Consider the following 72089-nt stretch of genomic DNA (forward strand, 5'->3'; position numbering starts at 1 on the left):
AAATAATCTTTCTATTTTATGTTCCTTTTTTTAATGCTGAGCTTATTAAACTTTGTGCTATTGGCATTTATTATTAAATGAGCTTATTAAACTTTGTGCATTGACTTTATATTATGGAAAGCATTTTTGTTTTTTGGCAATAATACAATATAAATCTGAGCCATTCAGATATTTTCTTGGTCAAATGATGAATCAGGTACTTTCCACTGATTACCACTGATTACCAATTCCATATATGATGTTGCTTAACCCTATTTTTCTTTTTTAAAAAGTTATTTTATTTATTTTAAAGTCAGAGTTACACACAGAGAGAAAGAAGGGCAGAGAAAGAGAGAGAGGTCTTCCATCTGCTGGTTCACTCCTCAACTGGCCTCAATGGCCAGAGCTATGTTGATCTGAAGCCAGGAGCCAGGAACCTTTTCCTGGTCTCCCACATGAGTGCAGGGGCCCAATGACTTGGGCTGTCCTGTACAGGCTTTCCCAGGCCATAGCAGAGAGCTGGGTGGGAAGTGAGGTGGTGGCTTTACCCAATATGCCACAGCATTGGCCCCTAATCCTACTTTTAAAATATTTTTTATTAACCAAAGCTATTTGTATTTATGGGGTACAGTGTGACAGTTCAATTGTGTGTTGATCAAATCAGGGTGAACATTTCCCCCTTCTTGACATCACTTGTCATTGGAGCCTTGAAGCTTCTCTCTCCTATTTGTTCACACAATATGTAACATTCTCATTCAGAAGAAGCAATCACTTTTGTGGAGACAATGGGAATATTGATGATGGCAGTTACAGATTGAAGATAATTTCATCAACACCACGGATTCCATTTGTGCAAACTATTTTTATGTCATTCTACAGAAATCACTCAGAACTCTAATCAATGCTAATTGTGAATCCTGGATGGTCACACAGTGTATATTAATTTGCTAAGGCTACCATAAAAAAGCACCACAGACTGGGTGACTTGAACAGTAGAAGTTTATTGTTTCATGAGTCTAGAGACTGAAAGTCCCAAGACCAAAGTATTTACAGAGATGATTTCTTTTGAGGATTTTCTCCTTGGCCTGCAGATGGCCATCCTTAGGCCTTCACATGGTCTGTCATTTGTTTCTGTCTCTGTCTTTTTTTGTTAAGACTTATTTGCTTTAAAGGTAGCATGAGGGAGAGAGAGAGAGAGAGAGAGAGAGAGAGAGAATCTTCCATATGCTGATTTACTCCTTAAATGGCTGCAACAGCTGGGACTGGGCCAACTGGAAGCCAGGAGCCAGGAATTCCCCTCTGAGTCTCCCAAGTGAGTGGCAGAAACTTCAGTACTTGAACCATTAACTGTGGCCATCCAGGCACATTAGCAGGAAGCCAGATTGTAAGTGGAGTAGCTGGGATTCAAACTGGCACCAATTCAAACTGACACCAACTGGGATATAGGCATTGCAAGCAGTGGCTTAACCCACTGTGCTTCAACACTGGCCCCTTCTCTGTCTTAGTCTCCTCTTCTTACAAGGATACCAGTCGTATTAGATCAGGATCCACCTAATGATCTCATTTTAACTTTATCTCTTTAAAGGCCTATCACCAAATGCAATCACATTCTGAGGTGCTGGGGCTTATGAATTTAAAATGTGAATTTTGGGGAATACATATTTAAATTCAAAGCACTCTGATGCTTTTTTTTTTGACGTTACTATTTATTTATTTATTTTTTTTTTAACTTTTATTTAATGAATATAAATTTCCAGTGTACAGCTTATGGATTACAATGGCTTCCCCGCCCCCCCATAACTTCCCTCTCACCCGCAACCCTCCCCTCTCCCTCTCCCTCTCCCCTTCCATTTGCATCAAGATTCATTGTCAATTCTCTTTATATACAGAAGATCAATTTAGTATAAAGATTTCAACAGTTTGCACCCACATAGAAACACAAAGTGAAACATACTGTTTGAGTACTAGTTATAGCATTAAATCACAATGGACAGCACATTAAGGACAGAGATCCCACATGAGGAGCAAGTGCACAGTGGCTCCTGTTCTTGACCCAACAAATTGACACTCTAGTTTATGGCGCCAGTAACCTTCCTAGGCTGTCATCATGAGTTGCCAAGGCTATGGAAGCCTTCCAAGTTTGCCGACTCTGATCCTATTTAGACAAGGTCATAAAAGACAGAGTGAGGATAGTAACCAATGATCCTAAGAGTGGCATTTACCAGGTTTGAACAATTCTACAGCATTAAGTGGGGAAGAGGACCATCAGTACACACAGCTTGGGAGTAGAGCCATTGGTGGTAGAGTAGAGGTTATGATTACAAAGGAATGAGGCCCAAGTGCACTAGACAGGGCCTAGAACAAAGGACAGAGTCATTATTAGAGGAGCTAAGAAAGGTGCTGTCTAAGCTACAATTAAGTTTTCTGATTGAGAGGCAAATAGAACCTGATAGAAGGGGCTTGATAATAATCTGGTGGGCTTTAGGCCTTGTAAATTCAGAGGCCCAGACCTATCTATCTCTTCACATGGGGTATATCCTAAGGGAGGTGTGAACCTCCTAGGGGAAGGCACTCTGTTGACTTTCATTACTTGGCTGGCCTGGGAGGAGAGCTGGCCAGGTAAAGGCAGGGGGCATCTCTAACAAGAAATTTACAGTTCTGCCTGCAATGTTGCTGACCCTACTTGACCATCCCCTCAGCTGCAGTGGTCACTTAGATATTTAAGAGGTGTTTTCAAATACATGATTCTTAAAATTTATAGAAGGCATTGGACCTTATGGTAAATGTTTTCTTAAGTTGTTATCTAATGGTTGAAACGGTTTGCTAAGTATTCATGTGATATTGCTATTGTCAGCAAGCGATCTAGGACTTGCTCCCTCATTTCTCTATTCTAAGCCCAACTTGTTCTTTCATTTCTCTATTCTCTTCAAGGTAGGAAACTAATTCTATTATGAAGGAATCTGTAGGACGCACAATTTAATCTTTAGACCTTATAAAAGAGATGGCTAACATTTTTCTGTAATATCATAGCCAAAATAAGAACTTAAATAATAATCTCATAGCTAGATTCACTTCGCCATCAGCGAAGTATACAGTAAGTAGAAAAAACCTCCCTTTCAGACCAAAGGGAAAGAAAGTTTGAAAGTGAGAATATAATTTTCCTCATGGGCATTGTCTACCTTAGAAAAACTACTACAGAACATGCCTGTGACTATAGACTTGTAGTTCAGGCCACCGAAGATTAGAGATGGGACTTGGGCACTCCCTTGACTTGCATCCTCTGGTCTGCTTTAACACAAACCAGGAGGAAAAGAAAGCTCGGCATCAGAAGCAATGGGTGGCAGGCCTATTAATGGCTGATCTGTACAGTGATCTGCCCTCAAGTAGACCCAACAGGCCAGTCCACTGCAGTGGCTTTCAATGTGGTAAGCCTGGGCTTCAGCAGAAGTCAGCTTGTGAAGAGCCCTGGCAGCTCTGCCAAGAGTTGGATCACTGGAAATGGACCTGCCCTGGAGTCGAAGGACTTCAGGTCAGAGCCACAGATCTTATTGGCTCTAAGCTGAAAAGCCCTTCACTCAGCCCAAATGAAATATAATATAGAAACAAAACTGCATAATTTAAAGGGCACAGCTTGATAAATTACTCAACATGAACCTACCTGTATAACCACCACACAAGTGAAGAAATGTAATATACTCAGACCCCAAGAATTCTTCCTCAAAGTCTAAACTTTCCTACACCTAAAAAGTATTTTCTATGCTGATTTCTAATGCAATTTTGAAGTTTAAATAATGAAATATAAACAGTATGTATTTGTTTGTCTCTGTCATCTTTGGCTCAACATGGTTTGTGTGGTTTGCTTACACCATTGCATAAAGCTGTTTATTGATTTTCACTGCTGTATAATCAATATACAACAATTCTTTTATTGTTGGACTTTTTAGGTTATTGGTTCATGTATCCAGATACGTGTGTCTTAAAGCATAACCACCTCCTCAGAGCTCACTACCCTGTGGCAATGTGACTCAGGCACTCCAAAGTCCCTCATGACCTGTGTTTGGTAGCAAACAAGCTATGGCTTCCTTGCTTAGCTGGCACAATAATGCAACACATGCTTCCCTTAGAGCCCACATCGCATCAGCTTTCCTTGATACCAGTAGTGTATCAGGGCCATTTTCATCTAAGCAGGACAAGATTCATTATTTTATTGGTATATTAGCAGTCCTGAACATTTATTTCTTGACATGGTACAAATATGTGTACATTTTTATTGTATATATACTTGGGGATGAAGCTAACAGTATAAACACATACTTAGAGTAATTAACAGAACAATTTTCCAAAGTGATTGAAAATACATAGTCTTACTAGCAGTGCATAAGATTTCCAGTTGCTCCACATCTACAACTTCTTTGTATTACTGAGAAAAATCCAACTGGACCACAATGTTCTGACCAAATTGGGCCAGAATTTCAATATTTATGTAAAGGAACTTCAAGAAATTCATGGGGGGTTAGTTCATGAAATAATGGATTTAAAGAAGTTTTGGAGCAAAAAATTTTAAATCCATGCAAAGACCTTTCATAATATGCAATTCCATGACCTTTTTGAAGTCCTTAATATGCAGGGGTTTCAAATTTTTTTCCAACAATTCATCTTTCAGTTCTATGTTCCATAAAGTTTTTGAAGTATCCCATATATTACTGTATTCAATCAATTAATATTTCATTAAAGAATGAAAGAAATTGGATTTGATTTCAAAATTATTTTAGCCTTTTACACTGAGTTTTTTATTCACAATAGTGAGTTTTCTTTATTTATAAAAGAGTTTAAGATTAATATTGTTTTCATTTAAATTATTGTTAAAATTCACTAATTAAGCTATTTGTACATACAGTTTTCTTTGTGGAAGATTTTAAATACAAATTCAAATGCACTGATAGAACTATAGGTAGTTTTTTCATTCTTGTTTCCATATTGGTAATTTGCATTTTTCAAGAATTTCTTTCTATCTATCTAAGTTCTTGAATTTGTTAGCCTGAAGTTGTTCATAATATTCTCTCATTATTTAAAATTTTTGCAGTACCTATATCCTATGCCCACTTTAATTCTTAATATTAATATTTTGAATTTTGGCACCTGCTTACTTGATCAGTATCACTAATTCCAGAAAAGCAAATTTTTGTTTTATTTATTTGCTCATTTATTTTCTATTTCTTTGGTTCCTGCTATTATCATTGTCAGTTTTTTCTTCTATATTCTTTGCTATTTCTTTCTTAGCTCAAGATATAAACTTAGGTTATTAGTTTTAAATATGCTTCTCTTTTCTAATATCAATATTAAAAGTTATACATTTTTCTTTAACCATTGTTTTAGTGGCATCTCCAAAAACTGAAATGACATATTTTCATTGTTATCCAATTCAAAGTATTTTCTCTAATTTCCTTCATAACTTCTGTTTTGATCCATCAGGTATTTTAAGAATGTTGCTTGATTTCCATATACTTGTATTTTTATCTAATTTGATTTATTTGTAATCAGGGATTTTTTTTGTGATTTCCTTCTTTTGCAATTTATTAAGGCATGCTTTATGACCAAGCACATGGCGAACCATCCTGTGAATTTCAAAGGAGTTCTGCTGTTCTTCAGGTGCAGTGCTTCCAAATGTCAATTAGATCAAGTTAGTAGATGGTGTAGTTTGGTTTTCCTTTATCTACACTGAACACTTTCTTTACTTGCTCTGTTCTCTATTGAGAAACGAATGCTGAAATTCCCAGCCATAATCAGGGATCCATTTCTCCCTTTAGTCTTAACAGTTTTTGCTTCATCTGTTTTGAAGCTCTGTTATTTTGTGCCTGTAGTTGTAGTGTTTTTATATCTTCTAGAAGAAAAAAACCCTCTTTTTCACTATGAAATAATCCTTCAAATCACTAAAAGCCCTTGTTGTCTAGAAATCTATGCTATCTACTCATCATGGATCCCTAATTTCTTATGAATACTGTTATCATATATTTTCCTTCTTTTTACTTTTAATCTATTTCTACCTCTCTAAGTGACATCTCATACAGTATAAGGTTGGCTCCTGCTTTTTTATTTAGCTTGATAATTTTGATAATTTCCCTTTTTTAAATGTAGTGCTTACTGATCCATGCATTTGGAATTCTATTAAACATGTAATTTTATGAGTTGACATGTACAATCACAAAATTAGTTTTCAATTTTTCCTTCTTAGATTGCTTTCCAGCAGTTCTTTGGTCAATAGAATATTTTTTGTTTTTCATTTTATCTTTTTTTGATGGTTTTTCACTATTACTCTTGGTTCTTTCTTAAGGTGCATCCTATGGATTATAATATGCATCCTTAGTTTAAGGCTTTCTGTCCTGAATTACCCTTACTTACAGAATTCCTTGTATCAAGTAAGAAACTTGCAGCAGTAGGTTTCCATTTACCACCCACACACATTATGTTACTATTGTGTATTTGACTTCCACATATGCATATGTGACGCCCATTTGTTTTTCACTTTTTCCTCCAAACAGTATCCCTTTAACATTTTTGTATTATACATCCACCGAAGACAAATTCTCTGTCTTTTTATTTGCCTCAGATATCTTTATTTTGCCTTTATTTTTAAAGTTTTTTGACAGATATAAAATTTCAGGTTGGTAGTTTTATTTTTCTTTTGGCACTTTAACGATGTCATTCTATTGTTTCCTGGCTAGCATTTTTTCTGTTGAGAAGTTCGTCTGTATTCTTACCATCATAGCCATATATATGTCTTTTCTTCACTGACTGATTTTAAGATTTCCACTCTACCTTGGCTTTTCAAGAGTTTGAAAATGGTGTGTTAGATGTGGCTTTTCTTTATGTTTACCCTGCTTCAGTTATGTTGAGTTTCTTTGATGTGTATACTGATTCTTTTCATTGGATTTGGGGAGAAGTGTTAGCTGTGTTTCTGAAAATACTTTTGTTTCAATGTCTCCCTACAATTACACATATGTTGCAAAGTTTATGCTATCCTTCAAACAACCGAGCTGTTCATTTGCTTCAATCTTTTATTTTCCATCACTTCAGCTTGAATAATTTCTATTGCCCTATCTTTTAAATGGGACTGTAGTAGCCCTTTTGCTATTAAACCAAGTCAGTCTTTCATTTAATAAAATGCCCTTTTAGTTCTAGAATTTCCACATAGAAATATATCATAGTTAATATTTCCGTTCTCAGCTGGTGCCACGGCTCACTAGGCTAATCCTCCGCCTGCGGCGCCGGTACCCTGGGTTCTAGTCCCGTTGGGGTGCCGGATTCTGTCTCGGTTGCTCCTCTTCCAGTCCAGCTCTCTGCTGTGGCCCGGGAAGGCAGTGGAGGATGGCCCAAGTGCTTGGGCCCTGCACCTGCATCGGAGACCAGGAAGAAGCACCTGGCTCCTGACTTAGGATCAGGGCAGCGTGCCAGCCATAGTGGCCATTTGAGGGTGTAAACCAACGGAAGGAAGACCTTTCTCTCTGTCTAACTCTGACTGTCAAAAAAAAAATATTTCTGTTCCCAACACTCCATCAGAGCTTTAGTTGACATATTTACATTTTACTTTAAATTCTAGAACTTCAGTTATAAAAAAGGAATGAACTTCTATCATTTACATCCAAAAAATATTTGCAACTGGAGGACATGATGTTGAGTGAAATAAGCCAGACCCAGAAAGACAAATACCACATGTTCTTCCTTATAGGTAGGAGCTAATTAAAAAAAGAAAAGAAAAGAAAAGAAAAGAAAAGAAAAGAAAAGAAAAGAAAAGAAATGCCTCTGTCTATCAGTGTTTTATCAAAGTTTGTTTTAAATCTTCACCAAATTGTCAAGAACTAGAGACCAGAGTTGTGGCATGGCATGCACCCACAATCTATGTGGGTAAGTAGGTAGCCAATTCATGGGACCATCACAACTGTTTCCCAGTTTGTGCATTAGCAGGAATCAGAATTTGGAGCTGGAACTCACACCCAGGCGCTCTGGTGTGGGACACAGCATCTTAGACAGCATCTTAACTGCTTGGCTACACGCCTGCCCCTGATTTTTAAATACTGTGTGAGATATGGTCCCAAATTCATGCTTTTGTATTTGGATATATAATTCTCCTAGAATAATTTGTGTAAGAGATTATTCTTTTCCCATTGAAAGGCCTTTGCACCCTTATTGGAAACCAATTGCCTGGGGCTGGCATTGTGTTACAGCTTGCTAAGCCACTGCTTGCAACCCAAGCACCACATGGAGGAGTGCCAATTGGAGTCTAGGCTGTCCTGCTTGCATTCCAGCTTCCTGCCAATGCATCTGGGAAAGGAGCAGAAGATGGGCCCCTTCCACCCACATGGGAGACCTGGATGGAGTCTCCAAGGTCCTGGTTTCAACCTAGCCCAGATAGGGCTGTTGTGGCCATTTGGGGAGTGAACGAGTAGATAGAAGATTCTGTGTCTGGCTGTCTCTTTCTCTTTACCTCTCTATCACTCTGCCTTTTAAATAAATAACACAATCTTAAATTTAAAAAAAAAAGAACAAATTAATCATAAGTGTGTGGATTTATTCCTGGGTTCTCAATTTTGTTACACTAATCTTATGCCATACTATTTTGATTACTGTTAGGTTGGTAATAAGTTTTGAAATTAGGAAGTGTAAATCCTTACAATTTATTATTTTTCAACACTATTTTGACTATAAAAGACCTTTAGTAATTTCACAATAATTTGAAGATCAATTTTTCCATTCTGCAGAAAAGGCTCTTGGAATTTTACAGGGATTACATTGAATCTATTAATCATTTTGGAGAGTATTGACACCTCAAGAATAATAAGTCTTCCAATTTATGAATACAAAATGTTTCCAATTGTTTGGAATTGCTTTCTTTTAGCAGGACTTTGCAGTTCTCATTGTTGACTCCTCTCCTTGCTTTAATTTATTCTTAGAAATTTAATTATTTTGGTTGTTACCATAAATTAAGCAATTTCCTAATTTTGCTATCAGATTGTTTGTTGCTAGTGTATAGAAACAACTGATTTCCACATGTTGGTCTTGTACCCTACAGCTTTGTCACATTTGTGCATTAACTCTATTAGATTTTATTATGAATAAGCTGGAATTTTCTACACATACAGTTATTTCATTTGTGAATATAGTTTTACTTCCTTTCTGGTTGGATATCTTTTATTTATTTTTCCTGCCTAATTACTCTGGTTATAATTTTCAGTATAATGTTGTATAGCATGGTTAAAGTGGGCATGCTTGTCTAGTTACTGATTAGTAACTATTAGTAACAATTAGTCTTTCTTAACTGATTATGATGTTGCCTGTGTATTTTTCACAGACACCTTGTTGTTCATTTAATCAGTGACTTTTAAGTTGGCTGTTTACAACTCTGCCTTAGGCTTAACTTCCTGAATACGCTGAGTCTAGAGCTCAATTGAAGATTAAAGTTTAGGATTTTCTCAGGTGTCTTATGAGCACGCAGACAATCCTAGGTATTTTCATGGCTTCTTAGATTCTCCAGTAAGCATGGGTGCCTTACTTTGGGAAAAAAAAAAAAAAAAAAACTCTCACCACAGATTAATACCAGACTTTAGACTGTGTAGTATATATCTCACCAATAATATGCTGCTTCAAGTGGCCACAGAATTTTCATTTGCTTTAAAATATTTTCAGTAAATTAATTTTGTCTTCTCTTCCCTGAAAGAAATCCAAGTTAAGAAAAAGAAGGGGCCAGTGCTGTGGCATAACAGGTAAAGCCACCATCTGCAGTGCCAGCATCCCATATGGACACCAGCTCCCTTCCCAGCTGTTCCACTTCCAATCCAGCTCTCTGCTATGGCCTGGGAAAGCAGTAGAAGATGGCCCAAGTGCTTGCCCCTGCACCTGTGTGAGAGACCCGGAAGAAACTCCTGGTTCCTGATTTTGGATTGGCTCAGCTGCAGCCATTGTGGCCATTTGAGGAGTAAATCAGCAGATGGAAGACCTCTCTTACTCTCTCGCTCTCTGCCTCTCTGGAACTCTGCCTTTCAAATAAATAAATAAATCTTTAATAAATAAATAATTAAACAAATAAAGAGGAACTAACTCCACTACTTAAAAAGTAAAAACAAAAGCAAGTCCTTTTTGTCAGTCTTTCAGATAGTCCCCAGAAAACTTAGACCAAAAAAGCACAATAATTTATACAACTCTCTTCCTTTTAAAAGAAGATACAGGGAGAGTAGCATTCAGTAATTCCACATAGTTAATCCTAATACTTGATCCTTGTTCACTAATATGATGGCTAAAGCCATTCATCACACAGCTAACATACAACTTTGTTTAGTTTTATTGATTTTTATATTAAAAAAAACCACTCTTCTTGTATCTGTATAGTTCCAAGGATGTTATCTAAACAACAATCTGTAAATGCCCTCATTCTGTGCTCATTTCTTGCTTCTTTCATCACAGCTTAAGAATTCAGTGCATCTCAATTTATTAAAACATACACATCACTTCATTTTCATTCTATCATTCCACCCTGTTTCTATAGATGTTTATGGACAGAGAAATTCTTATTTTCAAAATCAATGAATAAGAATGTTTCCTAAAGTAAAAAAAGAAGTTTGCATCTATGTGGCCCTTCCAACAAGCATTATTTTTTTCCTACAATTTAGAGAAATATATCCACAGAGCAAGGTAGATCTAGATTTCTCATCTTGGTCCCCAAGTTACCATTTTGACTCTATAATTTGGCACCTTTCCAAGGACCACGTTGAGACATTTTACCTGGTTTATGATGTGCTATGGATTTATTTTTTAATGAACTTAGCCATAGGGACCTCCTGGAGAATGAAGATTTCATTTAGGGGATAAATTGCTCCCTGCTTTAAGGACTTAAGAAAACCTTCCCTTCTGCCAGCTTTTTCCTCACTTCACTTCACCTAATTTATTCAGTGAAAGCTTATGTGCAAATATTATGGCCAAATCACTATAGGGGAGGGGCAGTACACAGTCTGGGGATTAATCTAATTGTTGAAATATTAAAGTGGCCGTAACCACCTAATATGAGAGAATTGGTTTTAGTCACTACTGTGACTAGAGATCAAGTGACTGATGATTCAACCTCATGAAAGAGAAAAAGTTGCATCGGCTTATTTCTGCTGGATCAGTTTAGCAAGCAGAATGGGATACTCTTTAACAGGGTGGTTTGGTCCACCTAACATGAATGTAAATGCCAGTGTGAAGATCCTGTCAGAGGAAGCCGGAAAGTCTATGTTGCTAGTGAATTCTGGAGGCAAAGCCTGTTGTCATTAATGTTTTATTTGTTGTTCATATCCCTTTGTACTTGTCCATGCAGGTATAACCCAAGAGAAAGGTTAGACAAAATTGAAAACAACCTTTTGCACACAACTTCCCCATCCATTGGTTTCATTTCTGCATTGAAGCTTCACACAGAAAAGTCTTATCCCTAGATAAAATGTGAGTCTCTAAAGTGTTTGAAGTCAGTTAGCATGTCCTGGACCCCTCTATTTTTCTTCTCAAAATAACAAGTCTTATATATTGTAAAAGAACAGATCTAGAGGTATGGAGGACAGAAGCATTCTCAAATTCTAGCTGTCAGGCACATCAAACACAATATGGAGATGTGAAGCACAAGCAACTTCAGATTCTGAACCTATATGAAAATGAGCTTCATTCAGCGTGAGCCACTGCAGAAGGGTAACCACTTTTCAGTTACACCAGCAGTCTAAATTTCTTCCTCATGCCCTCCCTCTTCTTTGCCTTAGTGACCCTGTAATGGATGTGGTTTATAATAGGCATAATGCCTTAGGTAATAGTCATTTTGATTAAGCTATAAACCTACCCACTTGTGAGAAGGAAATAGTTAGGCTTTCAAATCCTGTGGAGAGAAGAGACCACAGGGCAAGCCAATTTAGTTTAAATAATTTAGAGACACCCAGGGAGAAGATTACCCCCTAAATATTTAAGACCTTGAAGGAACAAGTCATTTCCAGTTGTTCAATGTTTTCTCTCTGGGAGATCTGCCGTCAGGGCCATTGCTGACTCATCTGTGGTTCCTTTTTTAAGTCCTTGATTCTCAGAACATAGACTATGAGCAGGATCACAGAATTATAAAACAAAATAGCCAGGATTCTCCTTGTCTCTTGTCTCTACAGAAATGAATCTCTTGTCTAGAGACAACTCTGCATGTTGTGAAATGTGATATTTTATTATGTAATGGGTGTTATGTATATGAATATTACCCTTTGAATGAGAGCCTGAAAATCATCATGTGCAATGTAATTATTAGTTGAATAATTAAAGTACATTCAAAGCCAATATATTCATAATGCTAAGTGTAGTGAGATACAAATTATAAGATACTATGCTACATTTAAAAGCAAGGAATCAGATCAACTAATCAGATTGACAGACAAATTGACTCTTGAACTCACTAGAAACACAGAATCTCCAACTTGTTCTGTTAGGGTACTCAGGCTGGCATTTATAGTGACAGACTGGTGGGTAACTTGAAAGAAAAACTGGAAAATATGATTCATTGGGAATTGGGCCAGACGTTTGGCCTGGTTTAGCTGGGTTTGTTTCCCAGCTCTGGTTTCCAATTTCAATTTCCTGCCAATTTAGACTCAGGGAGGCAGTGCTGATGGTTCAATAGTTGATTCCTGCCACTCACACAGGAGACTTGGATTGAGTTCCCAGCTTTTGGCTCTGTTCTCTCTGTTCTGGGCCCACCTCTAGCTCTTAGGTGCTTATGAGTACTTGGGGGATGAACCAGTGAGTGGGAGTGCTCTCTACCTCTAATTGTCTAATTATCTCAACAGATAGATCGATAGGTAGATAGATAGATATAGATATGAATAATTTATCTATCTCTTTCTCTGTGTATGTGTGTATCTTTTTCTTTACCTGACTCTCTGTCTCTTGAATAAATTTTAAAATGAAATAGGTGATGGAAGGTGGAAAAAATGAATTGAAATTCATATTGAGACTTGAGTGTGGATAAGAATGGAAATGAATCAATAAAGAACAGCGTGCATGTTGGCAAGTGTTAGCGTGAAGAATTATTATTTTCCACTTCTCGTTTCCAAGATCTTGACACATAAGTTATACACAAAAAGCAAAACCTCTTAAGAAAAAGTCAATATACTTGAGCAACAATCCTGCTCCCCAAAATACAAAGGCTTTGGTCAAATGTGCTCACTATTGTTGCCAAAGGCTTCTGGCAACCATCACCCATGGATATTTCCTATGAGAAAAGAAACGCATAGCACCTCTGGATATAAGAAATTAATCAGGTGCAGGATAGCATTATAGCACAGCTGGTTAAACTGTCTCTTGAGATGTTCATATCTCATGTGGGAGTGCCTGATTCAAGTCCTAACTACTCATGATTCCAATCCAGCTTCCTGTTAATTCATGTGGGGAGGCAGATGATGGTCCAGGTCCATGGGTTCCTGCCTCCCATGTGGGAAACACTGATGGAGTTCCAAGCTTTGGTCTGACCCTAACAGTTGAAACTGCTTGGGGAGTGAACCAGTAAATGGAAAATATCTCTTTCTCTGTCTCTCTCTCTCTCTCTATCATGCTGACTTTTAAATAATTAAATATTTTAAAAGAAGAAATAAAATAGAAAGCACAAAGCTGGTGTCCTAATTGTAGGCAGAGTACCTACATCCATGATTAGAACACCATTCTTTCCCTGTAAAGAGAGGACAGCAGGCATGTGTGGGAGTCAGAAGCACTAAATAATATAAATTGAATACTCAACAATGGTAAGGTGGTGGAGATTTTTATTTTATCTGTTTTGCTGTCTACTTTCACCACCATGAAGGCTAACTGTGCATGAAAATCACCCAACAGTGACAATTAAGACAGATTCCTAGGGTTCATCTCCAGAGAGTCTAATTCAATAATTCTGGAGTTAAAACCACAAATCTGCATTATAACAACCTCCCCAAGTGACTTTGATGGAAACTCATCTACCTGATGCATAAACTTTGAAACAGCTCTTATCTCAGGGGTACTTTTAAGAGGTCAATGGATGGATTTGAAACTCAGAACTCACATACTTGAAATAACCTTAAAAATCTGAAATCTTAGGGCTAATGTTGTGGTGTAATATATAAAACTACTTCCTGTAACACCAACATCTCATATGGGTGCTGGTTCATGTGCCAGCTTCTCCATCTCCAATCCAGCTCCCTGATAATGACCTAGGAAAAATAGTAGAAGATGGCCCAAGTGTTTCGAATCCTGACATCCATATGGGAGGCCTAGAAGAAGCTTCTGGCTCCTGGCTTCAGCCTGGCCCAACCCTGGCCATTGCAGCCATCTGAGAAATGGGGAATGAACCAACAGATGGAAGATATCTCTCTCTCTCTCTCCATCCCCCCAACATGTGTGTGTGTGTGTGCATAACTCTGACTTTCAAATAAGCAAATAAGTCTTTTAAGTCTGAAATCTGAAAAATATGAGTCTTAGAAAACTGTCAACTAGAATTCACAAAACATAGAAGAGTAGCATCAATGTACCAGAAAGAAACAATAGAGTGGGATAGGTACCCTTAAACAGTGCAATGCAGTCCCCATGTACATAAACCTTGGAAACCTAATGGAAAACATTTTGAGGAACTGTAAACTCCATTACATTTTTAGTGACTCCTAGATCTAAAGCTTAATGCTGTTACAAGTTTTATTTTCTGTTCATATCCATTTGATTGTACTGGGAAGAAAATTAATGATGCATCTGGTTGTTTGTTTCATTTATTCTTCCTATATTTACTTGCAGGAAGAACTCAGAATATAAAAAGTGACCTCCCAAAAGGAAATGGAAACAGGAATTGTTAGGCAATGAAAAATGAAATCCAGAGGAGCACAGAGATGGGAATAGGTAATATATCCTGCTAACCTCTCTCTCTAAGTTGATACCCAGGAACACAAATGTTGATGATGTTTGAGAAACAAGACCCCAGTACACTGGCTATCACTCCTCTCTTTGTCAGTAGAGACTGGAGAGCATTCAAGTTCTCTTGGGTAATCTCTGTGACTGATATGAACCCATCTAAAGTGGAGAAGAAATGAATAAGGGGAGAGACTAGACAAACTGAAGGTCATAATATTGTCCATAGAATCTCCATCAGCTCCCTGGATACGGGGTTAAAAACCTTTGCTTGCACCCTCTGAGAACTTGGAAGACAGCTGAGGTGGGAGCAGTAGGTCTATTGCATGGTAGCCATGTGTATGGCAAACAAAAGCCAAGAGCCAAGTGGACCATGTGGCAAAGACAGAGCTAAGAACACAAAAAGACCTGAAGTGGGCAAATCAGGTTGTGGGAAACGCTCAGCACCCCAGAAATACTAAGAGTGGTGAAATCATCTTTTACTCACTAAATTTCAGCAGCAGCTAACATAGCACTGCATGCTGTACAGGACAAAGGCCACTTGGCAAAAAAGCAATCAGACTCTAGGGCAGAGCAAATTTTACATGTAGACTAGACACCTATCTACTTACTATGAGAAATACAGGTAGAGCTTCCCCTACAGCAAGGGACCACTGCAGAGTGTGGGGAAAGGAGTAAACGCTAGTCTCAGTGGTATGCTTGAGTTGGCTCATCTACTCTTTTTTTTTTTTTTTTTTTTTTTGACAGGCAGAGTGGATAGTGAGAGAGAGAGAGACAGAGAGAAAGGTCTTCCTTTTGCCGTTGGTTCACCCTCCAATGGCCGCTGCAGCCGGCGCATCTCGCTGATCCGAAGCCAGGAGCCAGGTGCTTCTCCTGGTCTCCCATGCAGGTGCAGGGCCCAAGCACTTGGGCCATCCTCCACTGCCTTCCCGGGCCATAGCAGAGAGCTGGCCTGGAAGAGGGGCAACCGGGATAGAATCCGGTGCCCCAGTCAGGACTAGAACCCAGTGTGCCGGCACCGCAAGGCGGAGGATTAGCCTGTTAAGCCACTGCGCCGGCCTCATCTACTCTTCTAAGGGCCAATCGGCACACACGCCTAAACTCCATTTACAGTGTCATCAAAATGGAAGATTAAAAATCTGTTGTCATGAGAAATTAGCAGATGCTAAAAATCAGGATCCTTTTCCCCTGAAGAGACCTAGCTGTTAAACAGCCCTCACCCCTCCTCCTCCCTATCTCAAGGTAGAAGTTTAAGAAGGGGGAGGAGTTCCTTCTTCATAACTAATGTATAAGCAAATACATAGAGAAACAGCTGATCAGAGACACCTGCTAAAGAGCAACGAACAAACTTTTTATAAGTGAGACTAATCCTAGACAATAAGAATGGGCTGGATTTCAGAAAACTTTAAATGCCAAATCAAGAAGATTGGCCTTTACTTCTCAACATTAACTTGTTGTTTTATTTGAGGAAAGAAAGGTATTATGAAATGAGTATGGGATGTCTTTCGGGAATATATTAGATTGAATGAAGAAGTGGGTGAAAAAGAATATTTTTGGAACTCCAATAAGATTCTGTTAGGTAGTCTGAGAATGAATTGATTAATGAGTAGTCAAAGGTATGAAGACTAAGCAAATAGAAAGTAAAAGTAAAGGAAACAAGATACAGAGTTGTAACAATCCACTCTTAATAATTGACTTTATCTAAATACCTGCCATGTGTCCCTACTTCCCTACTGAGATCAGGTCAGATCTGAGACAAGAGCTGCTTCAAAGTTGACACATCAGGTAGATGAGTTTCCATTAAAGTCACATGGAGAGGTTGTTACAATGCAGATTTGTGGTTTTAACTCCAGAGCTATTAAATCAGACTCTGTAGAGAAGGACCCTGAAAATCTGTTTTAATTGTCACTCCTGGGTGATTTTCATGCACAGTAAATTTGAGATAAGCTTTCCCAATTTAGTTATTATGTGGTCAACATATAGTCATTAAATTTATTTTGATGCCCAACTGAGATTTGCTGGAGGAACAGGGTTCTGTGAGGTATAATCACATAATACATATGGTTAATGTAAGTTTAAAATATGGGGTTTCACCTTATTAACTTTATTGGCCACAGATTGAAAGCTTAAAACTGTCTATTTCTGGGAGTTCCTCCATTTTTACTCTTTCCAGTTCATAGACCAATCCCTTCAGGTCCCAAGTGTATGGATCAGTATTTTTCTAAATTGTCTGAATTATGGCTGTTCCATGTCTATGCCAATTGCTTTTATTTGATCCCTGCACCCACAATAATGTTGGAAGGAAGCCTGAGGAGGAAGATACTTGGCAGAGCTGGCCTCAGGTTCAGAGCACACTAAGACACTGACTCAGCAAAGTGAAGAGAAAAACGGACTGGGAGAAAATATTTGCAAACCACACCACTGATAAACAGTTAATATATAGAATCTACAAAGAGCTAAAGAAATTCAACAACAACAAAACAAACAATCCAATTAAGAAGTGGGCAAAGGACTTGAAAGGGCATTTTTCAAGAGAGGAAATTCAAATGGCCAACAGAAACACTAGCCATTAGGAAAATGCAAAGCAAAACCACAATGAGGTTTCACCTCACTCCAGTTAGAATGGCTCTCATACAGAAATCAACAAACAACAAATGCCTTAGAGGATGTGGGGGAAAAGGTACCCTAATCCACTATTAGTAGGAATGTAAATTGGTACAGCCACTGTGGAAGACAGTATGGAGATACTTCAGAAATCCGAATATAGACCTACCATATGACCCAGCCATCCCACTCGGGGAAATTACCCAAACCAAAAGAAATCAGCAAATGAAAGAGTTATCTGTACCCTCATGTTCATTGCATCACAATTCACAACAGCTAAGCTATGGAATCAACCCAGACATCCATCAACTGTCGACTGGATAAAGAAATTACAGTATACATACACTATATATTCAGCTGTAAAAAAATGAAATTCCTGTTTTTTGCCACAAAATGGACACAACTGGAAACCATTATACTTAGTGAAATAAGCCAGACCCAAAAAACAAATACCATATGTTGTCTCTGATCTGAGGTATATAATAGAGTACCTGAAATGTAATGTATTATAGTGAAATGGACATTTTGAGATTTGGTGACTATTTACAGAACTTGTCTGTTCTGATGAGGAACAGTGTGTTTTTTTTCTTCATACTATTTGTTGAACTCTTTTACTTAGTGTGGGGTTAACTTTATAATTATTAAGTAAACTGAAATTAGAACTTCGTAAAAATTAAGAGTTTTTTAAAAAAAAAATATTATGTAGGATCTCTGTCCTTAATGTGCTGTACACTGTTATTTAATGCTATAACTAGTACTCCAGCAGTATTTTTTCACTTTGTGTTGCTATATGGGGGCAAACTGTTGAAATCTTTACCGAATATATACTAAACTGATCTTCTGTATATAAAGAGAATTGAAAATGAATCTTGATGTGAATGGAAGGGGAGAGGGAGCGGGAAAGGGGAGGGTTGCGGGTGGGAGGGAAGTTATGGAAGGGGGGAAGCCATTGTAACCCATAAGGTGTACTTTGGAAATTTATATTCATTAAATAAAAGTTTAATAAATGAAAAAAAAATTAAGAGTGGGAATGAGAGAGGTAGGAGGAAGAAAGGTTGGAGCGTGAGCAGGAGGGAGAGTAGGGTGGGAAGTATCACTATGTTCCTAAATCTTTATATATGAAATACATGAAACTTATATAACTAAAATAAAATTATAATAAAGAAGTTTTAAAACAAAAAGAAATTGGCAGAGACTTCTTTAAGAGGAATAAAATGAATCCACAGTGATAAAGTACCTAATATAGTATTTACTTAAGAACTATGGCACAGCAGGTAAAGCCACTGCCTGCAGTGCCAGCATCCCGTATGGGTGCCAGTTTGAGTCCCAGCTGCTCCACTTCCAACCCAGCTCTCTGCTATGGCCTTGGAAAGCAGTGGAAGATGGCCAAGTCCTTGGACTCCTGCACTGGTGTGGGAGACCTGGAAGAAGCTCCTGGCTCCTGGTTTTGGATCCATGCAGCTCTGGCTGTTGTGGTCATCTGGGGAGTGAACCAGTGGATGGAAGACCCCTCTATCTCTCTCTCTCTCTCTGTTCCTTTCTGTAGCTCTGCCTTTCAAATAAATCTTTTTTAAAAAGTAAAAGAAATTCTAGTTCCCTTTTTCTCTTTTGCTTTGGATTCAGATCAAGCCTGCTGTTCTGAAAGTCATCCTTACTAGGAATGTGGAGCCTGCCCATCATTTCTCAGGGGACATAAGAGGGTACTTCAAAAAGCTTTTGGAAAATGGAACTAAAAGATAAGTCTACTTTGGCGCAAAAAACTTTGAAATCCATGCATGGTAGCTTTGTTATATGCTTTTTCCATGAACCTTTTGACGATCCCTCATAAAAAGTGCAGCTGTTCCATCTGCACCCCCTCAATTCCCCCTCTCTGCCTGCCTGTCATATTGGGAGAAGGCCATTTTCACTATTTTCAGAGTGCTTTTCCAGTAGCTCACTCTCTCTTCCTCATAGTGCTTTATAATTTCCCATCTGTTCCTGCTGTGGTCTGAACATACGTGGAATGTGCTGCCCAAGGGGTCATGTGCTAAAATTTAATCCCCACTGTGAGCTATTAAGATGATAGAAACTCAAGCCAAGGATGGTCTTTAGAGGTGGTTCTTTGGGAGGGGATTAAGATTAGCTAAAATCATCAGATTACATATTGGCAGCTTTCTAAGAGAGAGACCAAAATAGACACATATGTAGGTATTACCTGTTTTTTTCCATGTAATGCCCTGTGTGTCTCCCCAGGAAGACATGAAGGTCATCACCAGATACAGTTGTTGAGTTATGACCTGAATATACCTCATTTCCTAGATTCAAGTATTCTTACTCTTCAAGTTCTTGCACACCTGCATGCCTGGTCCAAATGTCTCCCCTTTCTGGCTTCTCCCTCCTGATGGCCGCCATCAGAGACGCTCTAACATTTGATATCTATTATAGGCACATTCTAGATCTTAAATTTCCACCTTCTCATTCCTGCTTAAGATCATACCCACTTCCCAACAGCAGAGTTTCTGTTGTATCTGCTATTTGTTTCTCCCTAGCAGACTTCTTGATAACAACCCCTCTTTTGTCAGGACTCACTGTCTCACCCTGTCTCTATCCCCCACGACCTCTAACAGTTATGGTTAACAAGGGTTTTCCTCTGATGAGAAGAAATGAAAGCCTCAGGGGTTTTCTCTCTTATCTTTCATTTCTCTCAGGTGTGATATTCATATTAGTTTCACAGCACTGTCCTCCATCTGGAGTACTCAGAATACCCTTGGAGGTCCCTGAAAGAAAACTGTGGAGAAACATGGCACATTTTCTGGAACACTGATTTTATTTGAAACTTTAGGAAAGGAGGTCAGGGTGATATGAGGAAGCGGTTAGGCAATACAACAAATAAATAAGTTAGATAGAATTGTAATGTAAATTCACTTGATTATACTTTCATTTATATATTGGCCAAAATCCAGACAGGATAAAGATGGCATAATCAAATGTTGGAACAGAGGAGAGTTTATTTTATTTTACTTTTTTTTATTTTATTTTCCTTAAAGATAGAGCAATAGAGAGAGAGATGAGAGAGAGAGAGAGAGAGAGAGAGAGAGCGAGCAAAAGAGAGAAAGATATTTTCTATCCACTGGTCTACTCCCCAAATGCTTGCAACAGCAAAGGATAGGCCAGGCCAAAGCCAGAAGACAGGAATTCCATCTGGGTCTCCCACATGGGCATTAGGGGCCTAAGCACATGGATCATCTTCTGTTGTTTCCCAAGGTGCATTAGCAGAAAGCTGGTTTGGAAGCACATTAGTCAAGTCTGGAACCAGCATTTTGATATGGGATACCAGTGTCGTGCCAGTGTCGTGCCAGTGTCACAAACAGCTGCATAACAAGCTGTGCCACAACACCGGCCCCCTGAGGAGAGTTTAATAACGTTTTAATATAGGATTGCTTGCAGATGTCTAGGCAGAATTAAAGGAAAACAACAGGAGACAGTTAATTTTTTCAATGGCAAGGGCACATTCCCTGCTTAGGATTTGAAGGAGCTTGGAATGATCTGCTGCAGCTCTAAGAGCCATCCAATTGGAGGAGTTGTGACATTTGGTAGAGAAACTGCTGACTCTGTAGCCATCAGGGAGAGAGCAACGTGAGGACCTAGCCTGAACTTATCCATCTGCACTCTCACCTCCATTTCCCATTGGTGGAATCTAACCACAAACCATAAGCAAGGCAGGCCCATTAATGATACCTATAGAGGCTGGTTATGCGGAGCAAGGACAGGGGTAGTAAGTGAATATGAGAAGTAAACAGAGAATGTCCAGCTGGAGAGAAAGTAGAAATCCTATCAATATTTTGAGCCTACAAAATAAGATCTGAAAAAAATTAGAGCTTGACAAAAGTACATTTTGGCTTAGCACTATATTTGGAAAGAGAATCCAGAGTCCTCTACTTACTGAATATCTAACAAAGGGCTCAAAAGCAAAGTTTAAATGAAATAAAATTCCTTCCATAAAAAAGCAAAGTGAATTCTTTTAGCAGTAAGAGTTCCGTACCCTTCTAGGACTGCCAAAGAATTCAAGTGCCCTAAAGTCACATACAACGTGCCAACTGACCTGTTGCTCATACCACCTATGCCCATCACCACCGGTGAAGCCATGCATAAAGAGACAGTTTCCATATCTTCTGTGAATCTACTCTAAAGAATTGTTCTATCCCTTTATTTATTTGGGATGCCTTAACTACTATATTTCTGGCTTTGTATTTCATAGTGGTCAGAATTCTATTCCTAGAAGCTATGGTAGGGTCAAAAACCTCTTTAAAGTTCTGGAGCCAAGGCCGGCGCCGCGGCTCAATAGGCTATTCGTCCGCCTTGCGGCGCTGGCACACCAGGTTCTAGTCCCGGTCTGGGCACAGATTCTGTCCCAGTTGCCCCACTTCCAGGCCAGCTCTCTGCTGTGGCCCAGGAGTGCAGTGGAGGATGGCCCAAGTCCTTGGGCCCTGCACCCCATAGGAGACCAGGAGGAAGCACCTGGCTCCTGCCATCGGATCAGTGCGATGCGCCGGCTGCGGCGGCCATTGGAGGGTGAACCAACGGCAAAGGAAGACCTTTCTCTCTGTCTCTCTCTCACTATCCACTCTGCCTGTCAAAAAAAAAAAAAAAAGTTCTGGAGCCAAATCTCCTGAGTTTCAAGCTATCTTCTACTTGATAAAGCTGTGTGGGTATGGTGCGTGTGTATATTAAATTTCATGAACTTTTCTCATAGATGATATGAGGACACCTATTTGACTTTCCATATTGATCCATAATGACAAATAAATGAGAACATTTTCAAGTGGACCTTGATGTAATAAAGCTCAAAAGTAGCAGACAAGAGTAGTAGTAATGTTCATATTTTCATCATCACCAACTTCATTGTCATCACCCATTTAGTTTAATATAACCCAGAGTTTCCCCAACCAATTTGAACAAATCACCCTCGGATTCTAGCACACACTAAGACCACATGGAAGTAGTACACTGTAGTGAGACATAATACTTGGGAAATTTGGATCTGGTGAGTTCCCTCATAGAAGGCAATGGGTCTCGGGGCAGAGATTAATCAACTACGATCACCTGGAATTCTTGTCACAATATACATCTTGACTCAACGTGGCACAAGAGTCTGCATTTTTAACAAATGTCCAGATGATGTTGATGCTGTTGTAGTGATTGTTGTCCTGTGGTCCTCACTTTAAGTTACAAAGCGTAAGATATATCCAACCCACTCAAGATCAAAGAAATTAACTTTTTTAAAAAAATAACTATTTTTCTACCAAATACCAAATTGGGCCTTGGGCTCTGAACGTTAGAGTTGTATGGCAGTGTTTGATACATGAAATAATCCCCGGGAAATAATCCAATCTGAGCCGCTTCATGAAGTAATAGAATTCCAGGTGAGAGAACAAGGTCACAGGAAAGAGAGAAAGAGGAGGTCTAAGTTAGACTTTCCTCAATGTATCACATTTCTCAGGCCAGCCATCAGGTAAAGAACCCAATATGCTTCCCAACACCTGCCACACAAGCTCCACATACCACCCTTCCCTATGTGCAGTTTCTTCACAATATTGTTCAGTAGTTTCCATCTCTCAATTATTTTTTAAGCAATAAAAGTCATGTGTTCTCTGTAATACCCTAATGTTAATATGTAGTGGATAGCTTCAAAGAAATAGATAGTGCTCTTCAACATTCAGAAGAAAAAAATCCCCTAGCATTTTTCTCACCTCATAGCATGATTGCTTTTCCCACAAGCAAATGGAAAGAGTTGGTCTCCATGTGCAGAAATACTAACCCAGATAGCTAGGATCTTAGAGCTTCTGATAACAACAGGAAAAAGAACACTAAGAAGCAAAACAGGGGTGGATGTTGATACATGAAATGATCCCCGGGAAATAATCCACTACTTAGTGGGTTAAGCAGTTTCTGGGGACACCCATGTCCTAAATAGGAGTGCCTGGTTTGAGTCCTGGCTACTACACCTGCCATCCAACTCCCCACTAATGCAGCTGACAAACCAGAGGAAGATGACTCAAGTGCTTGAATTCCTGCCACCCACATGGGAGACCTCTATGGAATTCCTGGCTTCAGGTTTCAAACTGGCCCAGTCCTGGGCCACTGGGGAGTGTACCAGAGGGTAGAAGAGTGGAGGACTCTTTCTCTCAATCTCTCAATCTCTCTCTCTCTCTCTCTCTCTCTCTCTCTCTCTCTCTCTCTCTCTCCTTTCTATATACATACATTAAAGCATTTTTTGCAAAGGAAAAATACTTATTTCAGAATCATATATCCAGACTGAGCTATACTTTGTTCCTTTGAATGTACCTAAAGTCAGTGACATTCTAGAAGTGCTCTCATAACTAATTCTCCAAATATGAAAATTAGTCTAATGGCTATCCATTCTGAACATGCTAGCATGTTTACCTTGTAATTTTTGAAAGCCATAGCAATGACATTCACACAGGCTCCCTGACAAATCGCCTCACTTTCTCCAAGACCTGCAGAGATTGTCATATAGGGTAACAACGAATAAAATCCCTAGGGTTAGACAGAACAGAGTCTGAGAGCATCCTAGCTGTTTATATGACTTGGATGCCTTACTTCTCCTCAGAGAGGCTTCATTCTCTCATCTTTAAAATGCCAATGATAAAGTCTGATCTGCATATTTATCTCAGTATGACAGTTTTGCTAGTGAAGAACAAAATCAGGCATACATCAAGTCAAAAATACATTGACTGGAAAGTCACTGTACTGACATGGCAGAAGAAAAGAGACTCTTTCAGTCGGGATTCCCCAGTGTTTATTGGGATTTATGTTAGCTTTTATGTACAGTTCCTGACCAGTGCTCCATAATCCGACACGTTTTTACGTTACCTGCATTGTAGTTACCTCTGAGGACAGGAAATAATTCCTCATGACTTTTGCAATCCCCACTTGTGATACTCATTTCATGTTATAATTTAAAAAATGCTTAAAAAATCTAGACAACAAGGAGATGGAAGAGGAAAAGCGAGGAAAAAAATATTTGCTAAGTGTCTAATCTAATTATCTCCAAATTATCTTATATTCATTTATTCTCATATTTTGGTAAAACAGAAATTAGTATTCCTTTTTCCTTCCATCTCTCCTTTTTCCTCTTTCTTTACTCCCTCCATTCCTTTTGTCATTGCTTTATCTTCTTTTATATTCAAGAGAATTCTTAGCCTAAGACAAACAAATGAATAAAGAGATGATAAAACTAAAAAAATACAGAGCAGGGAGATATACACAAATGTGTCAAAAATTCAAGACCCATGTTTTGTTAAACACCTGAACTTGCATACTGAGTAAATACTCAATTATGTGTCTCATTTGAATGGGCTGATGAGACTCAAGAAGGCATTTCCACTTCATCTGTAAATGCACTTAACTGCAAACCTTGGGAATCAATCTCCTCTAGTGGGAAGTACCTAGGTGCCTAAGGAATTCCCTGGATGATCTTTCAGTCATTACAGAGAGAAGGCAGAGTAATCAAACACACACACACAATCCTGTATAAAGATTAAAGAATCTAGGATGGTAATCCAAATGGTAGAGTTAGGTAGCTCTGTCGTTTAAAAGGAGGTGAATTTTGTCCAGGGAATATTCTAATTGGCCCGAGAGTCTGACTCACGGATAATGATAATTGCACTTGACTTGGAAAGACCTGAGGGCCTCACCCTTCAGCATTACAACAGCCTTAACATGCATCTTCCTGACAGAATGACACAGCCAATTAACTGCCCTCTGGGCTCCATGGGAAGTGATTATACAATCTACACCAGGAAGAAGAAAGCGAGCCTTTTATCATCTACTCTATGTCAGGTAATAAATGTCACATTTGTTTTCATTAACATAACCCCCCTTTTAAAATAAGTCCTGTTATTTCTGTTTTACAAACAAGTCACAAAATCATGGATGTTGTGGCGTGCTCCAAGTTTTACAAGTTACAAATCAATATTCAAATCCAAATTCCTGGACCCCAAGATCCCTTATTGTTTTCACAATATCACTGAATCAGATATGTGGTATGGAAGGTGGGCTTTTGGCCTGAGGATTAGGGAGCTGTTTAAGGTGACTGCATATCATAGAAGAGTATATGGGTTGGAGTCTTGGCTTTACTCCTGGTTTCTGCTATCTGTTGTGCAGTTGAATCCATAGCTGAATCGTTAGAAGTTGGGGAATAACCTGGGCCTTAGGAGAAGTTTTCTCTGGTCCAGTTTCCCAAAAATCAGTGGTTCATAGGACATATTCATGATTTTTCTATATACTCATACAAATTATGCCATTATTTGTATATTTTTGTTTCTTTCCATTAATTTTTTCTAATTAATGTATTTCAATAAATATTTTATAATACCCCAAAAATAAAATATCACCACAAATTAATTAATTCCATGTTAATTAAAATCAAGATACCCCTTCAAATCAAATGTGCTTCAAAAGAATGTTTACCACACTAAGAAAAATACTACTCTAAGCAGATAGGATCACATCAGGAATAAGTTGCAACTCATTACTCATTTGCATCTCACCTTAATAGAGGTATTTTGTTTGCATATTTCAGTGTTTTACAATATAATCCCATTTGGGATCCGTGTCAAATGCTACCCTGGCCTCTGAGGTCATGCTGAAAGATCGTATTTTATTTAATTTATAACATCTTTATTAACATGTAACTCACATGATAAAAATGGAAGTGTGAAATTCAATAGTATATTAACATAGTTGTACAATCAATTTTAGTATTTCCCCACCTCCAGAAACAAATTTCATACCCTTTATTAGTCAGCCGCCGTTTTTCCAATCCCTGCAGTGCTAGGTGACTACAATTTACTTTCTGTTTCTACAGATTGATCTGTTCTTAGTATTTAAAAATAAGTGGAATCATGCGATTTGTGACCTTTTTGTCTGACTTCTTACATTCCATGTTTAGAAGGTTGATTCACATAGTGGAATGTGCTAGTATATTATTCCTTTTATAGTTCAATAATACTGCAGTGTATAGAACTGTCACATTTTGTTTATCCTCTCATCAGTTGGTGGACACTTGAGTTGCTATTATTTGGATGTTATGAATAATGCTGCTATGAACATTCATGTACACTTTTTTGTGTGTGTATGCCTGTTTCCATTCTTTTTAGTCTATACCTAAGAGTGGAACTGCTGGGATGATGAAGGGTTGTAATGGGGTTTCCTTGTCAATTAGCTTTTTGAGCTTAATTTAATCACACAAACATATAGTCTGCTCCCCAATTTATAATGATTTGATCTATAATTTTCAATTTCACAATTGGATGTGAAAGTAATACACATTCAATAAAAACTGTACTTTGAATTTTGGATTTTGATATTTTCCTGGGCTATCAGAAAACTCTACTCATGCTGGGCCATGTAGGTGAGTCAGAGCTTCCTGACGGTCCACAATCAAGAGGAAAAATAATCAAGATTCCATAGTGTTCTGTGTTGCTAATCTATGCTGTTTTTAAGTTAGGTATATATTTTTTTTTGTATTCTTTTTTTTTTTAACTTTTATTTAATGAATATAAATTTCCAGTATACAGCTTATGGATTACAATGGCTTCCCCTTCCCATAATTTCCCTCCCACCCGCAACCCTCCCCTCTCCCGCCCCCTCTCCCCTTCCATTCACATCAAGATTCATTTTCAATTCTATTTATATACAGAAGATCAATTTAGTATAAAGATTTCAACAGTTTGCACCCACATAGAAACACAAAGTGAAACATACTGTTTGAGTACTAGTTATAGCATTAAATCAAAATGCACAGTACATTAAGGACAGAGATCCCACATCAGGAGCAAGCGCACAGTGGCTCCTGTTGTTGACCCAACAAATTGACACTCTAGTTTATGGCGCCAGTAACCACCCTAGGCTGTCGTCATGAGTTGCCAAGGCTATGGAAGCCTTCCAAGTTCCCCGACTCTGATCATATTTAGACAAGGTCATAAAAGACAGGTTGAGGATAGTAACCAATGATCTTAAGAGTGGCCTTAACCAGGTCTGAACAATTCTACAGCATTAAGTGGGGAAGAGGACCATCAGTACACACAGGTTGGGAGTAGAGCCATTGGTGGTAGAGTAGAGGTTATGATTACAAAGGAATGAGGCCCAAGTGCACTAGACAGGGTCTAGAACAAAGGACAGAGTCATTATTAGAGGAGCTAAGAAAGGTGCTGTCTAAGCTACAAGTAATTTTTCTGATTGAGAGGCAAATAGAACCTGATAGAAGGGGCTTGATTTAACTATGTGCTTATTTTCAAAGACTTGAATAATCACCTTGTAACAATGATCAGATTTGGTCTATGTTATGTCATGATTTTAAGGAATCTTATTTCAACCAGATATTTTGGATTTTGATATTGGTCTATTATGCTATGTTATATGTGCGTACATATTGTATTTCCACATGGGGAAATTTTATTAAGAGTTTTATTTTAAATGGCTTTTAGATAAGATTGTCCATAAATTTAAGCTGCTAAAATCAATCAAAGATACATTTTAATTTGTATGACCTGAATCTGTGTATCATATGTTTTAAACTTGTTGGTAGAAAGAAACTAAAAACATTTTATATGGTTGTGCTTAAGTTTACTGGTTAAACAAACTACACCATGTTAGATATTTAAGACGTGTTTTCAAATACATGATTCTTAAAATTTATAGAAGGCATTGGACCTTCCGGTAAATGTTTTATTAAGTTCTTATCTAAAGGTTGAAACTGTTTGCTAAGTATTCATGTAATATTGCTATTGTCAGCAAGTGATCTAGGACTTGCTCCCTCATCTCTCTATTCTAAGCCCAACTTGTTCTTTCACTTCTCTATTCTCTTCAAGGTAGGGAACTAATTCTATTATGAAAGAATCTGTAGGATGCACAATTTAATCTTTAGACCTTATAAGAGATGGCTAACATTTTTCTGTAATAGCATAGCCAAAATATGAACTTAACTAATAATCTCATAGCTAGATTCACATTGCCATCAGCGAAGTATACAGTAAGTAGGAAAAAAAAACCTCCCTTTCAGACCAAAGGGAAAGAAAGTTTTAAAGTGAGAATATAATTTTCCTCATGGGCATTGTCTACCTTAGAAAAACTACTACAGAACATGCCTGTGACTATAGACTTGTAGTTCAGGCCACCGAAGATTAGAGATGGGACACGGGCACTCCCTTGACTTGCATCTTCTGGTCTGCTTTAACACAAACCAGGAGGAAAAGAAAGCTAGGCATCAGAAGCAATGGGTGGCAGGCCTATTAATGGCTGATCTGTACAGTGATCTGCCCTCAAGGAGACCCAACAGGCCAGTCCACTGCAGTGGCTTTCAATGTGGTAAGCCTGGGCTTCAGCAGAAGTCAGCTTGTGAAGAGCCCTGGCAGCTCTGCCAAGAGTTGGATCACTGGAAATGGACCTGCCCTGGAGTCGAAGGATGCCCAGGTCAGAGCCACAGATCCTATTGGCTCCAAGCTGAAAAGCCCTTCACTCAGCCCAACTTCCAAAGTGACCACTGCAGTTGAGGGGACGGCCAAGTAGGGTCAGCAACATTGCAGGCAGAACTGTAAATTTCTTGTTAGAGATGCCCCCTGCCTTTACCTGGCCAGCTCTCCTCCCAGGCCAGCCAAGTAATGAAAGTCAACAGAGTGCCTTCCCCTAGGAGGTTCACACCTCCCTTAGGATATACCCCATGTGAAGAGATAGATAGGTCTGGGCCTCTTAACTTACAAGGCCTAAAGCCCAACAGATTATTAAGTTAGGTATATTAACATTTTGACTTAGAGTAGCTTCAACATATAATTTTTTAGCATGTAACCACACCAAAAATTGAGGAGTACCTGTAATAATATTTTTGCGTAATTTATTCTTTTTAAAACTATGCAGACAAGTTCTGTTGTATATCCTATAAGTAGATCTTCTGAGGCAGAAATGATTTAAAGATAAGTTGACAGGGACCAAAGAATCTGGATTCTGTCCCCAAATTGCTAAATGTCCATGTACAAATAACTTCACCTGCTAGCCCCCAATGCTTTTATTTAGAAAATGAAGAAATTAGAATTGTCATTGCCTAAATTCCTTCCTTATTTTAATACCCTATATTTTTATAAACATATGTAAAGTATTTTGACAAGTTAAAGGCAGTTTAAAATACATGCCATCATTGCCACATATTGCATCCTTGCTGAGAAATGGTTGTGTCCTACGGTGAAATACCATTAGCATTCAATCTTTGAGAAAAGCATGCCCAAAATAGACCATTTCATCAAAAACAAGTCCATATTTTCATGCAATTCTCAGGTGCTTATGGAATCTTTCAAAGGATGGGAAGATACACTTGTTTGTTTCTATGCAATTTGATTTCCTTGAACAAAGAAAATAATATGAAGAGAATCTGTGTTCCCCCTATTTGTCACACTTCCTTGGCAACATAAATGGCTTTGGGAAGACATTGAATTATGTCCTCTGAGGTAGCTGGAGTCATACTGAAATTGTTCTATAGAAAACTGAGTTGAAGGACTAAAAGATATGAGCACTGTAGCACAGAAAACTTTTAAAGGTCATAGTTAATTATGTGGTAAGCACTAAGGTTATACTTTTAGAAAAACATATTGGTATGATTAGGCTTAGGAATCTCAGGTAGTTCAATGTTTTGAATATCTCCAGTACAATGAGATGCATTGAAGTTCATTATGGATTGCTATGTAGCACCACCCCAATTTTAGTGTCCCTCACACTTCTTTGGATTGACTGTACTCAATTGGGTGATTCCACCTCAGGGTCCCCACATGTGCTTGCACACCAATAACTGAAGTTGGAGGTATTCAGAATGTCACACATCCAAGATGCCTTGGAACAGGGACACCTAGTCTCTGTTTTAATACTTTACTTCAGGAGAATTTATCTCAGATGCCATTGGCATTTGAAATTTATAAACTGATGTATATCAATGATGTATATCAATGTATATCAATGATGTATATCAATGCTTTCTGTTAACTAAGCAGATAAAGGTTGAGGACAGATTTAAAAAATGCTAACTGTTGTCTAAATCAACATAGCTATGAGTAATAGAAAAAGCTCAAGAAATTGTCTTATTCTTAATCCAGCATTCTCTTTATTTACACCACACCACTTTGATTCTAAGAGAACAGGGTCTATTACTGAAATCTTTGATTAAAATGCCTTCTGTTGGGGCTGATGTTGTGGTGTAGTGGGTAAAGCTGTCACCTTTGATGCCAGCATTCCTTTTGAACACCAATTCAAGTCCTAGCTTCTCCACTTCTGATCCACCTCCCCACTAATGCACTTGTGAAAGCAGCGCAGGATGGCTCAAGTACCTGCATCCCTACACTCATGTGGGAGACTGGGAAGAAACTCCTGACTCCTGGGTTTGGACCATCCATTTCCAGCTGTTGTAGCCATTTGGGGAATGAACCAACAGATATGTCTCTCCCTCTCTCTAGCTTTCAAATACATAATAAATATTTGTAAAAATGCTTTCCATGGGCCGGCGCCGTGGCTTAACAGGCTAATCCTCCACCTTGCAGCGCCGGCACACTGGGTTCTAGTCCCGGTCGGGGCGCCAGATTCTGTCCCGGTTGCCCCTCTTCCAGGTCAGCTCTCTGCTGTGGCCAGGGAGTGCAGTGGAGGATGGCCCAAGTCCTTGGGCCCTGCACCCTATGGGAGACCAGGATAAGCACCTGGCTCCTGGCTTCGGATCAGCAAGGTGCGCTGGCCGTGGCGGCCATTGGAGGGTGAACCAACGGCAAAAAGGAAGACCTTTCTCTCTGTCTCTCTCTCACTATCCACTCTGCCTGTCAAAAAAAAAAAATGCTTTCCATGGGGCTGGTGCTGTGGCATAGTGCTGCAGTGCTGGCATACCATACGAGTGCTATTTCGAGTCCTGGTTGCTCCACTTTCGATTCAGATCTCTGCTATGGTCTGGGAAAGTAGTAGAAGATGGCCCAAGTGGTTTGGCCCCTGAACCTATGTGGGAGTCCTGGAGGAGGCTCCTGGCTTTGGATCAGCGCAGTCCTAGCTGTTGTGGCCAGCTGATGAGTGAACCAGCAGATAGAAGACCATTCTCTCTCTCTGCCTCTCTCTCTCTCTATGTAACTGATTTTCAAATAAATAAATATATCTTTAAAAAAAAGCTTTCCATTTTGTACCAAAACAAGTCTCCCACTAATATGCAATAATTGATTTTATAAAGCCCTCTACAATATAGATTAAATAAAGATATGTTCCATCTAGGACACTATAGGAGAAGAATCCTGAAATTATAAATCTGAGAGCTTATATAGAAAGTGCTGTATAGATGCTACTCTCCCCTCCAGAAGGATGAATAATCTTTTGCTCCAGAACATTTTATAATATTCTGAATCCTAAATAGATGACTCCAGGGTTTTATCCCTTTTTTAAAGATGAAGACAGAGCAACTAAAAAAAAAAAAAAAAACCTTTTATAGAATCCGGCGCCCCGACTAGGACTAGAACCCTGGGGTGTCGGCACCACAGGCGGAGGATTTTTTTATTGAGCCGTGGTGCCGGCCCACATACACTTCTAAGAAATACACAACAAGGGAGTGTTTTTCCAACTTATTTTATGAGATTATTTTTACCTTGATACAAAACGACTTCAAAGAAAGAAAACTAGGGGGGGGGGGGGGGCGGAGCCAAGATGGCGGATAGTAAGGACGTGCACCGATAGTCTGGAAAATAAAGTTTCATAAAAGTGGAATTACTGTAGCCTCAGGAAAAGATTCAAGAAAAAAACTGCAGAGGAAACGCTTCCATATCTAGTGGATGTGACACAGAGGACCTACAAGGAGCCCACCACGTGGAAACACAACCGCGGGAGCCGAGCCGCAGAATCTCCCCAGCGCAGGAACAAATGGGAGGTAAGACAAAAGCCTCAGAAACGCGAGACATTAGTGGGGAAAGGCAGAGGCCACTCCCTCCACTTGAGAAAAACAAAGAGCAGGCACAATTTTACATATGTAAAGCGGCAATGAGTAGACAAACTCAGTAACTTTGGGTCTAAGGTGAAACTTGAGAACACATTGAGGGCTGCATAAACACTTTGTGTGGTCCCAGGGGTAGATCAAACGAATACTCACAGAGGCCAGATTTCAACTACCCTCAATTCCACTCAGCCATTCAGAATTACTTCCCAACTGAGTCAAAAAAAAAAAAAGAGAGAGAGAGAGAGAGAGAGATCCAGCAAGGAGCAAGGTGAGTCACTTTTTGCACAGCCTTAAACCTGAAGAATCAAGCAGAGCTCTCTGGCCACACCCATCACAGCCTCTAAGGATCCATCAAAGCAGACAGCCCACTTAGAGGCATAGTATAACAAGAAAAAATCACCACAGCAAAAAAAATAAATAAAATAAAATAAATTATCTCCAACATGCCAAAACCACAAACGTAGAAGCCGAGGTAACAAGAGCAAGGAAGAAAATATGATGCCCCCAAATGAACAAAACACCCCAATCCAAGATTATGAAGATGAAGAGATAGAGGAAATGCAAGAAGCGGATCTCAAAAAACTGATAAGAACATTAAGAAGTTCTCAAAAACAAATTCTTGAACTACAGAAATCCTTCATGGACAAGATAGAAAATCTCTCTTGTGAAAATGAAATATTAAGGAGGAATCAAAATGAAATGAAACAACTAGTAGAACATGAAACTGTGATAGTGACGAGAAATCATAATGAAATGAAGAACTCAATAGATCAAATGACAAACACATTAGAGAGCCTTAAAAACAGAATGGGTGAAGCAGAAGAGAGAATATCGGAATTAGAAGACAGAGAACAAGAAAGGAAACAGGCAAATCAAAGAAAAGAAGAAGAAATCAGAAATCTAAAAAATACTGTCAGGAATCTACAGGATACTCTTAAAAAACCCAACATTCGGGTTCTAGGAGTTCCTGAAGGCATGGAGAGGGAGAAAGGATTAGAAGGCCTTTTTAGTGAGATACTAGCAGAAAATTTCCCAGGTTTGGAGAAGGACAGAGACATCCTAGTACAGGAAGCTCATAGAACCCCTAATAAACATGACCAAAAGAGATCCTCACCACGACACGTCGTAATCAAACTCACCACAGTGAAACATAAAGAAAAGATCCTAAAATGTGCAAGAGGGAAACGCCAGATTACTCTCAGAGGATCTCCAATTAGACTCACAGCTGACTTCTCTTCAGAAACCCTACAAGCTAGGAGAGAATGGCGAGACATAGCCCAGGTACTAAGAGAGAAAAAATGCCAGCCCAGAATATTATATCCTGCAAAGCTCTCATTTATGAATGAAGGTGAAATAAAGACCTTTCACAGCAAACAGAAATTGAAAGAATTTGTCGCCACTCGTCCAGCCCTGAAAAAGATGCTTAAAGATGTGTTACATACAGGAACACAGAAACACGGTCACCAATATGAAAGAAGGTAAAGGAAGGAAACCTCACAGCAAAAGATCACAGGAATCTCAAACCATATATTAGAAAATATCTTTGGCAAATGGCAGGGCAAAGTTACTCCTTCTCAATAGTCACATTGAATGTTAATGGCCTGAACTGTCCAGTTAAAAGACACCGATTGGCTGATTGGGTTAAGGAACAAAACCCATCTATTTGCTGCTTACAAGAAACTCATCTTTCCAACAATGATCCATACAGGCTGAAAGTGAAAGGCTGGAAAAAGATATACCATGCCAACAGAAATGAAAAAAGAGCGGGCGTAGCCATCTTAATATCAGACAACATAAACTTTACCACAAAAACTGTTAGGAGAGACAAAGAGGGGCACTATTTAATGATTAAGGGATCCATTCAACAGGAAGATATAACGATTATCAATGTATATGCACCTAATTACAGGGCACCAGCTTATTTAAAAGACTTGTTAAGGGACTTAAAGGGAGACTTAGACACCAATACAATAGTACTGGGGGACTTCAATACTCCACTCTCAGAGATAGACAGATCAACAGGACAGAAGATCAACAAGGAGACAGTAGATTTAAATGACACTATAGCCCAAATGGATCTAACAGATATCTACAGAATATTTCATCCTACATCTAAAGACTTTACATTCTTCTCAGCAGTACATGGAACCTTCTCTAGGATTGACCACGTACTAGGCCATAAAGCAAGTCTCAGCAAATTCAAAAGAATTAGAATCATACCATGCAGCTTCTCAGACCACAAAGGAATGAAATTGGAAATTAGCAACTCAGGAATCCCCAGAGCACGTGCAAACACATGGAGATTGAACAACATGCTCCTGAATGAACAATGGGTCATAGAAGAAATTAAAAGAGAAATCAAAAATTTTCTGGAAGTAAATGAGGATAACAGCACAACATACCAAAACCTATGGGATACAACAAAAGCAGTGTTAAAAGGAAAGTTTATATCAATAGGTGCCTACATCAAGAAATTGGAAAGGCACCAAATAGATGAGCTTTCAAGTCATCTCAAGGATCTAGAAAATCTGCAGCAAACCAAACCCAAACCCAGTAGGAGAAGAGAAATAATTAAAATCAAAGAAGAAATCAACAGGATTGAATCCAAAAAAAATTACAAAAAATCAGCCAAACGAGGAGCTGGTTTTTTGAAAAAATAAAAAAAAATTGACACCCATTGGCCCAACTAACTAAAAAAAGAAGAGAAAAGACCCAAATCAATAGGATCAGAGATCAAAAGGAAAACGTAACAACAGACACCACAGAAATAAAAAGAATCATCAGAAATTACTACAAGTACTACAGAAAACAGGGAAATCTATCAGAAATGGACAGATTCTTGGACACATACAACCTACCTAAATTGAGCCAGGAAGACATAGAAAACCTAAACAGACCCATAACTGACACAGAAATTGAAACAGTAATAGAGGCCCTCCCAACAAAGAAAAGCCCAGGACCAGATGGATTCACTGCTGAGTTCTACCAGACATTTCGGGAAGAACTAACTCCAATTCTTCTTAAACTATTCAAAACAATCAAAAAAGAGGGAATCCTCCCAAATTCTTTCTATGAAGCCACCATCACCTTAATTCCTAAGCCAGAAAAAGATGCAACATTGAAAGAGAATTACAGACCAATATCCCTGATGAACATAGATGCAAAAATACTCAATAAAATTCTGGCCAATAGAATGCAACAACACATCAGAAAGATCATCCACCCAGACCAAGTGGGATTTATCCCTGGTATGCAGGGATGGTTCAACATTCGCAAAACAATCAACGTAATACACTACCTTAACAAACTGCAGAAGAAAAATCATATGATTCTCTCAATAGACACAGAGCAAGCATTTGATAAAATACAACACCCTTTCATGATGAAAACTCTAAGCAAACTGGGTATGGAAGGAACATTCCTCAATACAATCAAAGCAATATATGAAAAACCCACGGCCAACATCCTATTAAATTGGGAAAAGTTGGAAGCATTTCCACTGAGATCTGGTACCAGACAGGGATGCCCACTCTCACCACTGCTATTCAATATAGTTCTGGAAGTTTTGGCCAGAGCTATTAGGCAAGAAAAAGAAATTAAAGGGATACAAATTGGGAAGGAATAACTCAAACTATCCCTCTTTGCAGATGATATGATTCTTTATTTAGGGGACCCAAAGAACTCTACTAAAAGACTGCTGGAACTCATTGAAGAGTTTGGCAAAGTAGCAGGATATAAAATCAATGCACAAAAATCAACAGCCTTTGTATACACAGGCAATGCCGTGGCTGAGGAAGATCTTCTAAAATCAATCCCATTCACAATAGCTACAAAAACAATCAAATACCTTGGAATAAACTTAACCAAAGACGTTAAAGATTTCTACGATGAAAACTACAAAACCTTACAGAAAGAAATAGAAGATACCAAAAAATGGAGAAATCTTCCATGCTCATGGATTGGAAGAATCAATATCATCAAAATGTCTATTCTCCCAAAAGCAATTTATACATTCAATGCAATACCCATCAAGATACCAAAGACATTCTTCTCAGATCTGGAAAAAATGATGCTGAAATTCATATGGAGACACAGAAGACCTCGAATAGCCAAAGCAATCTTGTACAACAAAAACAAAGCCGGAGGCATCACAATACCAGATTTCAGAACATACTGCAGGGCAGTTGTTATCAAAACAGCATGGTACTGGTACAAAAACAGATGGATAGACCAATGGAACAGAATAGAAACACCAGAAATCAATCCAAACATCTACAGCCAACTTATATTTGACCAAAGATCCAAATCTAATCCCTGGAATAAGGACAGTCTATTCAATAAATCGTGCTGGGAAAATTGGATTTCCACGTGCAGAAGCTTGAAGCAAGACCCATACCTATCAGCTTACACCAAAATTTGTACTTCAAAAGAAACAGTCAGGAAAGTGAAGAGGCAACCAACAGAATGGGAAAAAATATTTGCTAACTATACTATAGATAAAGGCTTGATAACCAGAATCTACAAAGAAATCAAGAAAATCCACAACAACAAAACAAACAACCCACTTAAGAGATGGGCCAAGGACCTCAATAGACATTTTTCAAAAGAGGAAATCCAAAAGACCAACAGACACATGAAAAAATGTTCAAGATCACTAGCAATCAGAGAAATGCAAATCAAAACCACAATGAGGTTTCACCTCACCCCGGTGAGAATGGCTCACATTCAGAAATCTACCAACAATAGATGCTGGAGAGGATGTGGGGAAAAAGGGACACTAACCCACTGTTGGTGGGAATGCAAACTGGTTAAGCCACTATGGAAGTCTGTCTGGAGATTCCTCAGAAACCTGAACATAACCCTACCATACAACCCAGCCATCCCACTCCTTGGAATTTACCCAAAGGAAATTAATTTGGCTAATAAAAAAGCCATCTGCACATTAATGTTTATTGCAGCTCAATTCACAATAGCTAAGACCTGGAACCAACCCAAATGCCCATCAACAGTAGACTGGATAAAGAAATTATGGGACATGTACTCCATAGAATACTATACAGCAGTAAGAAACAACGAAACCCGGTCATTTGCAACAAGATGGAGGAATCTGGAAAACATCATGCTGAGTGAATTAAGCCAGTCCCAAAGAGACAAATATCATTTGTTTTCCCTGATCGGTGACAACTGAGCACCAAAGTGGAAACCTGTTAAGTGAAATGGACACTATAAGAAACAATGAACTGATCAGCTCTTGTCCTGACTCTAGATGTACAATGTAATACTTTATCCTTTTTAGTATTTATTGTTGTTGTTGTTCTAGTACTAGTGGTTGAACTCTGTAATTAACACACAATTATTCTTAGGTGTTTAAATTTTAACTGAAAAGTGATCCCTGTTAAATTTAACAGTGGAAAAAGAGAGGGAGGAGATGTACAATTTGGGACATGCTCAATCGGACTTGCCGCAAATGGTGGAGCTAGAAATGTGCCAGGGGATTCCAACACAATCCCATCAAGGTGGCATGTACCAATGCCATCTCACTAGTCCAAGTGATCAATTTCAGCTCACAATTGATGGCTCTGATAGGTCTAAGAGTCAAAGGGATCACACAAACAAGACAAGTGTCTGCTAATACTAACTGATAGAATCAAAAAGGGAGAGAAAGATCCAACAGGGGAAGCGGGATACACAGCAGACTCATAGAATGGCAGATGTCCTAAACAACACTCTGGCCTCAGAATCAGCCCTTAAGGCATTCGGATCTGGCTGAAGAGCCCATGAGAGTATTGTAGGCATGGAAAGCCAAGGTACCATGGAAAAAAAAAAAAAGACCTAAATGAAAGATCTCTGTGAGTAAGATCCCAGTGGAAAGAACGGGGCCATCAAAGAAGGAGGTACCTTTCTCCGAAGGGAGGAGAGAACTTCCACTTTGACTATGACCCTATCGGAATAAGATCAAAGTCAGCCAACTCTAAAGGCTTCCATAGCCCTGACAACTCATGACTAGAGCCTAGGGAGATTACTGACGCCATGAACAGGAGTGTCAAATTGTTAAGTCAGCAACAGGAGTCACTGTGTACTTACACCCCATGTGGGATCTGTCCTTAATGTGTTGTCTAATGTGAAGTGATGCTATAACTACTACTGAAACAGTATTTTTATACTTTGTGTTTCTGTGTGGGTACAAACTGATGAGATCTTTACTAATTATATACTGAATTGATCTTCTGTATATAAAGATAATTGGAAATGAAAAAAAACAACCTGGTGTTAAATTGGAAATGGCATAGAAAATTAATTAATTTTAAAAAAATATTATGTAGGATCTCTGTCTTTAATGTGCTGTACACTGTTATTTAATGCTATAACTAGTACTCCAGCAGTATTTTTTCACTTTGTGTTGCTATATGGGGGCAAACTGTTGAAATCTTTACCGAATATATACTAAACTGATCTTCTGTATATAAAGAGAATTGAAAATGAATCTTGATGTGAATGGAAGGGGAGAGGGAGCGGGAAAGGGGAGGGTTGCGGGCGGGAGGGAAGTTATGGAAGGGGGGAAGCCATTGTAACCCATAAGGTGTACTTTGGAAATTTATATTCATTAAATAAATGTTTAATAAATGAAAAGAAAATAAATAAAAATAAATAAAAAAAACCTTTTAATATTTCTAGATGTCTCAATATATTCAATGGCTCTCTAATATTTTTTTATTAATGCAAAATAGTGAGAATATTTTTCACTAGGTTCCACACTATTGTGCTGGAGGGTTGAATCATCCTCTCCCTTGTCTTCTCATGCAAAAAAAAAAAATCAAGTGCCTTTCATGCACTAAATGTTATAGACACACTATGAAATCCTCTCTCCTTCAGCACAATTGTCCCTGTAACTCCTGATTTCATATCTAAATTTCTTGTTGATAATCCCATGGGCCTCTACAAGTCAAAGTATATCAAAATAAATAATCTTTGGGTGGCATTCTGCCTAGTGCTCATGACACTACCATATCTCATATAATATGATACCATATCCCATATCAGAGTGCCTGGGTTCAAGTTCCAACTGCTTCCTGCTAATGCACACCTTGGGATGCAGCAGGTGACAACTCAAAGCTTAAGTCCCTGGAACTCTAGGGGAAGACCTGAATTAAGTTCTTGAGCTCCTGGCTTGACTCAGCCCAGCCCTGGCTATTGCAGGCATTTAGGGAGTGAACCAACAGAAGGGAGATCTCTGTTTTTTTCAAGAATAAATAAATATCATACTGAACAAAATAAGCCAGTTCCAAAGGGACAAATACCATATGTTCTCTGTAAACTGTGATAACTAGTAGAACACCTAAAAGGCAATCTGTAGAAGTGAAATTGACACTTTGAGAAGCAATGACTTGAACAGCCCTTGTCTTCACTGTTGAGGAACAGTATATATATATATATATATATATATATATATATATATATATATACACTCTTTGTTGAACTCTTTACTTAACATAGAGTGAAACATATGTGTAAAAAAGTCAATTCAAAATAGATCTCAATAAAAAATAAGATCAGGAATAAGAGAGGGAAGAGGAAGAGGGATGGGAATATGAGTGGGAGGGTGGGCACGTGTGAAGAATCACCATGTTCCTAAAGTTTTAATTATGAAGTGTATGAAGGCTGTAACTGTAAACTGTATGGTTCTGCACATATTCCAAAGGACTTACTTCTAAGGGTACAGTTTAAAAACTTGCCATAGAAACCCAAATCCCCTCAAACTGTGTGGCAAAAATACCATCTTAAGTGTTTAAGAGAACATATGGATAGGATTAAGGGTCTGGTAATAATAACAGATAGAATTAAAAAAGAGTGAATGCTCCAACATGGGAAGCAGTCCATGCAGCAGACTCAAAATGAAAATCCCTTTCCATAGCACTCTGACCTCAGAATCAGCCCTTAAGGCATTCTGGTCTGGCTACAAAGTCTACGAGAGCATTTCAGGCGTGGGAAGCCAAGATACTATGACAAAAAAATGTCCTACATGAAGGATTTTGATGGGTGAGACCTCATTGGAAAGAAGTGGTCATCAAAGAAGGATATACTTTTCTCTGAAGGGAGGAGAGAGCTTCCACTTTGCTTATGGCCTTGTCGAAATACTGACAGAGTTTGTGGATTCAAAAGGCTTCCATAGCCTAGGCAGCTCATGTCAAGAGTCTCAGGTGGGCTGGCACCATGGCTCAGTTGGTTAATCCTCCACCTGTGGCACTGGCATTCCATATGGGCACCAGGTTGATTGCTCCTCTTCCAGTCCAGCTCTCTGCTGTGGCCCGAGAAAGCAGTGGAGGATGGCCCAAGTGCTTGGGTCCCTGAACCCACATGGGAGACCAAGAAGAAACACTTGGCTCCTGGCTTCAGATCGGCTCGGTGCCGGCTGTGGTGGCCATTTTGGGAGTGAACCAATGGAAGGAAAACCTTTCTCTCTCTCTCTCTCTCTCTCTCTCTCACTGTCTATAACTCTACCTGTCAAATAAATAAAAAATTTAAAAAAGAGTCTCAGCTGATCACTGACATCTAACATAAGATTTGATTTTAAACTAACAACATGAGCCACTATGCACTAACTTCCCATGCAGGACCTCTGTCCTCAAAGAGCTGTATTATAATCATGTGTAAGTGCTCGCAAAAGATGTTTCATTCTTGGGTGCTTCTTTAAAGTTAATTAATTTTCTTAAAAAAAAAAGAAGTGAAATAAACTTCAAGACAGAATGACTTTGAAAAAAAAAGAATAAATAAATAAATAAGCTACTTTCTCTCTCTAAACAATTCATCCTTATTTTTGATACTTATGCATTGGGACCATAGAGTTGAGGAAGTGAAGAAGGAGAAATTCATCTTTGTCTTCTCCATTATATCATCATGTATTTCCTTCTTTTTAACAAATATCTCCTGCACACATATTGTGTTTCAGATATTAAGAATACAACAGTAAATATAGCAATCAAATTTTTTGTTCACAAGGAACTTATACTCCAGTAGAGAGAGAGAGAGAGATGAGGAAACAGGCAAATAAGCAAATTATTGCATATTATATCAGGTGAAAAGTGAATGTGACAAAGAATAAAGAAATCTAGATATTTCTGTTAACCATATCAACAAACAGGGTCATATTGGAAACTTTGAGCTTTGATCTCGGACATGAGCTTTGAGTTCTGAAACAGAATAGAAGTGTCACATAGGAATAAGGATACCCCAAATCAATCAAGCAACACTCAAAAATATGACTTGTACATAAATTTAAAGCAAAACAGAGATGTCTGTACTTAAATGAGCCAAGACCAGACTCTTTCCTCTTCCCCTGTATAAATTCTGCTGTAAATTCCAAGAGTTGTGTAGCCTATTGAATACCTGAGGGTCAATGTTGCATAGGAAGCTGAAAAGACAGGTAAAGATGTGGAAAAGGAGTTAACTGGGGTTCATAATTTCTGCATGCAATTATTTTGATGAAATAGGATTACAACATATCTTATACTGCATATAAGAAAATGGTGTGTGCGCGCGTGTGTGTGTGTGCACCAGAGAAGCTTTTGCCTCATTTGAGCTGGATTTGACCACATGTTTCCAAACTCAAGGAATTTGACTGAGGTTATACTTAATAGCATGCCCTCAATCTAAGCGGGCATGGGCCCACTCATCTTTTTTTTTTTTTTTTTTTTAATTTTTTTTTTTTTTTGACAGGCAGAGTGGACAGAGAGAGAGAGACAGAGAGAAAGGTCTTCCTTTTGCCGTTGGTTCACCCTCCAACGGCCGCCGCGGTAGGCGCGCTGTGGCCGGAGCACCACGCTGATCCGATGGCAGCAGCCAGGTGCTTCTCCTGGTCTCCCATGGGGTGCAGGGCCCAAGCACTTGGGCCATCCTCCACTGCACTCCCTGGCCACAGCAGAGAGCTGGCCTGGAAGAGGGGCAACCGGGACAGGATCGGTGCCCCGACCGGGACTAGAACCCGGTGTGCCGGCGCCGCAAGGTGGAGGATTAGCCTAGTGAGCCGCGGCGCCGGCCATGGCCCACTCATCTTAATATATGAATGAAAAATTTGTGGAACTGTCAGAGAATTAAGTGAAAACCCTGTAAACAGGGGAATAAGTAATAACATGATAGAGATGAAACAGTGGGACATCTTATGGTAATAGATGGTATTATAGAAAATCCTGAGTAAATGGGATAGAAATCATAATCAAATGTTAAGTAGAAGAACTGAAGAATAAGCTGAACCATAGTTGAAACTTTCTTGGGTGCCAGATAAGATCCATGCAAGAACATCATGGCTTAGATTAACTATGGTTAAAATAGCTGTTTCAGCCGACGCCGCGTCTCAATAGGCTAATCCTCCACCTGTGGCGCCGGCACACCGGGTTCTAGTCCTGGTCAGGGCGCCTGATTCTGTCCCGGTTGCCCCTCTTCCAGGCTAGCTCTCTGTTGTGGCCTGGGAGTGCAGTGGAGGATGGCCCAAGTGCTTGGGCCCCACACCCACATGGGAGACCAGGAGAAGCACCTGGCTCCTGCCTGCGGATCAGCGTGGTGCGCCGGGTGCAGAGCGCCAGCTGCGGCGGCCATTGGAGGGTGAACCAACGGCAAAAAGAAGACCTTTCTCTCTGTCTCTCTCTCTCTCTCTCACTGTCCACTCTGCCTGTAAAAAAAAAAATAGCTGTTTCAGTTATAAAAGAAAAATGGACAATTTTCCTCCTTCATATAGATCCTGAATAGGAAACCTCTTTAACTATATTCTATTGTATGCTAGGCATATATAAACCTACAGAGACACATATGATCTGGAAGTACCTTAAGGCAGGTGTGTATATGCACTACTGTTTGGGAATGAGAGAACAGTGCAGAGCAAGAGATGACTAATCAATGTGCTAATATGGCATAAGATATTGGTTCATGATAGAAAAGGCTTTCAGAGCAACATGGCATGAACCAGAAGGTGAGAAAACTGAGAAATCCTCAGTAATGTGTGTTTTAACCCTTCTTTTCTATAAGATCAATCTTTCCAAAATAAAATAAAATCTTAAAACATATATATATTTATCTTGTCTTATGTGCAAAAGATAAAGCTGAATTTTAAAAGAAAAGTATAAAGCTGTTTTTTTAATTCTTCACTTGCCCTTGACAGCTCTTTAAAAGATTTCTCTACTGTTGCTTTTTGCAAGCTAAATCCTAGATAAATCTCTCTGGCTGAGATGGCAGAACTGGATATTCTGTAATATTCAGATATATACTATCTCTAATAACATTAAATGTAATATTGGCCACAATTAAGTCTCATCATAAAAATCAGTGTCTCAAAAGGACAGTCTCATACTTTGTAATATTCCCTCATTAAAATAAACTTTTTAAAATATACTTGCTTTTGTATCCTTTTTTAAATCCTATATGTTTGGAACTATTTTCTGGATTGAGATATCTTTGTCTTAGAATCTGAACATCAACAGTTTCTGACATTTTCTTTAAAATTCTGAGACATGTTAGAGTCTAATCTCCTTTGGTGACTCTGCACACTATGAGAACCATAAATGAGATCAGGAGAAGCTTTGGTCAGAAACTCTCTCCATTTGTGACCCAAATAAGTAGCTTTCATAAACAGTGACATCAATTAAAACAAAAATAAAGTAATTTGATAACCTGAAATAAATAGTTAGCCATATTGTTAACAAATAGTCAAGGCCTGAATTTCTATATAAAAATGATTCCGTTTTATGAACAATATAGCACAACAGGGATTTCCGTCCTAGGGAAATTGGTATGAGAGAATTCTGAAAGAGATATACTAACCTATATAAAGTTGTCTCTTAAAGAATAGGAATTCAGGGAGAGAGCAGTTTGCAGACACAATGTTGTAAAAGTATTTTATTTCATGAATAAAAGTATTTCTGTGAAGCTACTATAGCTTTCTCTTGAAGAATGTAACTGTTTAGTCTTAAATGAAGTACTACCAAAAAATGTAAAATCACATGGTGGAAGAAATAGGAGAATTCAAGCAAACAAGTTTGTCACGTAAAGACTGACATGTTTTCTAGAACAAAATCATAAGACACATGAGTATTTCCCTTTAATTTTCCACTACATTTGATTTCTCAGAGTTCAGATGTCTCTTCTTATGTGTACAATTCAAATTTTAATTTCAGGTCCTTTCACTGTAGTGAACCTTCTAGAAGTCTGGACTTAACGATCTCTGATATCTCTGATATTTACCCACAGTGCAGAAAAAATGGGAAATCTATGCTTTGATCCACCAGACAATAATGAGGTGCTATAAGCACCCCTACTTGGGTTGAGTAACAAGAAGCCTAGAAGAGAGATCACCTCATCCATGGTATAATATCCCCTCCAGTAGAGATCACACAGAATGTTAGAACTCTTAACCCAGCCCAGTAGTAGTAGTAGGGACATTATTCAAGCATCAACTAAAACTAAAAAACATAAATTTTTATAGCCACCTGACAGTATGATATGGGATGATCCCTTCTGCTTCTAGTGTTGTGTCAGAGAAATCTAGGTTAAATCGTAGATTTGAATAAAATCTAGTCATAACTTAACACAAAGGGTTCTAAGCTTCAATAAAAATGATTTCCCTCCTGAGAACCACGGGGACCTAAAACAAAATGAAAAGAAACATCTATTCCGTTGATTTGATATCTGACATTTATTGATTTTCAAATTTTGAACCAGCATCAATAAGTGCCATAAATCACATCAATGGAATGAAAAATAAAAAGAAATGATCATCTTAATAGGTGTGGAGAAAGCATTAGATAAGATTCAACATCTCTCCACGGTAAAAACCCTTCAAAAACTAGGTATAAAAGGAACATACCTCAAAATTATGAAGTCTACATATGACAAATCAACAGCGTATATTATACTAAGTAGGAAAAATCTGAAATGATTTCCTCTCAGATCTAGAACAAGACAAGGATGTCCACCTTCACCACTCTTATTCAATATAGTATTGGAAGTACTAGCAAGAGCAAATAGGGAGGACAAAGAAACAAAGGGCATTGGAACTGGAAAGGAGAAAGTCCAAATATTCACACTTGCAGATAACATGAGGTTGTAAATGGAATAAAGCTGAACACTCAAAAAAAATTAGAACTGATAAAGTAATTAAGTCACAGGTAACAAAATTAACATACAAAAATCAGTAGCATTCTTAGACACCAATAATGAACTCAATGACAGAGAAATCAAGAAAGAAATTCAATGTACAATAGCAACAAAAATTAAATATGTAGGAATAAATTTAATAAAAGAAGTGAAAGATCTTTACAATGAAATTGTAAACCAATGATGAAAGAAATTATTAAGGACACAAAAAAATGGAACGATATCCTTTCTAATGGATTGAAGGATTAATATCATTAAAATGCCTATTACATATATATATAAATGCAAACTCTACCAAAGTATCAATGCCACCCTTCACAGAATTAGAATAAAATTCTAAAATTCATATGGAATCACAAAAAACACAGAATAGCCAGAATGAGCTACACAGAGTTACACAGACAGAGGAAAGGGGGGAGAGAGAGAGGTCTTCAATCTGCTGATTCACTCTCAATTGGCTGCAACGGCCAGAGCTGTGCCGATCCAAAGCCAGGAACCAGGAGCTTCTTCCAGGTCTCCTACATGGGTGCAGGGGAGCAAGGCTTGGGCCATCTTCTACTGGATTGAAAGTGGAGCAGCTGGGTCTCAAACAAGCACCCATATGGGATGCCGGCAATTCAGGCCAGGGCGTTAATCCACTGCACCACAGTACCCAATTTCAAGGCATGGTAGCCCATAGTTCAAGGGAACAGAATAGAAAGCCCAGAGATTAATGCATGTACATATAGCAAAGTGATTTTTGATAAAAGTGCCCAGAACACACAATGTAGAAATGATAGTCTTTTGAATAAATGATGCTGGCAAAATTGAATATATATATATACATATATATGTGTGTGTGTGTGTGTGTGTTGTGTGTATATACATACATATATATGTATGTATACATGTATGTATATTGTTTATATAGATAGATAGATAGATAGATAGATAGATAAACAACAGTCAACTCAAGAGGGATCAAAGACCTAAGTTTAGGACTTGAGACTGAAATTTCTAGAAGAAAATATAAGGAGATACTTAAAAACACTGCTATAGGTGATGACATCTAAGATCCCCACAATGAAGGCAACAAAAAGGCAAAACTAGACAGATGGGATTGTATCAAACTCAGAAGATTCTGTACAGCAAAGGAAACAATACTGTTACGAGACATTTGACAGAATGGGAAAAATATTTGCAAGTTACTTATTTGATAAGGAATTAATATCCAGAATGTATCACCAACTGAAAAACCAACAAACCCAGTAAAAAAAATGGGCAAAGTTTTCAAAAGAAGAAACATGAATAACCAACAAATATATGAAAGAAAAATCTTAATATCAGTAGCCATCAGGGATATGCAAATCAAAACTACAATGACATATCACCTCACTGCTGTCAGGATGTTATTATCCAAAACACACAAAGCAACAAATCTTGCTGGCAAGGATGTGGAGAAAAGAGAATTCTTATACACTGTTAGTAGGAATGTACCCACTGTGGAAAATATGGTAGAAATTTCTTTAAAAGCTTGAAATAGACCAGCTGTATGATCTAGCAATTCCACTACTGAGTTAATACCCAAAAGACATGAAATCATTGTATTAAATAGATAACTGCTCCACCATGTTATCGCAACACTATTCATAACAGCCAGAATATGGAATCAACTGAGGTATTCATCATCAGATACACGGATAAAAAAATGTGATATATATATATATATATATACATATACATACACATGTACACTAATAATTGAATATTACTAATTTGTGAAAAAAACACTGAAACTCTATCATTTGCTCCAAAATGATTGGAACTGGAGGACATCATTTTGACTGAAATAAGCCAGATGCAGAAGACAAATTTTACTGGGGGCTAAAATTTAAAATTAAAATAAATGCCTGTGTGTATCAGTTCTGCTGCACATACAATGTTTATTTCAAATTTTGATCTAAATATTTGTCAAATTGATAGGAATTATATACTATTATACTTTTAATGAATTTTTGATTATTTTAAAATTCACTTTATATGAGTGAAGTTGAACATCCTTTCAATTGATTCTTGTTCATAATCCTTGCATGTTTTCCTGCTGGACTACGATTTTTTTTATTTTTATATTTGTTGAACTCTTTATTTAGTATGGCCATTAAGTCTTTGGGTATAATGTAACTTTACAATATCTTATCTTAAAAAACTAAAATATAGGGTACCAGCATTCTGGCATAGCGAGTAAAAGCTGCTGTCAGCAAAGCCAGCATCTCATATGGGCACTGGTTCGAGTCCTGGCTGCTTCACTTCTGATGCAGCTCCCTGATAATGTGTCTGGGAAAGCAATGGAAGATGGCCCAAGTCCTTGGGCCCCTGCCACCCACATGGGAGACCCATAAAAAGCTCTTGGCCCTGGCTTCAGACCAGCACAGCTCCAGGGATTGCAGCCATTTGGGGAGTAAACCAGTGAAGGAAGATTTTCCTCCCACCCTTTCTCCCCCACCCCTCTCTTATTCTTTCTCCACCCTCTCTCTCTGTAACTCTGCCTTTAAAAAGTAAAATAAAATAAAATGTTAAGTTGAAAAAATGAACAAATGTTGCAGAGTATCAGTAACACATTAACACAAAATGGAAAATATGCCTATAATCATGGGAGAAATCTTAAAAACCCATTGGCTTGGGAATTAAATTCCTCTATTTACTTCACCCTAAATTACTCAAAAAAATATTTTTTTGACAGGCAGAGTGGACAGTGAGAGAGAGAGACAAAGAGAAAGGTCTTCCTTTGCCGTTGGTTCACCCTCCAATGGCCGCTGCAGCCGGCTCATCTCGCTGATCTGAAGCCAGGAGCCAGGTGCTTCTCCTGGTCTCCCATGTGGGTGCAGGGCCCAAGCACTTGGGCCATCCTCCACTGTACTCCCTGGCCACAGCAGAGAGCTGGCCTGGAAGAGGGGCAACCGAGATAGAATCTGGCACCCTGACCAGGACTAGAACCTGGTGTGCCGGCGCCGCAGGCGGAGGATTAGCCTATTGAGCCGTGGCGCTGGCCTCAAAATTTCTGAAACATACCATTCACCTGGATAAATTTTTTGAAATGTGTTTGCTTTTAAAAATGCAATTATCTTAATAAGATTCTAATGTAAAAGTTCCATCAAATCTTTAAAATATTAGCCCACGCCCCTTGGTCAATATCCATGGACATGCACCATTTAAGTTAATTGCTTTCATAGATAGTTACCAATTTTTTTCTGCACCTTTGAGAAGACCTCAAATGTTCTTACAGCTTTATCAGCATGCTACCTTACCTTTTAATGCATCTTAGTTTCATGGACTTTGCTGCACTTACATTAGACACAGTTGCTATTACATTTCTGAAAAATGTTGGATTCTTCAAGCAATCAAAAGTTTCAACATTTAACTCATATCTCAATATCTCCTCTAGGTGAATGGCACAAGGCTTTAAATATTTTTGAGTTAAAAGCCTGGTAGCTTAGCGTCTTCCTCTCTTGGAATCCCCTTTCTGGCTGTTGCAGTCCTAGGGGTTGCTGACTTCAATAAATCTTACTTTCCGTAAAGAAAAGGCTGGAGACAGGGGGCTGGCAGCTAGCTGTGAATGGTTTAGATTTCACATTGTAATTAGATTCTCTTCGATTTTACCTATGTCATATATTATCTTTACCATATGTCTTAATATCTTGTGCTCCTTTCTCCAGAGTTATATAAAAGACCCTTTTAGAATAGGCAACTGTATTTTCTCATCAGAGTTATTTTAAACTATTCATAACCTAACTACAGAATCTATATACATCATAATCATTTTTTATCTGTAGTTTAACCCAGTTCTAGGGAAAACTGGTGTGACACTTCACACATTTGTAGTTCCCATTAGCTACCCAGAATATGCAATATATATAGCAACGCCTGAAAACCTTCAACTCTTGAGTGAACTGATTCTTCTTAAAGAACCAGACACTGTAGAAAGAAAAAGTACTTGCAAATTTTTTATTTTAAAGTATCAAAAATAAATATTGCGTATGCACACATGAGAAAATCCAGATATTTATGTTCTCCAATTTGCATTTTAAATATATAGCACCTTCATCTTCTTTATTCAAAAAGCTATTATTGGTCCATAACTGATATGTACAGTCTCTGTGACCCTAGTAAATAATCTGGAGACAAGCCCATAACATAAAGTTGGAGTACCTATAAGAAAGAAAAAGTTGGGGCTGGCAGTGTGATGTAGTAGGCTAAGCCTCTGCATGCAGTGTCGTTATCCCATATGGGTGCCAGTACCTATCCCAACTGCTCCTCTTCTGATCCAGCTCTCTGCTATGGCCTGGGAAAGCAGTAGAAGATGGCCCAAGTCCTTGGGTCCCTGAACCCTCCAACCCTTACAGCCAATTGGGGAGTGAACCTAGCAGATGGAAGACCTCTCTCTCTCTCTCTCTCTCTCTGTCTCTGTAAATCTACCTCTCAAATAAATAAATAAATAAATAAATAAAATAAAAAGACAATATATAGAATATAATACCAAAATGACAGATGTTAGGATATCTAACAAAGACTATTAAAGCAGCCATTAAAAGAAGCTTCATGGAGTAAATACAAACACATAACTCAATTGAGGGAAAAAATAATAGAAAATCCAAGAAAAAAAGGAAGTAGCGAAAAAAGAAATAGAAGTTAAAAAAAAGAACCAAGCAGAAATTTTAGAACTAAAAATTTAATTTAATAAAGAAAAATCTCCTCTGCACCCCATGGGAGACCAGGAGAAGCACCTGGCTCCTGCCATCGGAACAGCGCGGTGCGCCGGCTGCAGCGCGCTACCGCGGCGGCCATTAGAGGGTGAACCAACGGCAAAGGAAGACCTTTCTCTCTGTCTCTCTCTCTCTCACTGTCCACTCTGCCTGTCAAAAATAAAAAAAAATAATAATAATAATAATAAAAAAAGAAAAATCTCAGCAGATGAAACTAACAGCAAACTGGAGCATAAAGAACCAGTGAACCTAAAGATGGAGTAATAGAAATTTTGTAAGTAAATAACAGAGAAAAAATAGACTGGGGGAAAAAAATCAAACAGAGGTTTAGGGACCTGTGGGTCTAGCAAAAGATTTAATACTATTGTCATTATATCCCCAAAAAGAAAGAAGATAAAGGGTGGGTTAAAAAATACACTAACCAAAAAGTGGATGAAAACATCTCAAATTTTGCAAGAGACATAAACCTACAAGTTAAAGAATCTGAGTGAACCCAGCGCAGGATAAATCTAAAGAAATCCATGCCAAGACGTACCAAAATGAAACTTCTAAAAACTAAATGCAAAGACAATATCATACATGCAACCAGAGAAAAAACATTACCTATCCATGAAAGAAAAGCAGATTTAATATCCAATTTCACATCAGAAACCATGGAAGCAAGAAGTAAATATCCTATTGTTTCTTAGGTGCTGAAAGAAAAGAAATGCCGATCTGGAAATCCACAGCCAGTGAAAATAACTTTCATGAATGAAACGAACATCCAGACATTCTCAGATGAAAGAAAATTAAGAGAACTTAATTACTCATCTAAACAGAAAATGATAAAAGAAAGAACCTTGGGACATCATGAAGAAACAGCATGGTAAGCAAAATGTGGATAAATACATTAGACTTCCCTTCTCCTCTTGAGTTTTCTGAAGTTTGCTGGTTGAAGCAAAAATTATAATACTGATGATTCTAAATGTGTGCAAAAGAAATATGGAAGAAAATCGCATTATAAGCAGAGGAAGATAAAGAAATAAAAAGGAACTTTTTTTTAACTTCCTTCAAATTGTTTCTGCAATGAGTCTAGTACACTACGATAAGTAGTAAATATATAACAAAATGCATAGACCAGCTACTCAAAATGCTATGCAAATATACATTCAAGACATTAAGGATAACATAATTTCAGTGAAGTGAGAAGATATCCAAAACTTTTCCCCTACACAAAAGCATTTAAAATATTAGCAAAATCAGCCAGCACCTCGGCTCACTTGGCTAATCCTCTGCCTGTGGTGCCAGCACCCCGGGTTCTAGTTCTGGTTGGGGCGCTGGTTCTGTCCTGGTTGCTCCTCTTCCAGTCCAGCTCTCTGCTGTGGCCCGGAAAGGCAGTGAGGAAGCACCTGGCTCCTGGCTTTGGATTGGCACAGCGCGCTGGCCATGGCGCCCATTTGGGGGGTGCACCAATGGAAGGAAGACCTTTCTCTCTCTCTCTCTCACTCTTTCTCTCTCTCTCTCTCTCTCTCACTGTCTAACTCTGCCTGTCCAAAAAAAAAAAAAAAGCAAAATTATCAGAATTACTATTTTTGAAATTCTGGAAATGAGCCAAATGCTTGTAGCAATCCAGAGAATATTTTCCTGAAAAGAAGCCTAATTATCAATAAAAATATGGTGATTTATCAAGGAAAAAAGACTTGATGTCAGAATTGGGAGCTTTGTTAAACACTCTACATTACCATATTACTTTTTCTCCTTCCCTGGCTCTGCAGTAGGTTTGAAAAAAAATAAAATTTTTTACAATACTATAAAAAAACAATGCCTCTAGCAGCCCCTCTAAAAAGCAGAACAGGATTGAAACTTCTTCAGAACCCCATACTCAGAAATGGTCATTATTTGACAAGTGTTAGGTTCCCAGGAAGTGTTCTCTAGCAGTTTGTTTTATTTGACCTAAGTCGTTGCTCCCCCAGTGTACAGAGGCTTTTCTCCAGGAGAGACTGGTAATTCTGGAAAACTAAAGATGTCTAAGGTCTGATAGTTAGTGGAAATAATATACTATCTAGAAGCTTCAAAGAGTCTGAGGATGTGGTGTTCTTATGGGACTTGGAAAAATTCCAACAGAAATGTCAGATTTCTGGTCCAGCAGGTAAGGCTCTTGGAAGTTGTCTCAAGTCCTAACAACTAAAATGCTGGACAAACTTAATGATCAACAACTCTTTCAAATCCATCAGACTTTATTTATTTATTTATTTTTATTGATTTATTTGAAAGGTAGAATGTCAGAGAGAAGTGAGGTCAGAAACACACTGCTGCCCCCAAAAGTGCAAAGACAGACAGGTGAGTACAGAAAATCACAATTGTCCAAGGCAGAAGCTCGTAAGCAGAAGCCTCCATGGGAACCTGAACTGTAGTTGAAGAATTGCTCAAGGCTCATTGTGGACAAGTTTGAGAGTTACAAACTCCAGAGGGACTCAGACAAAGGAAATGCCCACAGTTTTTGTGAGTTTTACCATTAGCATCTTTACCATGACCTAGTAATGACTATCAGAGGAAAATTCCCTTATGTTTCTGTTAGAGAAAGGAGAAAAGGAAACATTTTAAGATATTCCAGGCCATTCTGTTTCTTTCAGGAATTCCTGTTATCAGACAAAGCTATTTTACTGGCACCTAACCTACCTGAGGATAGGGTAACACCCAACTCTACCTCCTGTTAGTCTTTATAAGAAAGAAGGAAAATGCACATCTCCAACCCGATCCAGTCATCCTGTCCAACCTGGGGTGGAGGAAGTGGGGAAACAGCACTTGCATAGGTTAACCCAAGACTTAGAATCAATAGGGCTCAGTCGTTTGCTTATACTCATATGACTATAGCATCCCCCACACATTTACACACATACACATTTAACTATTACATTACTATTGGCCTATTTACTGTCATTTCTTTTACTTACTATTATCATTTCACCTTTCAACAAAATCTTACACATATTAAGACAAACACACACACACACACATTTTGAAGAGACTGACAAAGCATACGAATGAAATTCATATATGGTAAGAACTTTGGAATTATCAGGCCAAGAGTGTATACACATATACACTCTACATAATATACTGTGTATATGCATATGTATGATTAATATGCAAAGTAACTGAGGATAGACTCTGTGAACTTGAAACTATGACAATAGAAATTCCAAAAGTGGATACCAAAAAGAAGAAAAAGATTTAATAAAACAAAAAAAAAAAGTTTCAAAGAACAGTGGGGAAAACTATAAATGGTGTAATTTATGCTAATAGAAACACCAAAATAACAGAAGCAATATTTAAATATACAATGACAGAGAATTTCTCCAAATGAATTTCAGACAAAATAGATGCAAGAAATGCAAAGAACACAAAGTGGAAAAAATACAGAAAAGAGAAAAGGAAAAGAAAACCATATGTAGGCATATCATATTCAACTACAGAAAACAAAAGTTAAAGAACAATAAAGGAAGAGGCCAGCATTGTGGCATAGAGGGTAAAGCCACCACCTGGGAGACCTAGATGAAGCTCTTGCTTCTAAGAGGCATTAACTACTATTCTGGTGGTCTTCAGGAGGCCTTTTCTACTTACTACTGAATCTGTGGGGGAAGGGGGATAGCTAAAGCATCATAAAGGTCATCTTCCTTCCTAAGAGTGACCAAGGTATATTTCTATGAATTCTCCAGCTAGAATAGGGATATAGAAAGAAATGCATGTTAGATTATTAATATAGTCCCTGATCAATATGTTTGAAACAGAGCATTTAATGTCTCTGCCTATCATATTTTTTATCATTAAAGTAACAACAACTTCTTTTTCCAGCTCCCTCTATAGATGACCATGAATACTACTGAAAGACTTAACTTCTGGGACCCAATAAGTCATTTAGCAAATTAAGTGCACACTGAGATTCAGGACAACTACCCACAGAGTGTAGAAAGGTCAGAGATTAGACTGTATAACGCTAATTCAAAATGAAATCAAAGATGTGTAAAGAAACAAAGTTGATGCCTCACCTGAGAATGACAAGTAAGAGGATGTTGCAGAAACATCTACTTGGTGCAGAATGTTATTTGTGCCATCTGTTAGCAATTACCATGATTACTTGAACAAGTATAGCAATTTAGCACCATATTCCATTTGTAGAAATAAACCCTTAGTTCCACCAGTGACATCAGAACAGAATATCATTACTGGTAGTCAACTCTGACCTAGACTGGAATTTTGCTTCCAATACAGAATAGTCTCAACCATGAGTCCAGTTTATGAGCCAATATTAACCACTAGCAAAATGAAAAGAAATTGTAAGGTTGTATAACGTCCATGTCTCTGATGTAAGCTACTCCAAAACAATTTGGCCTTTCTTAATTATCAGAATATTTTTGGTAAACATCCAATTAATGATTACTGAGTTCACTACCAATGGCATGCTATGTTATAATGCAAGAATTCTCAAACACACTTATAAACACATACAAACATTTAATATCAAACACATACTAAATTAATGACAGGATATCCTTAATCTTTTTGTAGACAATCACAAGCCTCTTTCATGAAAGTTTCACTCCAAGGTAAATATGTCAGTATCAGGACAGTAGGTCCAGCTAAACTTGTAATCAGCTCAGTTGCCAGAATCCTCTATTGAGTGGGGACACATTAGAACAAAGGAGTTTCAGGTTCATCTGGAGGTGCCATTCCAAAAGCTGCTGAGGTTCCTATATAATACAAAGATACTTCAAAAAGCTCACAGAAAAATGGAAGTAAAACATAAGTTTAGGGGAAGACATTTAGCTTAGTATTAAGACACCCCAATCCCACATTTGAGTGTTAGATTTGGTTCCCATTCCAATCACATCATGAAACACCAGCTTCTGATTCCAGTTTCCTGCTATGCAGGTCCTGGGAGGCAAGAGTGATGCCCTGAGTAATTGGACTTGTGGCATCCATGTGGGACACCTGGCCCAAGTTCATGATGCCCAGCTTTGGCCCCAGTCAGCTCCAGCTGCTGCAGGCATTTGGGACATGAATCAGCTAATGAGAGTGCTCGCTCTCTCTCTCTCTTTCTCTTTCTTAAAGAATTTCCCTTTTTTAAGATTTATTTATTTATTTGAAAGTCAGAATTACCCAGAGAGAGAGAGAGGTCTTCCATCAGCTGGCTCATTCCCCAATTGGTTGCAATGGCTAGAGCTGCACCGATCCAGAGCCAAGAGTCAGGTGCTTCTTCCAGGTCTCCCATGTGGGTGCAGGGGCCCAAGGACTTGGGCTATCTTCTACTGCTTTCCCAGGCCATATCAGAGAGCTGGATCAGAAATGGAGCAACCTGGACTTGAACTGGCACACATATGGGATGCCAGCACTGCAGGCATCAGCTTTATCTGCTATGCCACAGTGCCAGAACCTCTTAAATAATTTCTTTTAAAAAGAAAAGCTTGTTTTGGTGTGAAAGAAATTGAAAGCCATGCAATTTTTTCATAATACACATTTTCCACAGAGCTTCTGAAGTACCTTCATATTTCTAGCCATTTGGTCATTACTCATTTCACAAAGGCAAATATTATTTCTGATATCTCATTATAGTTAGCTATCTAGTACAGTGGGAGCATTGTTAAAATGTAGACTCACTGGGTCAGAGCTGGATGCCTGAGAGTCTCCAACTGTTACTAGCTTATAGTTGATGCCCATACTTACCTGTCTTGAGACTACCCTTCGAGCAGCCAGAGGCTGGAACAGATTTAGGAAGTGATATCCAGCACCAGGTTCTCATAGCAGTCTGAGAATTTCCAATACTCGGCGAAGTAGTCAGTCATCTGTCTCCTAACCCAGTTCCTTCAGACATGTCACATAGAAGCATAAGATGGAATGCTCTATGGTTATGATTTCTGCTTTGTTTTTTTCCAATAGGGAAACATAAATCCAATGAGTGAAACTTTAGAATGAATTTTATTTATTAACAGTAGTGCATCTAAAAAAAAATGTTCCTACTACTATTTTGCAATGATATATGAATTGAAAATATTATGTATCCACTAACATTAAATTCAATAGACCTCCTTGGATATCAGTGTGCATTGTTTATGCCACTTTTATCTAATTGTATTAGATGAATTCTTATCCCAGCCAACTGAAGATTAATACATAGGTTAGCATAATGCAATTTCTTAAAATATTGTTGCTTTACTTTGTAAATAAGAACGTATGTTAAGACCCATTTCTGCCACTGGACATGTAACGGCATATACAGCACATAGTTATTAGACAGTATAAATCAATTCAAAGGCAACGGACATAGATTAGAGAGATACCAGGAGAGAGGCTGAACAGATATGCGACTGCTTAGATAGAGTATGGAAAGCACTCACCCATTTGCATTTAAAGAATAAGAAGTGCAGCTATGATTGTTTGATCATAACAAATATTTACAATCTACTATAATGTATTATTGTAATAAATTAACTTTTTAACATATAATAACATTATGAGGGATTACCAAAAAGTTCGTGAACAATGTATATTATTAAAAGATTGCATGAAGTTCCAAAATTTTTGCACCAATATAAACTTTTCTTTTAACCCCATTTTTTAAAGACATATTTATTTGAGAGGTAGAGTTACAGACAGAAAGAGGAAGAGAGAGAGAAGTCTTCCATCTGCTGGATCACGCCCCAGATGGCCAGAGCTGGTATAATCTGAAGTCAGGAGCCAGGAACTTCTTCCAGGTCTCCCACACGGGTGCAGGGGCCCAAGGACTTGGGCCATCTTCTGCTCTCCCAGGCCATAGCAGAGAGCTGAATCGGAAGTGGCAGAACCGGGATTTGAACCTGCACCCATATGGGATGCTAGAACTGCACGCGGCAGCTTTACCTGCTACACCACAGCGTTATTTATGTTTAGAAAGGCAGAGTGACAGAGAAAGAGTGAGACACAGAGACCTTCCATTCACTGGTTCATTTCCCTAGTGACCCCAACAGTCATGTTCTGTTCTGGGCCAGGGCAAAGCCAAGAGCCAGGAGCCAGGAACTTCTTCGTGGTTTCTTTATGGGTAGCAGGGGCCCAAGCATTTGGGCCATCTTCTGCTACTCTCCTAGGCACATCAGCAGGATGCTAGATCAGAAGCAACATAGCTTATCTCTGATATGGAATGCTGGTGTCACAAGTGGCGGCAGCTTAACCCACTGTGCCAAAATGCCAGCCCCTTTAATCCCATTTTCCATGGACTTTTTGAAATGCATTCATATATAAAACATATAATGTGCAACAGCTATAATAAATTTATTAATAATATATGAAATATATTTTAAATATGCATATGTTGATCACTGTATTACACACTGAGCTTATCCTGAATGCAGCTTACATACCCTCCAACACCAATCCTCTCAGTTTATCCATTTCCAAAATCATTCCGGGTTTTGATTCTCATTCCTAATAATTTAGAAGCTTTGCATTTGGAATTTTTGATCACTTCATGCTCATATCTGATTTAATCATTCAGTTTATGTTTGGAACACTAGCTCAATCAAATTTTAAATTAATTTTCAAACTATTCTCATGTTTGCTGAGCATTCAGCTTTTACAAAAACATTAGGATATAAAGATTAATAGACATGATTCCTTAGAAACTCATAATTTGCAGAAAGAGACAGATATGAATAAATGATAAAGATCCTTGTACCAGACTTTTAAAAACTGTGATTACAATATAGTGCCAAATGCAGTGTGAGGAATAATGCAGGGTAACAAAAAAGCAACTATGGAAATATCCAAAAACACTTCACAACAGTTTCTATTTTCTGAGCCTGGAAGAAGGACAGGTTACTGCAGGCAGTTGGGAGAAAAAGGAACACTCCCGGCAGAAAGAAAACTCATGAATGAGAAATTCACAAATGCGGCAGTGTGATCAGATGTTGTGAGATGATCTGGCTAGCGGGAGGAATTGAGGATGGATGGTAAAACAGTGCCACTATATATAGGACCTGTTGTACCACTTTTAAGCATCTGGCAAAAGGCAGTTCCTAAATAAAGAAGATCTTAGAGAAGTAAAGTGATACTGGGAAATGTGATTTTTGAGAAAGGCAACTCTGGCCATGTGAGATGGACATTCGAATCAGCAGAAAAGTAAACTGAAGACAATATCAAGTATAAGACAACTGCAATGGCTTAAGCAGGGCACTATGAATCAGTTCAGTGGCAATGAATGCAGATTCCAGAGCCATCAAGAGACAGACTCAACAGATGTGAGAGGGCTTGGATATGGGGTTGAGGAACAGCCACCCTTTGCATGTAAATAATGTGAAATATAATTCTAACTATTTGGATAAGTCTAATTGTTGACTTAAATTCTGACACTTCTAATCTCACCATCCCTGAACTTTTTGGGTTCTCAGGCATTAGTTAGGCAAGAAAATAAACTTGAAAAATAAATCACATTGCCAGGGTTACACCAGTAGCCCACTTTCCTATCTTCCGTGCTGGATATTTGAATTGTCCCAGGTCACAACTTGAGTATGGTACAAGAGAAAACTGTGAAGAGGAAATGTGTCCATGGTTAATCCCTTAGTGAACCATTCGATGTTGCCTTAGGCTGTATATAATCGCAGCCTTACTACAAAAGCATATTTAAATAAAGATTTTTTAATAATAAACACAATTCTGCAGTGTTACTCAATTCCAGAGAGACTCATTCATACTGTCCTTAAATGTGTGACCCATATATACTGGTTACACTCTGAATGGAGTCTTTGCAGCAAGGCTGTGGTGAGAGAAGTTGGTGGCCAGGACTGATACAGTTCCCTGAGTTCCATTTTATTGCTCTGCCATCCCTAGCAATACTTTTCGCCTGGATGCAGAGTGATGTTTGCAAGCCCAGAGTCTTTGTCCATGTTCTGGGAGGAATACAGCAGAAGGAGACTAGACAGACAAGCTGGGCAGGAATGTTTGCCCATGTCACATGCCTAGATTTGAGCTGCTCTATCCCCCTGAACTGCAAGGAAGTCTGGGAAAATGAATATGGTCTTACCTAGAGAAAAGAAAGATTCTAGTAGTAAACAACAAGAGAGTAGGGATATTAGATAGCACTGTCAGGGCTCACTATCCCCAGTAACCTGAATTCAGACACTGTCCTAACAGAAAGAGGATGGGGAAGGCCTGAAGAACATGCATCCCCCCCCATATTCAAGAATGTCCCAGTTTGTCAACTATCGTCATATAGACTTATTTTATTTGTCTTTTTCTCATTTGCAAATATGTTTGATTTTCCCAACAGATAAATAAGATGTATGCTTTCTGCTTCTAGGTACTGAGAAAAAGAAAAAGTAAATAACATTTCATAAGTAAAAACAGAGAGAGGCCAAGGTTGTAGATATGAAATTGGAGAGAAAGATAGAAATGTTCATAAAAAAAATTAGAGAGAGGAAGATGAGCGTTTGGAGAAGTTACCACTTAGGACGCCCATGTCTAACATCAGAGTCTTTAGGTTCAAGTCCCAGCTCCACTTCCTACCCATCTTCCTGCTTGTGCACACCCTGGGAAGGTGGCCTATGGTGGCCCAAGTACTTGGATCCCCCTCATCCACATGGGCTCTCTCTCTGTCTCTGTCTTTCTCTCTTTGTCTCCCTCCCTCTTTCAAATAAATAATAAAATCTCTCTGTACCCTCCTTTGCAAATAAATTAATTAACAAACAAGTACTTCTAACTGAAAATTAGAGAGATGGCATTGACATTTTTGCATTCCTCTTAGACCCACAGAAAACCATGTTCAAATACTTGAGACACCATGTACTCAACATGTAACATCACATAATGCATAACATACTTCTCTAAATCCAGTCTCCTGATCTGTGAATGAAGACATGACTATCTTTTTCATAGTGTTGAGATTTAGTGAGCAAATCAAGCAAATGTGTTTAGAATCCTGCCATTTCTTGATCACAGTTTGTCAATCATGCAACCAGATATGAAAATTGAGTAAGACTGTAAAACAGTTATTCTGACTAGCTTTTTCTATGTTAGAACAAGAAACTTCCTACAAAGGAAACTTAAAGGGAAATGAAAATGCTTCTGCCTGGAATAATTCCCCAATATAGCTCTGTTAAGGCTTAGAAGTCTCTATATCATGATTTCATTTGAAATTTATTTGGCAATAAAACCTCATTTTAAAATGCATGTACTTGATATCTGTGGTAGGTATAATATTGATCCCCAAAGACATCCATATCCTAATTTTTAGAACTTGTGAATGTGTTATTTATGGAGCGAAAGGATTATGTAGACATAATTAAACTAAGGAAGATGGGAAGATTATCCTTGTTTGTCTGGGTGAGATCCACCTAGCCATTAAAATTCTCCAGACTGGAGAATTTTCCAGTCTGGTCAGAAGAAAGAGAAGATATTTAAAGCATTTGGTAGTCTCAAGTGTTCATTGACTTCAAGTTAGAGGAAGGGGCCCAAATGCAGTTGGAAGTTCTACAAGTTGTAAGGAGCCCTTAGCTGACGGCCACAAAAAACAGAGGTCTCTGTCCTATAAACACAGGAATTGAATTCTGCTAACTATTAACAGGAAATAGATCATTCCTTAGAGCTTCCAGAAAGGAACACAGTCCTCCCTGTAACATGATTTTAGCACAACTAAAACCCACATCAGCCCTCTGACCTTGAGAACTGTAAAATAATAAAATTCATGCTGTTTAACTTGTGTGTAGTAAGAAATTTGGCCTTGCTCAAAAAGAGGTCTGGTCTTTATCTTCAGCTTTTAGGTAGTAATCTCAATGCTCATGAAAATATTTCAAGCTATCACACATAAAGACACTTTGCTGGGTAAGTATATTTATTTGCCTGGGAGCCAATTTTAAAAATGAAATGTATAATAAGGGCTTGGACAATGTTAGATCAATTCCAACATTTGAAGGAATTGGAGAACAATGGTATTAGCTCAGCTAAAGGATAGGATGGAAACAAAAGGAGAGTCACATGGACAGAATGTTATTGAATCCTAATAAGAATTCTGGACACATGGCCGGCGCTGCGGCTAACTAGGCTAATTTTCCACATGCAGCGCCGGCACCCTGGGTTCTAGTCCCAGCCAGGGAGCCAGATTCTGTCCCGGTTGCTCTTCTTCCAGTCCAGCTCTCTACTGTGGCCCAGGAAGGCAGTGGAGGATGGCCCAAACGCTTGGGTCCTGCACCCGCATGGGAGACCAGGAGGAAGCACCTGGCTCCTGGCTTCAGATCAGCACAGCGCGCTGGCCGTAGCACCCATTTGGGGGGTGAACCAATGGAAGGAAGACCTTTCTCTCTGTCTCTCTCTCTCTCTCACTGTCTAACTCTGCCTGTCAAAAAAAAAAAAGAATTCTGGACACAAAGGCTTGGGTGAGCTTTCCTGGTTGACAATACTCAATGTGGAGTGCAACACGGCAGCTGGGAGGAGGTACCATCACCCATGGCTCTGCTAGGATAGGCTGACCAGAAGCTTGATGTTTAGACCCCACCCTTCCAAACTTTGGCCAATGTGTTCCTTCCTTTGGCTAATGTTACCAGTATCTTATCCCTGTAATAAATCGTAAGTATAAACTCTTCCAGTGAGTTCCATGATTCATCATAAATAATTATCAAACCTAAGTAGTCATTGGAGCCCCAAATTTGCAGCCAGCTAATCTGAGGTTATAGAGATCTTGAGAATTTACAAACTTGGGGCTGGAGTCTGAGCCTCGTGGAACTGTTTGGCTAACCATGTGCATGCCACTGAATGTTATGATTATTCATTACAACAGCAATAGAAAACTAGTACAAAAACTAATAATAAAAAATAGAAACCCTAAGTACAAATAGTTCACTGAGTGATTCATTGAAGAGAATGGACTGAGAATGGTTAGTTTTTTTGGGGAAACATGGCTGTGGAAGAGCAGAGTGAGGCCAACAAAGAAGCAAACTGCCAGCCCGAGTGAAGAACTGAAGCAGAGAAGCTCACACTGAGGTAGGACACGGTGCAGCGGGAGAAAACCTTCTAAGAGTGATTTGTCAGGTAACAGAAAGACTTAAGTAATGCTGCTCCAGGATATCAGCCAGTGGGAGTTTCTGCAGGCCAGCATCCGTTCCAGACCCTGCTTTTCATGTAGAGGTGAGCAAATCTCTCCTGGGTGCAATTACTGGTGAATAAGTCCCAATCCCAACACAACAAAAACAACTGGTGCAACTTTTTTCTATGGATTCATTTTTTTAAAGATTTGGTGGAGCATAGGGGTTTGCCTTTTGATATATATCCACTTATATTATCCTGAACTGAATTTATTATGCAACCATCATAAACCCTGGGATGCTTATCTTTGGAACCTGTGGCAGCCTCAGATAAATTTCGGAATAAATCATGCAAAATGATTTCTGCAAGTTGCTATGGATTTGAACCCTCTAAAGAGCTATATTTCCATCTTATTGACCCATATGAAAACTTTTCAAGCAATCACACCACAAAAAATGCTTTTTCCAAATTCCTCATCGTCTGAGTTGGATATTCACGGTGTGCAAAAAGAGCAAAAGGTGACCCTCATACATATAGTGAAGAAGTTTCTTTCCAGCAACCCAAAGAGGCAAGTTCTGGATTCACTGATCAGTGGCCCAGGGCTAACCATTTCGTAGATGTGGTCATCTTGCTCCAATAACCTCTGCAGCCACCTCTTACCCATGCCAAGTCCTGTCATTGCAGAGCTTAGAGAAGCTCAATTCAGCCTTTAATTCAATGATTCTGCTATATCTCTGCCAAGATTTTGTTTATGCTTCTTCCTCTAAATTGATTGGCATCTGCTCACAAGATCAGGAATAAGTTGTAAAAATCAGGATAGACAAATGTTGACCATTATCTGAATCATACTAGCCAATATTAAACATAACAGCTTAAACTCACTGCCAGCACCAACTTAACTCCAACAACCTCTAAGAAAGAAAAAGAGAGATTCTTAGGATTAGTGGGAGAAAATTAAATATGACTTTGAGTTTGAGGTAGTAATGTCAGCTTTTTCTATGAAGTCTAATTGGTTCCTATGGAGATTATACCTTGTATATTATTTATTGCTTTGGCTTTCATCTGAATAAAAGAACTGACAGTTGGACAAGCATCAAACTCTTAGCATACCAAACAAGTGGCCTGTGATGAAGGGACATAAAGAAACAGCATTTTAGCATTTCAATTTGCAGCTGTGAATAGAACAGTAGATTGACTATGGGGTCACTCAACCTCAGACTCAGTATAGGACTGCTTTGTGAACAACTCTATGACCTTGTAATTGCCATCCAGAATCACATAATTGTGCCAGAAGGGCACATGCTTAGCATGAATGTCAAAGAGGGCGAGATAGATAGGTTTCAGTCATTCCAAGGGGAAAAGAAATAATATAAATAGGAATTGGGGACAGGGAGAGTTGAACCTGTTGTGCCAAAAAGATAGCACTCCTGAAAACATACCAACTCTCAGCCAAATGGTAATTCTCATGCATCAAGCCAAATGCCACTGTTTCTTATAAAGAGAAGACATAAAATAATTCACCAAACCCAAGTCCAACACATTGTCTGCTCATTTCCTAAGACAGCTGATTAAGTAACATATCTATGTATGTTATAAAGGCTATTGACATTTCCATTTAAAGACTCTCACAGTAGGGCAAAAAGGACCAGATACTCAAATTTCCCCAGACATATTCAAGAGATTTTTGTCCAGACAGATACCTACTTCAACTCCAGCATCTTAAAAAGCTGTATTTAAGCTGGGAAGTCTTATCTGTGGTACATTTCTATCATTCTCCTTCCTGTACCTGTAGCCGGCATTGCTTCTCAGTAGAGCACACCTGTTCTCATATCCTCCCCAAAATATCACTTTGTCCACCTCCTGAGACCTCAGGAAAAAAATTATAGGTCTGAATGAGCTATTAATTCAACACACTGTTTTCTGTTTGAGCTATGGCTATCTAGCTACTTTGGGAGTTGTTCTGACTCTTTTAAGAATGATGGCTATAAGAGTTAATGCAATTTCTAAGCAGAGTCTCCTAAATTTTCCACAAATGATGCAGGCCCTTGACAGCACCAATTTCCCACCCAGCATTACTTGATCAGATGGCAACTCAGAGTCACATACAACTTAATTTCCCTCTGATGAGGATCACAGAAAACACAGCAGAGGAAATGCAGGCTTGTGTTTCATGTTTGTTGGGGGAAAGTGTGCTAAGAAACCAGTGGGTAAAAACAACACTCTTGGGTGAGACAGCCTGGATGCTTTGACTCCCATTGTCTTCAACAACTCATTTTTCCTCATGTCTAATATCGAGCCAATCACTAAGACTTTTGTCCCTGCTGCTAAATTGTTTCTCAATAATCCTTACAACTAAAACTATGTTACTCTTTTGTTTGGTTCCTCCCAACTTATGTCACTGCCTGGTCACTCCTAAGCAAAACATTTTAGAACTATGCCCAGTACACAGTAAGGATTCAAGAAAGATTAAGTGGACCTGTGTCGTGAGCGGCAGATTAAGCTGCCACCTGTGATCCTGGCATCTCATATGAACAGCCACTTCGAGTCTTTGTTGCTGCTCTTCCAATCAAGCTCCCTGCTAATGTATCAGGGAAAGCAGCAAAGAATGGCCTAAGTGCTTGGGTCCCTGCCACACACCTAGACCAGGATGATGTTCCTGGGTACTGGATTCAGCAAGGCCCGGCCCTGGCCATCAAAGTCATCTGGGGATTGAACCACCAACAGATGGAGATCTCTCAATCTCTCTCTCTCTCTCTCTCTCTCTCTCTCTCTCTCTCTCTCTCTCTCCCTCCCCTCTCTGTCTCTCTGTCTCTTTCTTCTTGTCTTTCTCTGTGTGTGTGCATGCATGCATGTGTGTGTGTGTGTTGTTCTGCCTTTCAAAAAAATGAAATAAATCTCAAAAAAAGGAAGTTCACTCAGCCAAACTTTCCTACAAACCTGTGGTCACTGAAGAACAGAGGACACGGTGATTAGCATACAGCACTGTTCAGAATGAGCAGGGAATGAAAGGCTGTAGAAGATTCTGCAGTTCAGGAAGACAGTGAGCCAGGAAGGAGCAGGCTGTTGCCAAGTCCCAGATGGGCAAAAATCAGAGATCAGGAGTTTACAGAATCTGCAACAGCAGTGCCACTAGCACCACAGAGAATGCCTGGTCCCCAGATAGACTTGGCTTCTTGTCTCTGTGAGTTGCCGTCCAAGAAATCCAAACATGAATATAGCCAGGAAAAAACAAAGGCTTTTATCCGGACACAACGGTGTGGAGACACTGACACAGATCTACCTCATGCCTTGCTGACAAAATCAGAGTGTAAGCAGTTCAGCCTCCCCTGGACTAATCCCCTTACCAGAAATCAATGCCTGCCTCTATCTTCTACATCCTGTCATGCACTTTATTTTTTAATAACACCATAGGTCGTCACACTAGGCAATGTCTGAGGAGTGGGGGATGTGATGCAGAATGGCGATTCTTGCACTCTTCCTTCACTGTGTAACTCATTTCTCCTCATAAAACATTCAAAGCACTTAAAATTATTGATTTATGCCTGAGTCATAGCGTTATAAGAGCTTATAAAAATCATTTGGTCTTAATTCCCCTGACTCAACATTTTAAATATTCCTCCTCAGAATTTTACATAATTTAGCCAGAAAAGGTCCTTTTCTTGAAACCAGTTAGAGTACTCAGAAAATAAGGAAAATAAAGTAACTTCTGGGTGAATATAGGATTTGGAGTTGGAAGTTCTGAGTTTGGCTCACTGACCACTTTTTTACAAAATGACAAAACAAAAGCATTTTGTCACTTCTCAGAGTTCATTTGTCCCTCAAAATAGCTTCCTATGGTGTCATGTGGAACAGTGAGGTCTGGGATGGTCAGGAACTATGCCCAAGTCACTGATCACCCAGCCAGATAAGAGGGAAATGGACATGGAGCCTTAGCTGCTACAGTAGGAGGGCAGAGAGAATGTGGTGTTGATGACAGCTGCAGCACACGCGAGGCTAGACACTGAAAGGTCTGTAGGTGGCACAGGTGCAGGGTATGGGTTACCTTTCTACTAGGAACAGGCTCTATACACCTCTCATCAAGATTCTCAAAAAGAACTATGACTCAAAAAGGATTAAGTCATTGCTCCAGAGATCAAGGACAAAGGATGCCCTGAAATAGCGTTTCAAGGATTTAAGAAAACCCCGGGAAGCTTCGAGATGAGCAACTGGTGTCTCCTGTTTAAGAGGTAGACCAATTGGACAGGAAACCAATAAACCACTAGCTGACAGGAAGAAGTCATAGGGCATGGAAGAGCACTTCGTCTGAGAAGCAGAGATCTCCACGCATGGCAGTATGGGGAACAGAAGGAACAACTGAACCTTTATCAAAAGGCCTCACACATCCAAACAGGTTATCAGAAGTGCCTTTCCTGGTTAATGTACCTTGCTTAACTGTATAGTTGAGTGACACTTAACATAGCAAAGATCATAGTTTTAACCATTGTGTAATGGCATCCTACCCCTGGATACAGAGGCAAGAATATACAGATGAGGAGGTCTCATGGGACAGTGGTGTAAGGTGAATGATCACTCTATCACCCAGAATTACAACCTCCAGTTTCATAAATGTATTTCAAATCATTTTGAGGATATAAATGTGGGCTCCAGATCTGAATGCAGAGCTTAGAGTCCAATGTTGACGATCAGAGTCAGGACTGGGTGACAGGAACAGAGTTCTTGGAGCATAAGAGACAGTGTAGGCCACTCCATGACTCAAGAGTAGACAACTAGTCTTGAAGGGCAGTCTGAGCTTTCCAAGATGATTCTCCATCCTACTCCAGCACTCCAATTTACTTCTTCTTCTTCTTTTTTTTTTTTTTTTTTTTTTTTTGACAGGCAGAGTGGACAGTGAGAGAGAGAGAGAGAGAGAGAGAGAAAGGTCTTCCTTTGCCGTTGGTTCACCCTCCAATGGCCGCCGCGGCTGGTGCACTGCAGCCTGCGCACCGCGCTGATCCGAAGGCAGGAGCCAGCTGCTTATCCTGGTCTCCCATGGGGTGCAGGGCCCAAGGACTTGGGCCATCCTCCACTGCACTCCTGGGCCATAGCAGAGAGCTGGCCTGGAAGAGGGGCAACCGGGACAGAATCCAGCGCCCTGACCGGGACTAGAACCCGGTGTGCTGGTGCCGCAAGGCAGAGGATTAGCCTATTGAGCCGCGGCACCGGCCCCAATTTATTTCTTATGATATTATTATGGAGAGTTGAAGCTGAGAGACAGATGGACATAAGATACTGTCAAGGAATGTGCGCATGCTCACTCAATGCATGTGCTTTCTGCAGAAAGAGCCAGCAGGGTGCATAAATTCAAACGGTGCTGCTTTTGTGTGTAAAAAGAAATAATCAGTTGCCAACAGTTTCACTTGGGCAGGCGAATCAGTATGGCTGTCTCATTTGACAATGAGCCTGTAACTCTAAAAACCACCAATAATAACCAAGGTAGGAAATCCAAATCTCAAGTATCTATAAGGTTGAATAGCAGAGAAGTGTCTGCCCATTTGTTACTTGCTTAATCACATGCTTCTCTTTACTTTGGATGTTCAAATTGTATCTTAGATGGAAATTATTAGTGTTTTATATTTTTAGATGATTTTTTTTTTTTGGTTTGGAGGGTTCTCAGCCCAGTTCTAATTGATAAAAATAGTTGGATACATCTTAAGCAACTGAAAATGGAAAATGCTTATTAAATCATTTCAGACTATTTCATCATTAGTATACTTAAATCATATAGATAAGCAAATAATGCAATCAATTTTATTTTTAACATATTATAAACTAAAATGGATTTAAAAGTTATGATTATATAACAAAAATGAAATTGGCCTTTTATGTCTGAGCTTATACCCTTCTACTATGTTTTTTTTCCAATGGTTGTTCAAAGAGGAAAATTTAAAGTAACAGTATTGTATGAAATCTCCATCTTTGGGGCTGAAGATGTGGATAGTGGGTAAGGGCACTGCCTGCAGAGCCAGTTCCAGTCCCAGCTGCTCCACTTTTGATCTAGCTCTCTGCTGTCACCTAGGAAAGCAGTAGAAGATGGCCTAAGTCCTTGGGCTCCTGCACCCACATGGGAGATCCAAAAGAAGCTCCTGGCTCTTTGCTTTGGATAGGCCCAGCCCCAGCCATTATGGCCAATTGGGGAGTGAACCAACGAATGGAACACCTCTCTCTCTCTCTCTCTCTCTCTCTCTCTCTCTGCCTCTCCTTCTCTCCGTGTGTAATTCTAACTTTCAAACAAAATAAATAAATCATTAAAAAAAAAGAAATCTCCATCTTTTGAAGAGCCAAGTCAAAATATTTAATATAAAACAATAGGAAGATACTTAGAGAAGCCAGAGTTCTGCAAAGACCTTCACCATGTGCTTTCTACATGAGTGTTGAATATGCTTCTCCACATCCAGTTATTTTGTAAGTTGTGGGGAAATTAGGCACAGGAGGCAATTCAAAGATGGCACCCAAAGGAAGTAAGGTGGGTGGTACCCAAAGTCGTTTACCACCAAAGCTGATTGGCCACGCAGTATCAGGGGAGGTGAGGACAACTGATGACGAGTGTACAGACATATGGCTGGTCCTGTAAAAAGTCGCCCCGTAAAATGACCTTTTAAGTAATTGATTGGTCCTTATGCCCTGCCCCAGTAATCCTGTGTTCTTGTGCTTTAAAAGGCTTTGCTACGCGCACAATAAACTGAGTTCTTGCTTGCTTGACTTGACTCCCTGCTGCGTCTGACTGTCTCCGGGATGGGGGGAGGGGTTGGGGAACGGGCGAGTGGCACACTTACCTTTCTTCGGACCCAGTCCATCCTCATTCGGGTGGACTAAAACCCTGCAGTAGGTCGTGCAGAGTTTTGTGTCATCTGAAATAATCTTTAACTTTTTTTATATATTTTTGTTATTTATTTACTTATTTATTTGAGAGGTAGAGAGAAGGGGGGCTGCTGTGTGGATTTTATCCACTGGTTATCCAAATGCACACAATGGCTGGGCCCAGCCTGAGACCAAAGCTAGGATTCAGGAGCTGAATCCAGGGCTACACATGGGTGACAGGAACTCAACTGCTTGAGCCATCCCCACTGCTTCCCAAGAGTCTCATTAGCAGGAAGCTGTAATAAGCTGGAGCCAGTAGCAAACCCAGGTACTCTGATGTGGGACACAGGCTTCCTAAACCAGAATTTTAACTGATAAGCCTAATGCTCACTCCCGTATTTGTAATTATCTTTTTTAAATTTTTAACTGGAGATGTATTTTGAAACCAGCAGAGCAAATCACATCTGATTTTTATCCTGCTTAAAAATGCCTCATTCATTTTCTTCTCTTTTCAAGTTACTGTTCTCCTTTTTTTATTTATTTAAGGTAAACAAATTTAAATATCTCATATTTACAGATTTAGGAGCATTATAAGTTTTTGTACTTGGAATATCTAAGAAATTATTTAATCAAACTATTTTCTTTCACTGTTTCTTTACAATTGAATTCAAGAGAGTATAAAGGATTTTTATAAGGTTAGAGCTTCACTTGGAAGTAGTATACACAGCAGTATTAGTTAGCCACTTCACATTTATGTAATGCACAGATGAGCATATTCAGTTTCAGTAATATGCTTGTATAATTTGTAGTCCAGTTTAATAAATGATATTTTAATAGACTAGACAAACATAGGATAAATACAAAGGGATCTTTAAAGATTAATAGAAAATATACATTGTCATTTAATTTTGTTTTTCCATGAAACTTTATGTGGTACCCTAGTACTTGACCTACTCATTGAAAATTAAAATTTATGTAAGATATTTGAAAAAAATAATGTGTAAAAATTGATATTAACTTGCTCTATAATCTATATATTTCTTTTCAAAATTATTTTTCATTTCCACTAATACAAACATATTCAGAAAATTAAAATTTTTAATATAATATAATTTACTTGGGGATACAAATTCCCTGTTAGACAATAAGGCCCTTTTTCCTTTGCCTTTTTATATATAAGTAAGTAGTACTAGAAGGCAGGTGTCTTGTACAGCTATCTGAAACAAAATAAATAACTACATTTTTTATAGCCTCTCTCTCTCCCTCTGCCTTTTAGCCTCACCAGATACAGGCTGCTTTCAAGTTATAACCTCACTTATCTGTGCTAAAAGGTGTTAGCAGCAACATTCATGGTTGAGGATCATTGCTCTTAAGCAAGAGCAGTCTGGGTGAGACACGAAATTTGCCTATGACGTTAAAGAATAGTGCTGAGTATTTTGAGAACTATAAAAGTAATGGGAGTTATGAAATAGCCTAGCTTTCTTTTTGCTTTAAGAAAGAGTGGTAATGGATCTAGAAAAGCACTATGAATACATGATAATGAACTTAAAGGTAATGTATGTGTTCTGAGCTATAAATGCTTTAAGGATTCAAAATGAAACCATTTCAGTGATGACTATAGGGAACAAACGAGGATTCTTTGATTGAGTCTTGGGCCCTTAAAGATTGATATACTTTGGTTACACAGAGGGAACAATAGAAGATGATCTCAGTGTAACAATGATATGCAGACACAGACACAATACATGAGCATAGCACCTTTATGCAACGACAGATTTGCCTGGAGTGGATAGCATAAAGTTTCAAAGGTCAGGTAGCTTTCCTTTGAAGAGAATTCTGAATAGCAGAGAGAATTCAAGCATATAGTATTGGAAAATAATGAACCACCATATGGGATTTTGTAAGTTTCATTTTTTGTTTTAATTTTTAAAGCAGGGTTATGATATAATGAAATATGTACTTTCATAATATTATTCTGAACCAACCTATGGACATCTACCAGTTGGACCAATAGATACAGCAGTATTTCCACATATTGTAGGACTATTAGAAGAAAAGAAAAGAACTGAGACAGACTTGAAGATCACTCAGTTCGTAAATTGCCAACAGTTGGTCTATGGAAAGAATGTACCCCACAAACATTTCCCATATCCAAAATAGTGTTTCAAACTTGACTTGGGGCCTAGTGGCTAAGATGCCACTTGGGATGCTACATCCCTCATTGCAGTGCCTGGGTTTGGGTCCCAACTCTGCTCACCACTTCAGCTTCCGCTAATGCACACCCTGGGAAGCAGCAGGTGATGGCTCAAATACTTGAGCCCCTGCCATCTTTTTAAGGGGACCTGGATTGGGTTCGTAGATCCCAGCTTTAATATCTAATCTCAGGGCTCTGGGTGCATCCAGAACATGAACCAGCAGATGGGAGTGCTCTCTCTCTCTCTCTCCTTCTCTCTCTCTCTCTCTCTCTCTCTCTCTCTCGCAAGTGAATACTTAAATAATTTTTATAAATTCTTGAATTTATATTTTCAAATTGGCAGGTTTAACATGAAAAATCCCAAGTTTTTGGCTTCACACACACAAAAAAATTAAATAGAATACATTACAATCACATCTTTAAATGAGAGGAATGTGCTATGGCAGAGCAGTGCCTACCGTCTTCGGATAGTACATTAATTTCTATAGGTTGATGTAGTCCTCAGCTCAGTCTTATTAATCAGAACAGACAATATAAGCCTTGGTAGTAAATAAATAAATATTTTATTAGCTTAAATATGTAAATGATTATATCACAATGTTTCACGTTACTTCTGAATCTAATGGATAAGCAGGAATTGGGCCTGGTCCTGTGAAGGGAGGCATCC

The sequence above is a fragment of the Lepus europaeus genome, chromosome 13 (assembly GCF_033115175.1).
Source record: "Lepus europaeus isolate LE1 chromosome 13, mLepTim1.pri, whole genome shotgun sequence".
NCBI lineage: Eukaryota > Metazoa > Chordata > Mammalia > Lagomorpha > Leporidae > Lepus > Lepus europaeus.